Here is a 72,089-nt window from a genome sequence, read left to right as displayed (position 1 = left end):
TCCTATCCCAGTTATTCACCTCTCATTCCTATCCCAGTTATACACCTCTCATTCCTATCCCAGTTATTCACCTCTCATTCCTATCCCAGTTATTCACCTCTCATTCCTATCCCAGTTATTCACCTCTCATTCCTATCCCAGTTATTCACCTCTCATTCCTATCCCAGTTATACACCTCTCATTCCTATCCCAGTTATACACCTCTCATTCCTATCCCAGTTATTCACCTCTCATTCCTATGCCAGTTATTCACCTCTCATTCCTATCCCAGTTATTCACCTCTCATTCCTATCCCAGTTATTCACCTCTCATTCCTATCCCTGTTATTCACCTCTCATTCCTATCCCAGTTATTCACCTCTCATTCCTATCCCTGTTATTCACCTCTCATTCCTATCCCAGTTATTCACCTCTCATTCCTATCCCAGTTATTCACCTCTCATTCCTATCCCTGTTATACACCTCTCATTCCTATCCCTGTTATTCACCTCTCATTCCTATCCCAGTTATACACCTCTCATTCCTATCCCAGTTATTCACCTCTCATTCCTATCCCTGTTATACACCTCTCATTCCTATCCCTGTTATTCACCTCTCATTCCTATCCCAGTTATACACCTCTCATTCCTATCCCAGTTATTCACCTCTCATTCCTATCCCAGTTATTCACCTCTCATTCCTATCCCTGTTATACACCTCTCATTCCTATCCCTGTTATTCACCTCTCATTCCTATCCCAGTTATACACCTCTCATTCCTATCCCAGTTATTCACCTCTCATTCCTATCCCAGTTATACACCTCTCATTCCTATCCCAGTTATTCACCTCTCATTCCTATCCCAGTTATACACCTCTCATTCCTATCCCTGTTATTCACCTCTCATTCCTATCCCAGTTATACACCTCTCATTCCTATCCCAGTTATTCACCTCTCATTCCTATCCCAGTTATACACCTCTCATTCCTATCCCAGTTATTCACCTCTCATTCCTATCCCAGTTATACACCTCTCATTCCTATCCCTGTTATTCACCTCTCATTCCTATCCCAGTTATTCACCTCTCATTCCTATCCCAGTTATTCACCTCTCATTCCTATCCCAGTTATACACCTCTCATTCCTATCCCAGTTATTCACCTCTCATTCCTATCCCAGTTATACACCTCTCATTCCTATCCCAGTTATTCACCTCTCATTCCTATCCCAGTTATACACATCTCATTCCTATCCCAGTTATTCACCTCTCATTCCTATCCCAGTTATTCACCTCTCATTCCTATCCCAGTTATTCACCTGTCATTCCTATCCCAGTTATTCACCTCTCATTCCTATGCCAGTTATACACATCTCATTCCTATCCCAGTTATTCACCTGTCATTCCTATGCCAGTTATTCACTTCTCATTCCTATCCCAGTTATACACCTCTCATTCCTATCCCAGTTATTCACCTGTCATTCCTATGCCAGTTATTCACTTCTCATTCCTATCCCAGTTATTCACCTCTCATTCCTATCCCAGTTATTCACCTCTCATTCCTATCCCAGTTATTCACCTCTCATTCCTATGCCAGTTATTCACTTCTCATTCCTATCCCAGTTATTCACCTCTCATTCCTATCCCAGTTATTCACCTCTCATTCCTATCCCAGTTATTCACCTCTCATTCCTATCCCAGTTATTCACCTCTCATTCCTATCCCAGTTATTCACCTCTCATTCCTATCCCAGTTATTCACCTCTCATTCCTATGCCAGTTATACACATCTCATTCCTATCCCAGTTATTCACCTCTCATTCCTATCCCAGTTATTCACCTCTCATTCCTATCCCAGTTATTCACCTCTCATTCCTATCCCTGTTATACACCTCTCATTCCTATCCCAGTTATACACCTCTCATTCCTATCCCTGTTATTCACCTCTCATTCCTATCCCTGTTATACACCTCTCATTCCTATCCCTGTTATACACCTCTCATTCCTATCCCTGTTATACACCTCTCATTCCTATCCCAGTTATACACCTCTCATTCCTATCCCTGTTATTCACCTCTCATTCCTATCCCTGTTATACACCTCTCATTCCTATCCCTGTTATACACCTCTCATTCCTATCCCTGTTATTCACCTCTCATTCCTATCCCAGTTATTCACCTCTCATTCCTATGCCAGTTATACACATCTCATTCCTATCCCAGTTATTCACCTCTCATTCCTATCCCAGTTATTCACCTCTCATTCCTATCCCAGTTATTCACCTCTCATTCCTATCCCTGTTATACACCTCTCATTCCTATCCCTGTTATACACCTCTCATTCCTATCCCTGTTATACACCTCTCATTCCTATCCCAGTTATACACCTCTCATTCCTATCCCAGTTATACACCTCTCATTCCTATCCCAGTTATTCACCTCTCATTCCTATCCCTGTTATACACCTCTCATTCCTATCCCTGTTATACACCTCTCATTCCTATCCCAGTTATTCACCTCTCATTCCTATCCCAGTTATACACCTCTCATTCCTATCCCAGTTATTCACCTCTCATTCCTATCCCAGTTATACACCTCTCATTCCTATCCCAGTTATTCACCTCTCATTCCTATCCCAGTTATTCACCTCTCATTCCTATCCCAGTTATTCACCTCTCATTCCTATCCCTGTTATACACCTCTCATTCCTATCCCTGTTATACACCTCTCATTCCTATCCCTGTTATACACCTCTCATTCCTATCCCAGTTATACACCTCTCATTCCTATCCCAGTTATACACCTCTCATTCCTATCCCAGTTATTCACCTCTCATTCCTATCCCTGTTATACACCTCTCATTCCTATCCCTGTTATACACCTCTCATTCCTATCCCAGTTATACACCTCTCATTCCTATCCCAGTTATACACCTCTCATTCCTATCCCAGTTATTCACCTCTCATTCCTATCCCAGTTATACACCTCTCATTCCTATCCCAGTTATACACCTCTCATTCCTATCCCAGTTATTCACCTCTCATTCCTATCCCAGTTATTCACCTCTCATTCCTATCCCAGTTATACACCTCTCATTCCTATCCCAGTTATACACCTCTCATTCCTATCCCAGTTATTCACCTCTCATTCCTATCCCAGTTATACACCTCTCATTCCTATCCCAGTTATACACCTCTCATTCCTATCCCAGTTATTCACCTCTCATTCCTATGCCAGTTATACACATCTCATTCCTATCCCAGTTATTCACCTCTCATTCCTATCCCAGTTATTCACCTCTCATTCCTATCCCAGTTATACACCTCTCATTCCTATCCCAGTTATACACCTCTCATTCCTATCCCTGTTATACACCTCTCATTCCTATCCCAGTTATACACCTCTCATTCCTATCCCAGTTATTCACCTCTCATTCCTATCCCTGTTATACACCTCTCATTCCTATCCCTGTTATACACCTCTCATTCCTATCCCAGTTATACACCTCTCATTCCTATCCCAGTTATTCACCTCTCATTCCTATCCCAGTTATTCACCTCTCATTCCTATCCCTGTTATACACCTCTCATTCCTATCCCTGTTATACACCTCTCATTCCTATCCCAGTTATACACCTCTCATTCCTATCCCAGTTATACACATCTCATTCCTATCCCAGTTATTCACCTCTCATTCCTATCCCAGTTATACACCTCTCATTCCTATCCCAGTTATTCACCTCTCATTCCTATCCCAGTTATTCACCTCTCATTCCTATCCCTGTTATTCACATCTCATTCCTATCCCAGTTATACACCTCTCATTCCTATCCCAGTTATTCACCTCTCATTCCTATCCCTGTTATACACCTCTCATTCCTATCCCTGTTATACACCTCTCATTCCTATCCCAGTTATACACCTCTCATTCCTATCCCAGTTATACACATCTCATTCCTATCCCAGTTATTCACCTCTCATTCCTATCCCAGTTATACACCTCTCATTCCTATCCCAGTTATACACCTCTCATTCCTATCCCAGTTATACACCTCTCATTCCTATCCCAGTTATTCACCTCTCATTCCTATCCCATTTATTCACCTCTCATTCCTATCCCATTTATTCACCTCTCATTCCTATCCCAGTTATACACCTCTCATTCCTATCCCAGTTATACACCTCTCATTCCTATCCCAGTTATACACCTCTCATTCCTATCCCAGTTATACACCTCTCATTCCTATCCCAGTTATACACCTCTCATTCCTATCCCAGTTATACACCTCTCATTCCTATCCCAGTTATACACCTCTCATTCCTATCCCAGTTATACACCTCTCATTCCTATCCCAGTTATACACCTCTCATTCCTATCCCAGTTATTCACCTCTCATTCCTATCCCATTTATACACCTCTCATTCCTATCCCAGTTATACACCTCTCATTCCTATCCCAGTTATTCACCTCTCATTCCTATCCCATTTATTCACCTCTCATTCCTATCCCATTTATTCACCTCTCATTCCTATCCCTGTTATTCACCTCTCATTCCTATCCCAGTTATTCACCTGTCATTCCTATCCCAGTTATTCCCCTCTCATTCCTATCCCTGTTATTCACCTCTCATTCCTATCCCAGTTATTCACCTGTCATTCCTATCCCAGTTATTCCCCTCTCATTCCTATCCCAGTTATTCACCTCTCATTCCTATCACAGTTATACACCTCTCATTCCTATCCCAGTAATTCACCTCTCATTCCTATCCCAGTTATACACCTCTCATTCCTATCCCAGTTATACACCTCTCATTCCTATCCCATTTATTCACCTCTCATTCCTATCCCAGTTATTCACCTGTCATTCCTATCCCAGTTATTCACCTCTCATTCCTATCCCAGTTATACACCTCTCATTCCTATCCCAGTTATTCACCTGTCATTCCTATCCCTGTTATTCACCTCTCATTCCTATCCCAGTTATTCACCTGTCATTCCTATCCCAGTTATTCACCTCTCATTCCTATCCCAGTTATACACCTCTCATTCCTATCCCAGTTATTCACCTGTCATTCCTATCCCAGTTATTCACCTCTCATTCCTATCCCAGTTATACACCTCTCATTCCTATCCCAGTTATACACCTCTCATTCCTATCCCAGTTATTCACCTCTCATTCCTATCCCAGTTATTCACCTCTCATTCCTATCCCAGTTATTCACCTCTCATTCCTATCCCAGTTATTCACCTCTCATTCCTATCCCAGTTATTCACCTCTCATTCCTATCCCAGTTATTCACCTCTCATTCCTATCCCAGTTATACACCTCTCATTCCTATCCCAGTTATTCACCTCTCATTCCTATCCCAGTTATTCACCTCTCATTCCTATCCCAGTTATTCACCTCTCATTCCTATCCCAGTTATACACCTCTCATTCCTATCCCAGTTATTCACCTCTCATTCCTATCCCAGTTATACGCCTCTCATTCCTATCCCAGTTATACGCCTCTCATTCCTATCCCAGTTATTCACCTCTCATTCCTATCCCAGTTATACACCTCTCATTCCTATCCCAGTTATTCACCTCTCATTCCTATCCCAGTTATTCACCTCTCATTCCTATCCCAGTTATACACCTCTCATTCCTATCCCAGTTATTCACCTCTCATTCCTATCCCAGTTATACGCCTCTCATTCCTATCCCAGTTATACGCCTCTCATTCCTATCCCAGTTATTCACCTCTCATTCCTATCCCAGTTATACACCTCTCATTCCTATCCCAGTTATACACCTCTCATTCCTATCCCAGTTATACACCTCTCATTCCTATCCCAGTTATTCACCTCTCATTGCTATCCCAGTTATACACCTCTCATTCCTATCCCAGTTATACACCTCTCATTCCTATCCCAGTTATACACCTCTCATTCCTATCCCAGTTATTCACCTCTCATTCCTATCCCAGTTATACACCTCTCATTCCTATCCCTGTTATTCACCTCTCATTCCTATCCCAGTTATACACCTCTCATTCCTATCCCAGTTATTCACCTCTCATTCCTATCCCAGTTATTCACCTCTCATTCCTATCCCAGTTATACACCTCTCATTCCTATCCCAGTTATTCACCTCTCATTCCTATCCCAGTTATTCACCTCTCATTCCTATCCCAGTTATACACCTCTCATTCCTATCCCAGTTATTCACCTCTCATTCCTATCCCAGTTATACACCTCTCATTCCTATCCCAGTTATTCACCTCTCATTCCTATCCCAGTTATTCACCTCTCATTCCTATCCCAGTTATACACCTCTCATTCCTATCCCAGTTATTCACCTCTCATTCCTATCCCAGTTATTCACCTCTCATTCCTATCCCAGTTATTCACCTCTCATTCCTATCCCAGTTATTCACCTCTCATTGCTATCCCAGTTATACACCTCTCATTCCTATCCCTGTTATTCACCTCTCATTCCTATCCCAGTTATACACCTCTCATTCCTATCCCAGTTATTCACCTCTCATTCCTATCCCAGTTATTCACCTCTCATTCCTATCCCAGTTATACACCTCTCATTCCTATCCCAGTTATTCACCTCTCATTCCTATCCCAGTTATTCACCTCTCATTCCTATCCCAGTTATACACCTCTCATTCCTATCCCAGTTATTCACCTCTCATTCCTATCCCAGTTATACACCTCTCATTCCTATCCCAGTTATACACCTCTCATTCCTATCCCAGTTATTCACCTCTCATTCCTATCCCAGTTATTCACCTCTCATTCCTATCCCTGTTATTCACCTCTCATTCCTATCCCTGTTATTCACCTCTCATTCCTATCCCAGTTATACACCTCTCATTCCTATCCCAGTTATTCACCTCTCATTCCTATCCCAGTTATTCACCTCTCATTCCTATCCCAGTTATTCACCTCTCATTCCTATCCCAGTTATACACCTCTCATTCCTATCCCAGTTATTCACCTCTCATTCCTATCCCAGTTATACACCTCTCATTCCTATCCCAGTTATACACCTCTCATTCCTATCCCAGTTATTCACCTCTCATTCCTATCCCAGTTATACACCTCTCATTCCTATCCCAGTTATACACCTCTCATTCCTATCCCAGTTATTCACCTCTCATTCCTATCCCAGTTATACACCTGTCATTCCTATCCCAGTTATTCACCTCTCATTCCTATCCCAGTTATTCACCTCTCATTCCTATCCCTGTTATTCACCTCTCATTCCTATCCCAGTTATACACCTCTCATTCCTATCCCAGTTATTCACCTCTCATTCCTATCCCAGTTATTCACCTCTCATTCCTATCCCAGTTATTCACCTCTCATTCCTATCCCAGTTATTCACCTCTCATTCCAACCCAGTTATTCACCTCTCATTCCTATCCCAGTTATTCACCTCTCATTCCTATCCCAGTTATTCACCTCTCATTCCTATCCCAGTTATACACCTGTCATTCCTATCCCAGTTATTCACCTCTCATTCCTATCCCAGTTATTCACCTCTCATTCCTATCCCTGTTATTCACCTCTCATTCCTATCCCAGTTATACACCTCTCATTCCTAACCCAGTTATACACCTGTCATTCCTATCCCAGTTATACACCTCTCATTCCTATCCCACTTAGTCACATCTTATGGATCTGGCTATTGTGGCAGTGATAACACTTAGGCTAACGGACTACACTTCCACCCTCAGCATCCTCCTTTCTGGCCTGAGGAGGAGATCCCAGGGCATTCCCAGCTCTCCCTTCCTGTCCCCCGCTACTTGCCTTCCTTTCACCGTCCTACCTTCTATCCTTCTCGGGTTTATGGGGGTGAATGACCAGGCGTTTGGGCTTATACACAAGCACAAATTCATCAGTGCTTTCTGCTGCCTGTCTGGCTGTTGAAACCTTCTGGTTCTCTACATGGGCTCTTACTAAATTAAATTTTTTTTTTTTTTAAATTAGATATACAGCACTGAAACAGGCCCTTCGGCCCACCGAGTCTGTGCCGACCATCAACCACCCATTTATACTAATCCTACACTAATCCCATATTCCTACCAAACATCCCCACCTGTCCTTATATTTCCCTACCACCTACCTATACTAGGGGCAATTTATAATGGCCAATTCACCTATCAACCTGCAAGTCTTTGGCATGTGAGAGGAAACCGGAGCACCCGGAGAAAACCCACGCAGACACAGGGAGAACTTGCAAACTCCACACAGGCAGTACCCAGAATCGAACCCGGATCCCTGCAGCTGTGAGGCTGCAGTGCTAACCACTGCGCCACTGTGCCGCCCAAATGGAGGGAGTGAATTTTTTTATTTCTTCAGGAGAATTAGTTCTCTACAGCTTTCATATGTGGCTTCCACATCCAATGATCAAAATTAATTTGCTTTACCCTCTTAAATTCTATATAATTCTGCCCAGGCTGTCTCCAGACGTTCTAAAATTTCTGCAAATGTGCTACAGGAACCGACTCCTCCACAGCGACAATAGCCTGTTTTGCTTTCTCATAAGCTTTAGAAGCCTTCTACATAACATGAGAACATAAGAACTAGGAGCAGGAGTAGGTAATTCAGCCCCTCGAGCCTGCTCCGCCATTCAATACGATCATGGCTGATCTCATCTCAGCCTCAACTCCACTTTCCTGCCCGTTCTCCATAACCCTTCAACCCATTACTAATTAAAAATCTGTCTATCTCCTCCTTAAATTCACTCAATGTCCCAGCATCCACCGCACTCTGGGGTAGTGAATTCCACAGACTCACGACCCTTTGAGAGAAGTCATTTCTCCTCATCTGTTTTAAATCTGCTACCCCTTATCCTAAAACTATGACCTTCTCAGAAAGCATGGCATAAATTTCATGAGCTCAGCCCATCAACCTGCTTTGAAACATAGAAACATAGAAAATAGGAGCAGGAGTAGGCCATTCAGCCCTTTGAACCTGCTCTGCCATTCATTATGATCATCCAACTCAGTAACCTGTGTCTAGCTTTTCTTCAGCCACTTCATCTGTATCTTTTCAAAAGAAGGCATCGTGAGGGCATTAGAGAGAGTACAGAAAAGATTCACGAGAATGGTTCCATGGATGAGGAATTTCAGTGATGAAGATAGATTGGAGAAGTTAGGACTGTTTTCCTTGGAGAAGAGAAGGCTGAGAGGTGATTTGAGAGATTTGGTATTCAAAGTCATGAGGGGTCTGGACAGAGTAGATAGAGAGAAACTGTTCCCAGTGGTGAAAGGATCGAGAACGAAAGGGCAGAGATTTAAAGTATTTGGTAAAAGAAGCAAAAGTGACATGAGGAAAAACTTTATCACACAGCAAGTGGTTAAGGTCTGGAATGCGCTGCCTGAGAACGTGGTGGAGGCAGGTTCAATTGAAGCATTCAAAAGGGAATTAGACAGTTATATGAAAAGGAAGAATGTGCAGGGATATGGAGAGAAGGCAGGGGAATGGAACTGAGGGAACTGCTCTTTCAGAAAGCCAGTGCAGACATGATGGGCTGAATGGCCTCCTTCTGCACTCTAATGATTCTGTGATTCTGTGAAATGTAAAATGCTTCTGTGGCCCTTTCCTCAGACTTCGAGATGGCTTGCACAAATTTAAACAGCTCTCCACTGGATCCTGGGCTGGAGGCTGGTCTTTCCCCACCCAAATTTTCATTGGGGTCAAAGGCATCCGTTTTTTTCTCGAGTTCCAGTCTTTTAATCTGGCATTGGAGAGAATCTATCTCCACTTGGAGAGGCAAAATTTGATTAGGAATAGTCAGCATAGCTTTGTCAGAGGGAGGTCATGCCGAACAAATTTGATTGAATTTTTTGAGCATGTGACCAGGTGTGTAGATGAGGGTAGTGCAGTTGATGTAGTTTACATGGATTTCAACAAAGTCTTTGACAAGGTCCCAGGTGGGAGACTTATCAAGAAAGCAAATGCACATGGGATACAGGGTAACTTGATAAGGTGGATTCAAAATTGGCTTAGCTGTAGGAGACAGAGCGTGATGACAGACGGCTGTTTTAGTGACTGGAAGCCAGTGTCCAGTGGCATACCACAGGGATCTGTGCTGGGTCCCCTATTGTTTGTCATTTATATAAACGACATAGATGACTATGTGGGGGGTAGGATCAGTAAGTTCGCGGATGACACAAAGATTGGCCGAGTGGTTAACAGTGAAGTTGAGTGTCTTGGGTTACAGGAAGATATAGACGGGATGGTCAAATGGGCAGAAAAGTGGCAGAAAGAATTTAACACTGAAAAGTGTGAGGTGATACACTTTGGAAGGAGTAATGTGACACGGAAGTGTTCAATGAATGGCCCGACACTGGGAAGTTCCGAGGAACAAAGGGGCCTTGGTGTGTTTGTCCATTGATCTCTGAAGGCAGAAGGGCAGGTTAATAGGGTGGTGAAAAAGGCATATGGGACACTTGCCTTTATCAATCGAGGCATAGATTACAAAAGCAGGGAGGTCATGTTGGAGTTGTACAGCACTTTGGTAAGGCCACAGCTGGAGTACTGTGTGCAATTCTGGTCGCCACATTATAGGAAGGATGTGATTTGCACTGGAGGGGGTGCAGAGGCGATTCACCAGGATGGTGCCTGGGATGGAACATTTAAGCTATGAAGAGAGGTTGGTTAGGCTTGGGTTGTTTTCGCTGGAGCAGAGAAGACTGAGGGGTGACCTGACTGAGGTGTACAAGATTATGAGGGGCAAGGACAGAGTGGATAGGGAGCAGCTGTTCCCCTTAGTTGAAGGGTCAATTACGAGGGGTCACAAGTTTAAGGTGAGGGGCGGGACGTTTAAGGGGTATTTGAGGAAGAACTTTTTTACCCAGAGGGTGGTGACAGTCTGGAATGCCCTGCCTGGGAGGGTGGTAGAGGCAGGTTGCCTCACATCCTTTAAAAAGTACCTGGATGAGCACTTGGCAGGTCATAACATTCAAGGCTATGGGCCAAGTGCTGGCAAATGGGATTAGGTAGACAGGTCAGGTGTCTTTAATGCATCGGTGCAGACTTGATGGGCCGAAGGGCCTCTCCTGCACTGTATTATTCTGTGATTCTGTGATGCCCTTTCTCTCTCCCTTTCCTCTCTTTCTCATGCCCCTTCTCTCTCCTGCTCTGCTTGCTCCCTTTGGAATAGCCTTTCTTTTCCTTTTTTCCCTTGCCTGAAATTCTAGCTGTAATTCCTTCCTGTCCAACTTAATCTGTGGCAGTCATCCACTGATTCTACTCATCCATCTGGCTCTTTCTCCTCAATCTCTATCTGTCTGACCACTGGTCTCTGAATTTCAGCCCACCTAGCTTTCAGTCTAATTTCTAATTTCAATGCTTCCCCACATTTGATAGCTCATCAGTGGACAATGCCTTTAAAGATTCATATTCTATTCCAGGCTGCTGCACAAATGCACTTACATCAAACGTAACCATTCTGGTAAAGTAAGACTTACTCTAATGTGCAAGAAACCTGTTTTTGACTTTTCCTCTTTTCAATTATTATTCCCCCACTTACCATTGCTAGTCACCAGCTTTTGGGCTATCCTGCAAAATGAATCACTTCACACTTTTCCAGGTTGAACTCCATCTGCCACTTCTCAGCCCAGCTCTGCATTCTGTCAATGTCCCGTTGCAACCTACAACAGCCTTCCACACTATCCACAACTCCAGCAACCTTCGTGTCATCGGCAAACTTGCTAACCCAGCCTTCCACTCCCTCATCCAAGTCATTTATAAAAATCACCAAGAGCAGAGGTCCCAGAACAGATCCTTGTGGAACACCACTGGTCACCGAGCTCCATGCTGAATACTTTCCATCTACGACCACCCTCTGTCTTCTATGGGCCAGCCAATTTTGTATCCAGGCAGCCAACGTTCCCTGTATCCCATGCCTCCTTACTTTCTGAATGAGCCTACCATGGGGAACCTTATCAAATGCCTTGCTAAAATCCATATACACCACATCCACACTTGGAATATTGTGTTCAGTTCTGGTCGCCTCATTGTAGGAAGGACGTGGAAGCTTTAGAGAGGGTGCAGAGGAGATTTACCAGGATGCTGCCTGGACTGGAGGGCATGTCCTACGAAGAAAGATTGAGGGAGCTAGGGCTTTTCTCATTGGAGCGAAGAAGGATGAGAGGTGACTTGATAGAGGGGTACAAGATGATGAGAGACATAGACAGAGTGGATAGCCAGAGACTTTTTCCCAGGGCGGAAAGGGCTATCACCAGGGAGCATAATTTTAAGGTGATTGGAGGAAGGTTTCGGGGAGATGTCAGAGGTAGGTTCTTTACACAGAGAGTGGTGGGTGCGTGGAATGCGCTGCCAGCGGTGGTGGTAGAAGCAGATACATTAGGGGCATTTAAGCGACTGTTGGATAGGTACATGGATGATAGTAGAATGAAGGGTAGGTAGTTAGTTTGATCTTAGAGTAGGTTAAAGGTTCGGCACAACATCATGGGCCGAAGGGCCTGTACTGTGCTGTACTGTTCTATGTTCTATGTTCTAAAAGGGAGAAGATAAGAAAAGATGTCAGTTGTCCCTTTTGGTTTGGCATCTGTGTATACAGAGACCAGTCACTGGGATCTTTTCTAAAGCAGTTCTTTTCAGGCAACGTTGAGAATTATTCTGGCAGGTTTTTCCATCTTCTCAGCAGAGATGCAGCACCAGGGATTTTAGTTCTTGCACACTGGATCTTTGAAGTGTTTCTTCAAAGAGGTAGAGAAAGAGGTGAGCTGGGTGTTTTCCTTTTCCTTGGCAAGCAAACAACAAAGAAGAACAAAGAAAATTACAGCACAGGAACAGGCCCTTCGGCCCTCCAAGCCTACGCCGATCCAAATCCTCCATCTAAACCTGTCACCTATTTTCTAAGGGTCTGTATCTCTTTTCTTCCTGCCCATTCATGTATCTGTCTAGATACATCTTAAAAGACGCTATCGTGCCCGCGTCTACCACCTCCGCTGGCAATGCGTTCCAGGCACCCACCACCCTCTGCGTAAAGAACTTTCCACGCATATCCCCCCTCGTGTCCCCTTGTAATTGAAGCCCCACTCTGGGAAAAAGCCTCTTGCTATCCACCCTGTCTATACCTCTCATGATTTTGTACACCTCTATCAGGTCCCCCCTCAACCTCCGTCTTTCTAATGAAAATAATCCTAATCTACTCAACCTCTCTTCATAGCTAGCGCCCTCCATACCAGGCAACATCCTGGTGAACCTCCTCTGCACCCTCTCCAAAGCATCCACAGCCTTTTGGTAATGTGGCGACCAGAACTGTACGCAGTATTCCAAATGTGGCCAAACCAAAGTCCTATACAACTGTAACATGACCTGCCAACTCTTGTACTCAATACCCCGTCCGATGAAGGAAAGCATGCCGTATGCCTTCTTGACCACTCTATTGACCTGCGTTGCCACCTTCAGGGAACAATGGACCTGAACACCCAAATCTCTCTGTACATCAATTTTCCCCAGGACTTTTCCATTTACTGCATAGTTCACTCTTGAATTGGATCTTCCAAAATGCATCACCTCGCATTTGCCCGGATTGAACTCCATCTGCCATTTCTCTGCCCAACTCTCCAGTCTATCTATATTCTGCTGTATTCTCTGACAGTCCCCTTCACTATCTGCTACTCCACCAATCTTAGTGTCGTCTGCAAACTTGCTAATCAGACCACCTATACTTTCCTCCAAATCATTTATGTATATCACAAACAACAGTGGTCCCAGCACGGATCCCTGTGGAACACCACTGGTCACACGTCTCCATTTTGAGAAACTCCCTTCTACTGCTACTCTCTGTCTCCTGCTGCCCAGCCAGTTCTTTATCCATCTAGCTAGTACACCTTGGACCCCATGCGCCTTCACTTTCTCCATCAGTCTACCATGGGGAACCTTATCAAACGCCTTACTGAAGTCCATGTATATGACATCTACAGCCCTTCCGTCATCAATCAACTTTGTCACTTCCTCAAAGAATTCTATTAAGTTGGTAAGACATGACCTTCCCTGCACAAAACCATGTTGCCTATCACTGATAAGCCCATTTTCTTCCAAATGGGAATAGATCCTATCCCTCAGTATCTTCTCCAGCAGCTTCCCTACCACTGACGTCAGGCTCACCGGTCTATAATTACCTGGATTATCCCTGCTACCCTTCTTAAACAAGGGGACAACATTAGCAATTCTCCAGTCCTCCGGGACCTCTCCCGTGTTTAAGGATGTTGCAAAGATATTCTGTTAAGGCCCCAGCTATTTCCTCTCTCGCTTCCCTCAGAAACCTGGGATAGATCCCATCCGGACCTGGGGACTTGTCCACCTTAATGCCTTTTAGAATACCCAACACTTCCTCCCTCCTTATGCCGACTTGACTGAGAGTAATCAAACATCTGTCCCTAAACTCAACATCCGTCATGTCCCTCTCCTCGGTGAATACCGATGCAAAGTACTCGTTTAGAATCTCACCCATTTTCTCTGACTCCACGCATAACTTTCCTCCTTTGTCCTTGAGTGGGCCAATCCTTTCTCTAGTTACCCTCTTGCTCCTTATATATGAATAAAAAGCAAAACACTAAATTTCTTCAAAAAAGTTTGCACCCCGACTAAATTGGAAACAATATCCAAATCCAAAACAGAAAGTCAACCTCTGTTACCTCTATAACCCTTGACATGTGGCTTGTCTGTAAACATCTTCCCAAGGTCACCAAGCTTCTGTTGTTTATTGATCTTGAAGCACATGATTTCCAGCACAGATTGTTTTCAAACATCTCAGTTTCCTTTCAGTGAACTGTCAACAATAAAATCCAGCATTTATGAAATCTTCAGCCTATCAATCAATCCATCTCCACAAATTAAATATGAGTCTTCAAAAAATATTTTAACAAAAAGTATAGAAGTATCTTCAGAACACTTGTTAAATCAAGATCCTCAAATTTACCAAACCTAACCTACAGGTGCCACACGTTCACAGTTCGAGGAGAATGGCAAAGCTGAGTTTAGAAAACAAGCCCAATAATTAAAAAAATAAGTATTTATTTAAAAAAATGTACACCTTTCAGAGAAAGGCCGGGTGGAATCGATTACTACATAGACAAAAACACTCCACAACTCGCTTCACTGGGCTTGGAATGAAATTAAAGGACAGGCAAAAAGGGAACGGAGGTGGAATAGCACTGTTAGTAAAAGAGGAAATCAATACAATAGTGAGGAAGGATATTAGCTGAGAGAATCCTGATGTGGAATCTGTCTGGGTGGAGCTAAGAAACACCAAGGGGCAGAAAACATTGGTGGGAGTTGTATATCAACCCACAAACAGCAGTGGTGATGTAGAGGATGGCATTAAACAAGAAATTAAAGATGCATACAATAAGGGTGCACCCAACTCCAGCTCCTCACAGACCGTGTTAGGGAACTGAAGCTGGAGCTGGATGAACTTTGGATCATTCAGGATGCTGAGGGGGTGATAGAGATCAGTTATAGGGAAGTAGTGACACCTAAGTTACAGGATAAAGGTAGCTGGGTGACCGTCAGGGGAGGGAAAGGGAATAGGCGCACAGTACACGGATCCCCTGTGGCCGTTCTCCTCAATAATAAGTATACCATTTTGGATACGGTTGGGGGGGACGATCTACCGGGGAAAGCCACAGCGGCCAGGTCTCTGGCACTGAGCCTGGCTCTGTGGCTCAGAAGGGAAGGGGGGAGAATCGGAGAGCGATAGTGATAGGAGATTCAATGGTCAGAGGAACATAGAACATAGAACATTACAGCGCAGTACAGGCCCTTCGGCCCGCGATGTTGCGTCGACCTGTGAAACCATCTGACCTACACTATTCCATTTTCATCCATATGTCTATCCAATGACTACTTAAATGCCCTTAAAGTTGGCGAATCTACTACTGCTGCAGGCAGGGCGTTCCACGCCCTTACTACTCTCTGAGTAAAGAAACTACCTCTCACATCTGTCCTATATCTATCACCCCTCAACTATAAGCTATGTCCCCTCGTGTTTGCCATCACCATCCGAGGAAAAAGACTCTCACTATCCACCCTATCTAACCCTCTGATTATCTTATATGTCTCTATTAAGTCACCTCTCCTCCTCCTCTCTAATGAAAACAACCTCAAGTCCCTCAGCCTTTCCTCGTAAGACCTTCCCTCCATACCAGGCAACATCCTAGTAAATCTCCTCTGCACCCTTTCCAAAGCTTCCACATCCTTCCTATAATGCGGTGACCAGAACTGCATGCAATACTCCAGGTGCGGTCTCACCAGAGTTTTGTACAACTGCAGCATGACCTCGTGGCTCTGAAACTCGATCCCCCTACTAATAAAAGCTAACACACCATATGCCTTCTTAACAGCCCTATTAACCTGGGTAGCAACTTTCAGGGATTTATGCACCTGGACACCAAGATCTCTCTGCTCATCTACACTACCAAGAATCTTCCCATTAGCCCAGTACTCTGCATTCCTGTTACTCCTTCCGAAGTGAATCACCTCACACTTTTCCGCATTAAACTCCATTTGCCATCTCTCAGCCCAGCTCTGCAGCCTATCTATGTCCCTCTGGAACCTACAACATCCTTCGGCACTATCCACAACTCCACCGACCTTCGTGTCATCCGCAAATTTACTAACCCACCCTTCTACACCCTCATCCAGGTCATTTATAAAAATGACAAACAGCAGTGGCCCCAAAACAGATCCTTGTGGTACACCACTAGTAACTAAACTCCAGGATGAACATTTGCCATCAACCACCAATTTCTGATCCAAAGCACTAAATCACCTTCAACCCCATACTTCTGTATTTTCTGCAATAGCCTACCGTGGGGAACCTTATCAAACGCCTTACTGAAATCCATATACACCACATCCACGGCTTTACCCTCATCCACCTGTTTGGTCACCTTCTCAAAAACCTCAATAAGGTTTGTGAGGCACGACCTACCCGTCACAAAACCGTGCTGACTATCGCTAATGAACTTATTCTTTTCAAGATGATTATAAATCCTATCTCTTATAACCTTTTCCAACATTTTACTCACAACCGAAGTAAGGCTCACAGGTCTATAATTACCAGGGCTGTCTCTACTTCCCTTCTTGAACAAGGGGACAACATTTGCTATCCTCCAGTCTTCCGGCACTATTCCTGTCGACAATGACAACATAAAGATCAAGGACAAAGGCTCTGCAATCTCCTCCCTGGCTTCCCAGAGAATCCGAGGATAAATCCCATCTGGCCCAGTTGACTTATCTTTTTTCACACTTTCTAAAATTGCTAACACCTCCTCCTTGTGAATCTCAATCCCATCTAGCCTAGTAGGCTGTATCTCAGTATTCTCCTCGACAACATTTTCTTTCTCTGCTGTAAATACCGACGAAAAATATTCATTTAACGCTTCCCCTATCTCCTCTGATTCCACACACAACTTCCCACTACTATCCTTGATTGGCCCTAATCTAACTCTAGTCATTCTTTTATTCCTGATATACCTATAGAAAGCCTTAGGGTTTCCTTGATCCTATCCGCCAATGACTTCTCGTGTCCTCTCCTTGCTCTTGTAAGCTCTCCCTTTAGATCCTTCCTGGCTAGCTTGTAACTCTCAAGCGCCCGAACTGAGCCTTCACGTCTCATCCTAACATAAGCCTTCTTCTTCCTCTTGACAAGCGCTTCAACTTCTTTAGTAAACCATGGCTCCCTCGCTCGACAACTTCCTCCCTGCCTGACAGGTACATACTTATCAAGGACACGCAGTAGCTGCTCCCTGAATAAGCTCCACATTTCGATTGTGCCCATCCCCTGCAGTTTCCTTCCCCATCCTACACATCCTAAATCTTGCCGAATCGCATCATAATTTCCTTTCCCCCAGCTATAATTCTTGCCCTGCGGTATATACCTGTCCCTGCCCATCGCTAAGGTAAACCTAACCGAATTGTGATCACTATCACCAAAGTACTCACCTACATCTAAATCGAACACCTGGCCGGGTTCATTACCCAGTACCAAATCCAATGTGGCATCGCCCCTGGTTGGCCTGTCCACATACTGTGTCAGAAAACCCTCCTGCACACACTGGACAAAAACAGACCCATCTAAAGTACTCGAACTATAGTATTTCCAGTCAATATTTGGAAAGTTAAAGTCCCCCATAACAACTACCCTGTTACTCTCGCTCCTGTCGAGAATCATCTTCGCTATCCTTTCCTCTACATCTCTGGAACTATTCGGAGGTCTATAGAAAACTCCTAACGGGGTGACCTCTCCTCTCCTGTTTCTAACCTCGGCCCATACTACCTCAGTAGACGAGTCCTCAAACGTCCTTTCTGCCGCTGTAATACTCTCCTTGATTAACAATGCCACACCCCCCCCCCTCTTTTACCATCTTCTCCGTTCTTATTGAAACATCTAAATCCCGGAACCTGCAACATCCATTCCAGCCCTTGCTCTACCCATGTCTCTGAAATGGCCACAACATCGAGATCCCAGGTACCAACCCATGCTGCAAGCTCACCCACCTTATTCCGGATGCTCCTGGCGTTGAAGTAGACACACTTTAAACCAAGTTCTTGCTTGCCAGTGCCCTCTTGTGTCCTTGTAACCTTATCCCCTACCTCACTACTCTCAACATCCTGTGCACTGGAACTACAATTTAGGTTCCCATCCCCCTGCTGAATTAGTTTAAACCCCCCCAAAGAGCACTAGCAAATCTCCCCCCCAGGATATTGGTACCCCTCTGGTTCAGGTGAAGACCATCCTGTTTGTAGAGGTCCCACCTACCCCAGAAAGAGCCCCAATTATCCAGGAAACCAAAACCCTCCCTCCTACACCATCCCTGCAGCCACGTGTTCAACTCCTCTCTCTCCCTATTCCTCGCTTCGCTAGCACGTGGCACGGGCAACAACCCAGAGATAACAACTCTGTTTGTTCTCGCTCTAAGCTTCCACCCTAGCTCCCTGAATTTCTGTCTTAAATCCCCATCTCTCTTCCTACCTATGTCGTTGGTGCCTATGTGGACCACGACTTGGGGCTGCTCCCCCTCCCCCTTAAGGATCCCAAAAACACTATCCGAGACATCACGAACCCTGGCACCTGGGAGGCAACACACCAACAGTGAGTCTCTCTCGTTCCCACAGAACCTCCTATCTGTTCCCCTAACTATGGAGTCCCCAATGACTAATGCTCTGCTCCTCTTCCCCCTTCCCTTCTGAGCAACAGGGACAGACTCTGAGCCAGAGACCTGTACCCCATTGCTTACCCCTGGTAAGTCGTCCCCCCAACAGTATCCAAGACGATATCCCTGTTGTTGAGGGAAACGGTCACAGGGGATCCCTGCACTGCCTGCTGGTTCCCTCTCCTTCCCCTGACGGTAACCCATCTACCTACTTCTTTTACCTGAGGTGTGACTACCTCCCTATAACTCCTCTCAATAACCCCCTCCGCCTCCCGAATGATCCGAAGTTCATCCAGCTCCAGCTCCAGTTCTCTAACACGGTTCTCAAGGAGCTGGAGTTGGGTGCACTTCCCGCAGATGCAGTCAGCAGGGACACTCTTGGCGACACTTACCTCCCACATTCTGCAGGAGGAACATACAACTGCCTTAACTTCCATTCCCACTATTCTAAATTCCCAACAAATCTACTGAAAACCAAAAAAAAAAAGTCAAAACTTGTTAGCTTATCAATCCGACGGACAGAACTTTTTTTTGGTTAGAGGAGGAGGATGGGTGGGAGACACTACCCGAGTAGTGTTTCGGGTAAAGCAACCGCCCAAATATGTAACCTCACTTACCCAGCAGTCCCGCGTGCGCTCCGCCTATACACGAGAAATGCTCTGCTCCCGCTGTTCTCTCTCTCTGTGACTTCCGATTTCTTGGCGCGTTTTTCAAAGTTCTGCTCCCGCTGTTCTCTCTCTCTCTCTGACAGGAGATTCTGTGGTCGCGAATGAGACTCCCGGATGGTATGTTGCCTCCCGAGTGCCAGGGTCAGGGATGTTTCGGATCGAGTCTACAGGATTCTTAAGGGGAAGGGGGAGCAGCCAGAAGTCGTGGTACATATCGGTACCAATGACATAGCTAGGAAAAGGGATGAGGACCTGAAAAGCGAATATCGGGAGTTAGGTTGGAAGCTGAAAGGCAGGACGAGCAGAATAGTAATCTCAGGATTGATACTGGTGCCACGTGCTAATGAGGCTAGAAACAGGGAGCGAGTGCAGCTGAACACGTGGCTACAGAGCTGGTGTAGGAGGGAGGGCTTCAGATATGTGGATCATTGGGATACCTTCTGGGGAAGGTGGGACCTGTACAAGAAGGACGGGTTGCATCTGAACTGGAGGGGCACCAATATCCTGGGCGGGAGGTTTGCTAGCGCTCTTCGGGAGGGTTTAAACTAGTTTGGCAGGGGGATGGGAACCGGAGCTACGGATCAGTGGATGGGGTAGCTGTTGAACAGGCAGATACAGAGTGCAGAGAGTCTGTGAGGAAGGTTAGACAGTTGACAGGGCAAAGTTGCAGCCAGTATGATGGGTTGAAGTGTGTCTATTTTAACGCAAGAAGTGTATGGAATAAGGGTGATGAACTTAGAGCATGGATCAGTACTTGGAGCTACGATGTTGTGGCCATTATGGAGACTTGGATATCACAGGGGCAGGAATGGATGTTGGATGTTCCGGGGTTTAGATGTTTCAAAAGGAATAGGGAGGGAGGTAAAAGAGGTGGGGGAGTGGCATTGCTAATCAGGGATAGTATCACAGCTGCAGAAAGGGAGGTCGTCGAGGAGGGTTTGTCTACTGAGTCATTATGGGTGGAAGTCAGAAACAGGAAAGGAGCAGTCACTTTGTTGGGAGTTTTCTATAGAGCCCCCAATAGCAACAGAGACACGGAGGAACAGATTGGGAGGCAGATTTTGGAAAGGTGCAGAAGTAACAGGGTTGTTGTCATGGGTGACTTCAACTTCCCTAATATTGATTGGAACCTCCTCAGTGCAAATAGTTTGGATGGAGCAGTTTTTGTCAGGTGTGTCCAGGAAGGTTTCCTGACTCAATATGTAGATAGGCCGACTAGAGGGGAGGCTATGTTGGATTTGGTGCTTGGCAACGAACCAGGCCAGGTGGCAGATCTCTCGGTGGGAGAGCATTTCGGTGATAGTGATCACAACTCCCTGACCTTTACTATAGTCATGGAGAGGGACAGGAGCAGACGGGATGGGAAAATATTTAATTGGGGGAGGGGGAATTACAATGCTATTAGGCAGGAACTGGGGAGCTTAAATTGGGAACAGATGTTCTCAGGGAAATGCACGACAGAAATGTGGAGGTTGTTTAGGGAGCACTTGCTGCGACTGCTGGATAGGTTTGTCCCGATGAGGCAAGGAAGGGATGGTAGGGTGAAGGAACCTTGGATGACAAGAGATGTGCAACAGCTAGTCAAGAGGAAGAAGGAAGCTTACTTAAGGTTGAGGAAGCAAGGATCAGACAGGGCTCTAGAGGGTTACAAGGTAGCCAGGAAGGAACTGAAGAATGGACTTTGGAGAGCTAGAAGGGGACATGAAAAAGTCTTGGCGGGTAGGATTAAGGAAAATCCCAAGGCATTCTACACTTCTGTGAGGAACAAGAGGATGGCCAGAGTGAGGGTAGGGCCGATCAGGGATAGTGGAGGGAACTTGTGCCTGGAGTCGGAGGAGGTAGGGGAGGTCCTTAATGAATACTTTGCTTCAGTATTCACTAGTGAGAGAGACCTGGTCGTTTGTGAGGACAGCATGAAACAGGCTGATATGCTCGAACAGGTTGATGTTAAGAAGGAGGATGTGCTGGAAATTCTGAAAGACATGAGGATAGATAAGTCCCCGGGGCCAGACGGGATATACCCAAGGATATTACGGGAAGCGAGGGAAGAGATTGCCGCGCCTTTGGCGATGATCTTTACGTCCTCACTGTCCACTGGAGTAGTACCAGATGATTGGAGGGTGGCAAATGTTATTCCCTTGTTCAAGAAAGGGAATAGGGATAACCCTGGGAATTACAGACCAATCAGTCTTACGTCGGTGGTGGGCAAATTATTGGAGAGGATTCTGAGAGACAGGATTTATGATTATTTGGAAAAGCATAGTTTGATTTGAGATAGTCAGCGTGGCTTTGTGAGGGGCAGGTCATGCCTCACAAGCCTTATTGAATTCTTTGAGGATGTGACAAAACACATTGCAGCAGCTTTTTCGGGAGCAGAGAGTGAGCGAGTGAGCAGCTGGGAAGGTCAGTTTGAAAGTAAATTTAATTTCCTTTTGTTTTTCGGTGGAGGCCAGGGGGCTGCTGGGTAAGTAAAACACTATATATTTGGGCGGTTTAAAATAACTTTCCTTTCATTGCAGCAGCTTTTTCGGGAGCAGAGAGTGAGCGAGTGAGCAGCTGGGAAGGTCAGTTTGAAAGTAAATTTAATTTCCTTTTGTTTTTCGGCGGAGGCCAGGGGGCTGCTGGGTAAGTAAAACACTATATATTTGGGCGGTTTAAAATAACTTTCCTTTCATTGCAGCAGCTTTTTCGGGAGCAGAGAGTGAGCGAGTGAGCAGCTGGGAAGGTCAGTTTGAAAGTAAATTTAATTTCCTTTTGTTTTTCGGCGGAGGCCAGGGGGCTGCTGGGTAAGTAAAACACTATATATTTGGGCGGTTTCTGAACCCGAGACACCACACTTGTCGTGTCTCCCACCCGCCCTCCTCCTCTAACCAAAAAAAAAAGGACTCGGTGGGGTGTTTATAAGGTAAGGCTTTTTCGATTTCTCTGGTTTTATTGTGATTGGTAAAAACTTTTTGTTCCTTTTTCATTTAACTAAGTTAAGCTTAAGATTAAAAATGGCAGGAGATCTCAGACCCGTGTCATGCTCCTCTTGCTCAATGTGGGAGCTCAGGGACATGGCTGATGTCCCTGACTCCTTCACGTGCAGGAAGTGTGTCCAACTGCAGCTCTTGTTAGACCGCATGACGGCTCTCGAGCTGCGGATGGACTCACTTTGGAGCATGCGCGATGCTGAGGAGGTCGTGGATAGCACGTTTAGTGAATTGGTCACACCGCAGATTAGGATTGCTGAGGGAGAAAGGGAATGGGTGACCAAAAGGCAGAGAAAGAGCAGGAAGGCAGCGCAGGAGTCCCCTGCAGTCATCTCCCTCCAAAACAAGTATACCGTTTTGGATACTGTTGGGGGAGATGGCTTACCAGGGGAAGGCAGCAGTAGCCAGGTCCATGGCACCGTGGCTGGCTCTGCTGTTCAGAAGGGCGGGAAAAAGAGTGGAAGGGCTATAGTCGTAGGGGATTCGATTGTAAGGGGAGTAGATAGGCGGTTCTGTGGTCGAAAACGAGGCTCCCGAATGGTATGTTGCCTCCCAGGTGCATGGGTGAGGGATGTCTCAGATCGGCTGCAGAACATTCTAAAGGGGGAGGGTGAACAGCCAGTTGTCATTGTGCACATAGGCACTAATGATATAGGTAAAAAACGGGATGAGGTCCTACAAGCAGAGTTTTGGGAGTTAGGAGCCAAGTTAAAAAGCAGGACCTCAGAGGTAGTAATCTCAGGATTACTACCAGTGCCACGTGATAGAGTAAAAATGAAAGAATAGTCAGGATGAATGCGTGGCTTGAGAGATGGTGCAGGAAGGAGGGGTTCAGATTTTTGGGACATTGGGACCGGTTCTGGGGGAGGTGGGACTATTACAAATTGGACGGTCTACACCTGGGCCGGACTGGAACCAATGTCCTTGGAGGTGCTTTTGCTAACGCTGTTGGGGAGGGTTTAAACTAATGTGGCAGGGGGATGGGAACCAATTGAGGTCAGTTGACAGTAAGGAGGTAGTAACAAAAGCCTGTAAGGAACTAGATAATGAAGTCAGTGTGACTAAGGGGAAGAACAGGCAGGGAGCAGATGATGAATATAAAGGGACTGGTGGTCTGAGGTGCATTTGTTTTAATGCAAGAAGTGTAGTAGGTAAGGCAGATGAACTTAGGGCTTGGATTAGTACCTGGGAGTATGATGTTATTGCTATTACTGAGACTTGGTTGAGGGAAGGGCATGATTGGCAACTAAATATCCCAGGATATGGATGCTTCAGGCGGGATAGAGAGGGAGGTAAAAGGGGTGGAGGAGTTGCATTACTGGTCAAAGAGGATATCACAGCTGTGCTGAAGGAGGGCACTATGGAGGACTCGAGCAGTGAGGCAATATGGACAGAACTCAGAAATAGGAAGGGTGCGGTAACAATGTTGGGGCTGTACTACAGGCCTCCCAACAGCGAGCGTGAGATAGAGGTACAAATATGTAAACAGATTATGGAAAGATGTAGGAGCAACAGGGTGGTGGTGATAGGAGATTTTAATTTTCCCAACATTGACTGGGATTCGCTTAGTGTTAGAGGTCCAGATGGAGCAGAATTTGTAAGGAGCATCCAGGAAGGTTTTCTAGAGCAGTATGTAAATAGTCCAACTCGGGAAGGGGCCATACTGGACCTGGTGTTGGGGAATGAGCCCGGCCAGGTTGTTGAAGTTTCAGTAGGGGACTACTTTGGGAATAGTGATCACAATTCCGTAAGCTTTAAAATACTCATGGACAAAGACGAGAGTGGTCCTAAAGGAAGAGTGCTAAATTGGGGGAAGGCCAACTATACCAAAATTCGGCAGGAGCTGGGAAATGTAGATTGGGAGCAGCTGTTTGAAGGTAAATCCACATGTGATATGTGGGAGGCTTTTAAAGAGAGGTTGATTAGCGTTCAGGAGAGACATGTTCCTGTGAAAATGAGGGATAGAAATGGCAAGATTAGGGAACCATGGATGACAGGTGAAATTGTGAGACTAGCTAAGAGGAAAAAGGAAGCATACATAAGGTGTAGGCGGCTGATGAAAGACGAAGCTTTGAAAGAATATCGGGAATGTAGGACCAATCTGAAACGAGGAATTAAGAGGGCTAAAAGGGGTCATGAAATATCTTTAGCAAACAGGGTTAAGGAAAATCCCAAAGCCTTTTATTCATATATAAGGAGAAAGAGGGTAACTAGAGAAAGGATTGGCCCACTAAAGGACAAAGGAGGAATGTTATGCTTGGACTCAGAGAAAATGGGTGAGATTCTAAACGAGTACTTTGCATCGGTATTCACCGAGGAGAGGGACATGATGGATGTTGAGGTTAGGAACAGATGTTTGATTACTCTAGGTCAAGTCGGCATTCTAAAGGGCATTAAGGTGGACAAGTCCCCAGGTCCGGATGGGATCTATCCCAGGTTACTGAGGGAAGCGAGAGAGGAAATAGCTGGGGCCTTAACAGATATCTTTGCAGCATCCTTAAACACGGGTGAGGTCCCGGAGGACTGGAGAATTGCTAATGTTGTCCCCTTGTTTAAGAAGGGTAGCAGGGATAATCCAGGTAATTATAGACCGGTGAGCCTGACGTCAGTGGTAGGGAAGCTGCTGGAGAAGATACTGAGGGATAGGATCTATTCCCATTTGGAAGAAAATGGGCTCATCAGTGATAGGCAACATGGTTTTGTGCAGGGAAGGTCATGTCTTACCAACTTAATAGAATTCTTTGAGGAAGTGACAAAGTTGATTGATGAGGGAAGGGCTGTCGATGTCATATACATGGACTTCAGTAAGGCGTTTGATAAGGTTCCCCATGGCAGGCTGATGGAGAAAGTGAAGGCGCTTGGGGTCCAAGGTGTACTAGCTAGATGGATAAAGAACTGGCTGGGCAACAGGAGACAGAGAGTAGCAGTAGAGGGGAGTTTCTCAAAATGGAGACGTGTGACCAGTGGTGTTCCACAGGGATCCGTGCTGGGACCACTGTTGTTTGTGATATACATTAATGATTTGGAGGAAAGTATAGGTGGACTGATTAGCAAGTTTGCAGACGACACTAAGATTGGTGGAGTAGCAGATAGAGAAGGGGACTGTCAGAGAATACAGCAGAATATAGATAGATTAGAGAGTTGGGCACAGAAATGGCAGATGGAGTTCAATCAGGGCAAATGCGAGGTGATGCATTTTGGAAGATCCAATTCAAGAGTGAACTATACAGTAAATGGAAAAGTCCTGGGGAAAATTGATGTCCAGAGAGATTTGGGTGTTCAGGTCCACTGTTCCCTGAAGGTGGCAACGCAGGTAAATAGAGTGGTCAAGAAGGCATACGGCATGCTTTCCTTCATCGGACGGGGCATTGAGTACAAGAGTTGGCAGGTCATGTTACAGTTGTATAGGACTTTGGTTCGGCCACATTTGGAATACTGCGTACAGTTCTGGTCGCCACATTATCAAAAGGATGTGGATGCTTTGGAGAGGGTGCAGAGGAGGTTCACCAGGATGTTGCCTGGTATGGAGGGCGCTAGCTATGAAGAGAGGTTGAGCAGATTAGGATTATTTTCATTAGAAAGACGGAGGTTGAGGGGGGACCTGATTGAGGTGTACAAAATCATGAGAGGTATAGACAGGGTGGACAGCAAGAGGCTTTTTCCCAGAGTGGGGGTTTCAATTACTAGAGGACACGAGTTCAAAGTGAAAGGGGAAATGTTTAGGGGGGATATGCGTGGAAAGTTCTTTACGCAGAGGGTGGTGGGCACCTGGAACGCGTTGTCAGCGGAGGTGGTAGACGCGGGCACGATGGAGTCTTTTAAGATGTATCTAGACAGATACATGAATGGGCAGGAAGAAAAGAGATACAGAACCTTAGAAAATAGGCAACATGTTTAGAGAGAGGATCTGGATCGGCGCAGGCTTGGAGGGCCGAAGGGCCTGTTCCTGTGCTGTAATTATCTTTGTTCTTTGTTCTTTGAAGGAAGAGCAGTGGATGTGGTGTATATGGATTTTAGCAAGGCGTTTGATGAGGTTCCCCATGGTACGCTCATTCAGAAAGTAAGGAGGCATGGGATACAGGGAAATTTGGCTGTTTGGATACAGAATTGGCTGGCCCATAGAAGACAGAGGGTGGTAGTAGATGGAAGGTATTCAGCCTGGAGCTCGGTGACCAGTGGTGTTCCGCAGGGATCTGTTCTGGGACCTCTGCGCTTTGTGATTTTTATAAATGACTTGGATGAGGAAGTGGAAGGCTGGGTTAGCAAGTTTGCCGATGACATGAAGGTTGCTTGAGTTGTGGATAGCGTGGAAGGCTGTTGTAGGTTGCAACGGGACATTAACAGGATGCAGAGCTGGGCTGAGAAGTGGCAGATGGAGTTCAACCTGGAAAAGTGTGAAGTGATTCATTTTGGAAGGTCGAATTTGAATGCAGAATACAGGCTTAAAGACAGGATTCTTGGTAGCGTGGAGGAACAGAGGGATCTTGGGGTCCATGTACATAGATCCCTCAAAGTTGTCACCCAAGTTGATAGGGTTGTTAAGAAGGCGTATGGGGTGTTGGCTTTCATTAACAGGGGGATTGAGTTTAAGAGCCGCGAGGTTATGCTGCAGCTCTATAAAGCCCTGGTTAGACCACACTTGGAATACTGTGTTCAGTTCTGGTCGCCTCATTATAGGAAGGATGTGGAAGCTTTAGAGAGGGTGCAGAGGAGATTTACCAGGATGCTGCCTGGACTGGAGGGCATGTCTTACGAAGAAAGGTTGAGGGAGCTAGGGCTTTTCTCATTGGAATGAAGAAGGATGAGAGGTGACTTGATAGATGGGTATAAGATGATGAGAAGCATAGATAGAGTGGATAGCCAGAGACTTTTTCCCAAGGCGGAAAGGGCTATCACCAGGGGGAATAATTTTAAGGTGATTGGAGGAAGGTTTCGGGGAGATGTCAGAGGTAGGTTCTTTACACAGAGAGTGGTGGGTGCGTGGAATGCACTGCCAGCGGTGGTGGTAGAAGCAGATACATTAGGGACATTTAAGCGACTCTTGTCTCGGTACATGGACGATAGTAGAATGAAGGGTATGTCGGTAGTTTGATCTTAGAGTAGGTTAAAGGGTCAGCACAACATCGTGGGCCGAAGGGCCTGTACTGTGCTGTACTGTTCTATGTTCTATGTAATTCTGGGTGACATTAATCAACGTATAGATTGGGCAAACCAATTTAGCAATAATACTGTAGAGGAGGAATTTCTGGAGTGCGAATGTGATGGTTTTTTGGACCAATACGTTAAAGAACCAACTGGAGAACAGGCCGTCCTAGACTGGGTATTGTGTAATGAGAAAGGATTAGTTAACAATCATGTGCGGGGTCCCTTGAGGAAGAGCGACAATAACATGATAGAGTTCTTCATTAAGGTGGACAGTGAGAGAGTTGATTCCGAGACTAGGGTCCTGAATCTAAATAAAGGAAACTATGAAGGTATGAGCTATTTTGGCTATGATAGATTGGGGAATGTTACTTAAAGCGTTGACAGTGGGTAGGCAATGGCTAGCATTTAAGAGCGCATGGATGAATTACAACAATTGTTCATTCCTGTCTGGCACAGAAATAAAACAGGAAGGGTGGCTCAACCATGGCTTACAAAAGAAATTAGGGATAGTATTAGATCCAAGGAGAAGAAATATAAAATGCCCAGAAGAAGCAGCAAACCTGAAGATTGGGAGAAGTTTAGAATTCAGCAAAGGAGGACAAAGGGATTCATTAAGAAGGGGAAAATAGAGTATGAGAGTGAGCTTGCAGAGAACATAAAAACTGTCTGCAAAAGCTTCTATAGATCTGTGAAGAGAAAAAGATTAGTGAAGATAAATGTGGGTCCCTTACAGTCAGAAACAGGGGAATTTATAATGGGGAACAACGAAATGGCAGACCAATTAAATACATACTTTGGTTCTGTCTTCACAAAGGAGGACACAAAATACCTCCCAGAAATGTTGGGGAACATAGGGTCTAGTGATGAGGAGGAACTGTATGAAATCAGTATTAGTAGGGAAATGTTTTTGGGGAAATTTATAGGATTGAAGGCCGATATATCCCCCGGGCCAGATAATCTACATCCCAGAGTACTTAAGGAAGTGGCCCGAGAAATAGTAGATTCATTGCTCGTCATATTTCAAGCTGCTATAGACTCTGGAACAATTACAATGGATTGGAGGGTAGCTAATGTACCCTACTATTGTAAAAGGAGGTAGAGAGAAAACAGGGAATTATAGACCAGTTAGCCTGACATCAATACTGGGGAAAATGCTAGAGTCCATTATAAAAGATGTAATAGCAGAGCACTTGGAAAACAATGACAAGATCGGACAAAGTCAACATGGATTTACAAAAGGGAAATCATGCTTGACAAATCTACTGGAGTTTGTTGACGATGTAACTAATAGAATAGATAAGGGAGAACCAGTGGATGTGGTGTATTTCACTTTCAGAAGGCTTTCGATAAGGTCCCACATAAGAGATTAGCGTGCAAAATTAAAGCACATGGGATTGGGGGTAAGGTACTGACATGGATAGAGAACTGGTTGAGGGACAGGAAACAAAGAGTAGGAATAAACGGGTCTTTTTCCGAGTGGCAGACAGTGACTAGTGGGGTACCGCAGGGATCAGTGCTAGGACCCCAGCTATTCACAATATATATTAATGATGTAGATGAGGGAATTAAATGTAATATATCCAAGTGTGTAGACGACACAAAGCTGGGTGGGAGTGTGAGCTGTGAGGAGGATGCAGAGAAGCTCCAGTGTGATTTGGACAGGTTGAGTGAGTGGGCAAATACATGGCAGATGCAGTATAATGTGGATAAATGTGAGGTTATCCACTTTAGTGGCAAAAACAGAAGGGCAGATTATTATCTGAACGATGATAGATTGGGAAAGGGGGAGGTGCAGCGAGACCTGGGTGTCCTTGCGCACCAGTCGCTGAAAGTAAGCATGCAGGTGCAGCAGGCAGTTAAGAAGGCAAATAGTATGTTGGCTTTCATAGCGAGAGGATTCGAGTACAGGAGCAAGGATGTCTTGCTGCAATTATACAAGGTCTTGGTGAGGCCACACCTGAAATACTGTGTGCAGTTTTGGTCTCCTTATCTGAGGAAGGATTTTCTTACTATGGAGGGAGTGCAGTGAATGTTCACCAGACTGATTCCTGGGATGGCAGGACTGACGTATGAAGAGAGATTGGGTTGATTAGGCTTGTATTCACTACAGTTTAGAAGAATGAGAGGGGATCTCATAGAAACCTACAAAATTCTCACAGGACTGGACAGACTAGATGCAGGAAGGATGTTCCCAATGGTGGAGTGTCCAGAACCAGGGGTCACAGTCTAAGGTTAAGGGGTAAGCCATTTAGGACTGAGATGAGGAGAGATTTCTTCACCCAGAGAGTGGTGAACCTGTGGAATTCTCTACCACGGAAAGCAGTTGAGGTCAATTCATTAAATATATTCGAGAGTTAGATATAGTTCTTAGGGCTAAAGGGATCAAAGGATACAGGGAGAAAGCGGGAACAGGGTACTGATTTTGGACGACCAGCCATGATAGTATTGAATGGCGGTGCAGGCTCGAAGGGCCGAACGGCCTAATCCTGCTCCTATTTTTCTATGAAAACGATTTGCTCATTGTTTTTTGTGAGCTGGTGCTCCCTTTATCCTTTAGTGTTCAGGATGCTTATTAAACATATTCCCTTACTCAGCAGAGGGTGAAATGACCAGCTAATTTTCAGCAGGTAGTTTTTACCCTCTGCTTATCCTTCTATAAGTCTGATTATTATTTTAATGTTGTTGTTCTGATCAAAATGCTACAATGAGGAGGGGTGAAGGAGAAGGAAATATAAATAAATATCATTGCACCAACCTCAGGTTAGATACATTTAGGTAGAGAGTCACCTGCTCAGGTTCTTTTCTCTATCTTTTTCTTTACTGTTTAAAATGATTGCCCCATTCTTCACTATTCCCGCAGCCTCCTCACCTACACCTCCTGTCTGGAATTCCCATTTTGAAACTGCTGTATCCTCATGTGGCCCTTAGTGCTCTTCTGTGTTAAACCTCTGAGGTGGAGGCAAGACAGGAGAGTAGGGTCTAGTTCTGTTTCAATGGGACGGGCGTGTCTATGTGGGTTTGCGGTGCTCCAGAGGAGAGGAAGATGGGGCGAAACTACACAAGAGTGAAACAAAGGACGTTTGTGCTTGGTAAACACGACAGTCACCGTTTCCCAAGGCTGACCTGCTACCATTCTCAATGCTTTACTTTTGTTTTGGGGGTGAGGAGAGGTGAAGTAGCAGAGATTCCTTATATTCAAGTCAGAACACATCCAGAAAAGGAACAAATTGTTTGCACATGCCATGCACTGCTTCTTGAGGTCAGTGCCAGGCTTGACAGATTGCTTTGGCTGTTTAGAGACTGCAGATACTGAGACGAGGATCAGTTTGGATTTACCAAGTGATTGCTGAAGGAACAGTTCATTGAGGACAATCACAAAGTGAGATGTGTCACAAATACACAGGGATCCAGGCAACAGCAAGGTGAAGGTTATCAGGGGTAGGCAGGAATGTGGAGTTGAGTTTACAATCAGATCAGCCATGATCTTGTTGAATGGCAATGCAGGTTCGAGGGATCAAGTAGCCTATTCCTGCTCCTAATTGGTATGTTCATATCTATGCCTTTGTTACTTCCAGACTTGACAATTCGACTGAACTCCTTGCTGGCCTCCCACAATCAACTTTCCACAAACTTGAGGTCATCCAAAACATTGCTTCCTGAGTCCTAAAAGGCACCAAATGCCATTCACCCATCATTGCTAACCTACACTGGCTCCCAGTTGAACAGCACCATGCTTTTAATATTCTCATCCTATTTTGAAATCTTTCCATGGCCTAGTCCTCCCTATCTTTGTAACCTCCTCACCCCTACAATTCTCCTCTTATACAATGACTTTGGAAGCAGCTTCTAATTTGATAAAGACAGACGCAAAGTACCCACTTAGTAACTGAGCCATTCCCTCTGTCTTCATGTGTAGGTCTCCTTTTTGTTTCCTAATCTGTCCATTAGCCATCTGAATATCCATACTGTCACTGCCCCTTTGATACATTGCTTGCAGTTTTCCTAATAAGTCTACTAAATGGCACTTGATCAAATGTCACAACATCAGCACACTGCCCTCATAAACCCACTCCAGTGCTTCATCTACGAGCTTACTTCAAGTTTGTAAGCTATGATTTGCCTTTAAGAAGTATGTGCTGGTTGTAATTTATCCACTCGTGTTCTTCAATGCAACAAATATTTTTCTCCTTGTTTATGGCTGAACTTCTATCACCATTGACATTAGACTGGTTGACCTGTTTATCCATTTCTCCTTTTTTAGACAGGGTGTAACATTTACTCCCCTCCAGTCCTCTCATTCCACTCTCATATCCAAGGAGAATTGAAGGATGCTGACCAGTGCCTCCAATATTTCCACCTTTCCTTCCATCAGCAACCCTCATGCGTCCCATCTGGACTTGTAAATGTTCTAATGTGCGAGGCAAGTTCTTTACACAGAGGGTGGTGAGTGCCTGGAACTTGCTGCCGGGGGAGGTGGTGGAAGCAGGTACGATAGCGACATTTAAGAGGCATCTTGACAAATACATTAATAGGATGGGAATAGAGGGATACGGTCCCCGGAAGTGCAGAAGGTTTTAGTTTAGCCAGGCATCAAGATCGGCGCAGGCTTGGAGGGCCAAATGACCTGTTCCTGTGTTGTACTGTTCTTTGTTCTTTGTTCTTTGTAGTATTTTGGTGCAGGAAGTGCTCAATTGAAAGTTGTTAACTGAACCACTGTTTGTTCAGTGACTGTAATTAAAGTCAGTCCCCATGGACCCTAATTGCGTCACTGGAGGGTTTCTCTCATATTAATAAGGGCCTCCTTTCAATGTGTTATCTCACAGTGTCAGTGGGAGCATCGTCCCCGACATTAACAGCAGCGTCAGAGAGAAGGAATAGACTGGAGCTTTACAACAATGGGTCAGAATCTGATAACAATAGATTGGAATGTTACAACAATGGACAGGGGCTTCTCCTGGGCATTTGATTATCTTTCTGCAAATTATGGTTGGTTATCATTAGAACTGAGGATCTATTACGCACTTCAGGCTGTTCAAGCGATTTACTATCCCTTCCTCGCTATTATTGGTGTCCCTGGTAAGTCTCTCTATTCAGCTGTTAATTCTATGATCCATTTTTAATTGCATTTTTGACTTTTATAATTCACTCTGCCCTCCATGCTAATGGCATTGTTCCTGGTAAGTCTCTATATCCAGCTATTATATCCAAAGAGAGGGCAGGAAAAAATATTGGCAAGTAAAATCAAGGAGAACCCTAAGTTGCATTACCAATACATTAAGAGAAAAAGGATGACTAAGGAGAGAGTAGGGCCCATAAATGAGCAAAACGGTAACCTATGTGTAGAGGTGGAAGATGTGGGTATTCTCCGATATGAATACATTGCATCTGTCTTCAAAAAAGAGGGGGGACAGCACAGACACTGCGAAAAAGAGGAGTGTGAAATATTTGATGAGATTAACATAAGGACAGAGGAAATATTAAACATAGAAAAACAGAGAATAGGAGCAGGCGTAGGCCATTCGGCCCTTCGAGCCTGCTCGCCATTCATTATGATCACGGCTGATCATCCAACTCAGTAACCTGTTCACACTTTCGCCCCATATCCTTTGATCCCTTCAGACCCAAGAGCTATATCTAAATCCTTCTTGAAAACATACAATATTTTGGCCTCAACTGCTTTCTGTGGTAGCGAAATCCACAGGCTCACCACTCTCTGGCTGAAGAAATTTCTCCTCATCTCAGTCCTGTAAGGTTTACCCGTATCCTTAGACTACGACCCCTGAATCTGGACTCCCCCACCATCGGGAACATCCTTCCTGCATCTACCCTGTCAAGTCCTGTGAGAATTTTACAGGTTTCTATGAGATCCCCCCTCACTCTTCTGAACTCCAGCGAATATAATCCTAACCGACTCAATCTCTCCTCATATGTCAGTCCCACCATCCCAGGAATCAGTCTGGTAAACCTTCGCTGCACTCCCTCTATAGCATGGACATCCTTCCTCAGATAAGGAGACCAAAACTGCACACAATATTCCAGGTGTGGCCTCACCAAGGCCTTGTATAAGTGCAGCAAGACATCCTTCCTCCTGTACTTGAATCCTTTCGCTGCGAAGGCCAACATACCATTTGCCTTTTTTACCGCCTGTTGCGCCTGCATGCTTACCTTCAGCGACTGGTGTACGAGAACACCCAGGTCTCGATGCATTCCCCTCTCTTAGTTTATAGCCGGTTACATAATAATCTGCCTTCCTGTTTTTGCTACCAAAGTGGATAACCTCACATTTATCCACATTATACTGCATCTGCCATGCATTAGCCCACTCACTCAACTTGTCCAAATCACCTTGAAGCCTCTCTGCATCCTCCTCACAACTCACCCTCCACCCAATTTTGTGTCATCTGCAAATTTGGAGATATTACATTTATTTCCCTCACCTAAATCATTAATATATATTGTGAATACTGGGAACCTAGCACCTATCCCTGTGGTACCCCACTAGTCACTGCCTGCCATTCGGAAAAAGACCCATTTATCCCTCAAATAAAAGCAAAATACTGCAGATGCTGGAAATCTCAAATAAAAACAAGAAATGCTGGAACCGCTCAGCAGGTCTGGCAGCATCTGTGGAAAGAGAAGCAGAGTTAACGTTTCGGGTCAGTGACCCTTCTTCGGAACTGGCAAATATTAGAAATGTCAAAGGTTATAAGCAAGTGAGGTGGGGGTGGAGCAAGAGATAACAAAGGAGAAGGTGTAGATTGGACCAGGCCACATAGCTGACCAAGAGGTCATGGAGCAAAGGCAAACAATATGTTAATGGTGTGTTGAAAGACAAAGCATCAGTACAGATAGGGTGTTAACGAACTGAAGATTAAACAGCAGCAAGTGCAAACATGAAAAAAGACAGTGGGTAAGCAAACTGAACAAACTACAATGAAATTAAATTTAAAAAATTTAAAAATTGTAAAAAATGCAAAAAAGGAAAAAAGAGAAGAAAAAAGAAAAAATAACTAAAAATAAATGTAAAAGGGGGGCCCGTCATGCTCTGAAGTTATTGAACTCAACGTTCAGTCCAGCAGGCTGTAGTGTGCCTAATGGGTAAATGAGATGTTGTTCCTCGAGCTTGCGTTGATGTTCACTGGAACACTGCAGCAATCCCAGGACAGAGATGTGAGCCTGAGAGCAAGGGGGAGTGTTGAAATGGCAAGCAACCGGAAGCTCAGGGTCCTGCTTATGGACTGAGCGGAGGTGTCCAAAAAGCGGTCACCCAGTCTGCGTTTGGTCTCCCCAATGTAGAGGAGACCACATTGTGAGCAGCGAATACAGTATACTACATTGAAAGAAGTACAAGTAAATGGCTGCTTCACCTGAAAGGAGTGTTTGGGGCCTGGGATAGTGAGGACAGAGGAGGTAAATGGGCATGTATCGCACCCCCTGCGATTGCAGGGGAAGGTGCCATGGGACGGGGACGAGGGAGTGGGGGTAATGGAGAAGTGGACCAGGCTGTCGCGGAGGGAACGATCCCTTCGTAATGCTGACAGGGGAAGGGGTGAGGATAGAGATGCGTTTGGTAGTGGCATCACGCTGGAGGTGGCGAATTTATCTCTACTCTTTGTTTCCTGTCTGCCAACCAATTTTCTATCCATCGCAATACACTACCCCCAATCCCATGCGCTTTAATTTTACATGCTAATCTCTTATGTGGGACTTTGTCAAAAGCCTTCTGAAAGTCCAAATAAACCACATCCACTGGCTCCCCCTCATCAGCTCTACTAGTTATGTCCTCGAAGAATTCTAGTAGATTTGTCAAGCATGATTTCCCTTTCGTAAATCCATGCTGACTCTGCCTGATTCTACCACTGTTCTCCAAGTGCTCTGCTATAAAATATTTGATGATGGACTGTAGAATTTTCCCCACTACTGACGTCAGGCTGACTGGTCTATAATTCCCTATTTTCTCTCTACATCCCTTTTTAAATAGTGGGGTTACATTAGCTACCCTCCAATCTGTAGGAACTGTTCCAGTGTCAATAGAATCTAGATAGATGACCACCAATGCATCCACTATTTTTAGGGCCATTTCCTTAAGTACCCTGGGTTGCATACCATCAGGCCCTGGGGAGTTATCAGCCTTCAATCCCATCAATTTCCCCAACACCATTTTTCTAATAATACTGATTTCCCTCAGTTCCTCTCTCTCACTAAGCCCTGTGTTCCCCAACATTTCTGGTATGATATTTGTGTCCTCCTTTGTGAAGACAGAACCAAAGTATGCATTTAGTTGGTCAGCCATTTCTTTATTCCCCATAATAAATTCCCCTGTTTCTGACTGTAAGGGACCTACATTTGTCTTCACCAATCTTTTTCTCTTCACATACCTCTAGAAACATTTACAGTCAGTTTTTATGTTTCCCGCAAGCTTACTCTCGTACTCTATTTTCCCCTTCTTAATCAATTCCTTGGTCCTCCTTTGCTGAATTCTAAACTGCGCCCAATCCTCAGGTCTGTTGGTTTTTTTTCTATCAAATTTGTATGCCACTTTCTTGGGTCTAATGCTATCTCTAATTTCCTTTGTAAGCCATGATTTGGCTAACTTTCCCGTTTTACTTTTGCGCCAGACAGGAATAAACAATTGTTGCAGTTCATCCATGCGCTCTTTAAATGTTTGCCATTGCCTATCCACCGTCATCCCTTTAAGTAACGTTTCCCAACCCATCCTAACCAACTCGTGCTTCATACCTTCGTAGTTTCCTTTATTAAGATTCAGGACCCTAGTCTCAGAATCAACTACGTCACTCTCCATCTCGATGAAGAATTCGATAATATTATGGTCGCTCATCCCCGAGGGGTCTCGCACCAGTAGATTGTCAATTATTCCTCTCTCATTACTCAATACCCAGTCGAGGATGGCCTGTTCTCTAGTTGGTTCCTCAACTTATTGATCCAGAAAACCATCCCGTATACACTTCAAGAATTCCTCCTCTACGGTACTGTGACTAATTGGATTTGGTTAAGGGGATGAGCATCCTTGAAAGTGGATAAGTCACCAGGGCCAGATGAAAGGTACTGCAGGCAGACTTTTAAGGGGATATTTCAGTACACTCACATCTGTGGTTAACTAAAGAAGTCAAGGAATGCAACCAACTTAAGGAAAAGGCATATAATTGCACATAGATGAGTGGCAGGTCAGATGATTGGTCAGAATATAAAGAATAGCACAGAATGACTAAAAGGTTAATCAGGAGAAAGAGTTTCTACAGGAAAGGAGGTGGAGTGGCGTTGTTAGTAAAAGAGGAAGTCAATAAAATAGTGAGGAAGGATATTAGCTCAGACAATCATAGAATCATAGAGTCGTACAGCATAGAAACAGGCCCTTCAGCCCACTGTGTCCATGCCGACCATAATGCCTATCTATACTAATCCCACCTGCCTGCATTAATTCCATATCTCTCTATGCCTTGCTCATTCAAGTACCTGTCCAGATGCCTCTTAAATGTTGCTACTGTTCCTGCCTCCACCACCTCCTCAGGCAGCTCATTCCAGATACCCACTATTCATTGTGTGAAAAATTTACCCCTTTGATCCCCTTTAAACCTCCTCCCTCTCACCTTAAATCTATGCCCTCTAGTTTTAGTCACCCCTACCATGGGAAACAGACTCTGGCTATCTACCCTATCTATGCCTCTCATAATTTTATATACCTCTATCATGTCCCCTCTCAGCCTCCTTCGCTCCAGGGAAAACAGACCCAGCCTATCCAATCTCTCTTTATAACTCAAGCCCTCCAAACCAGGCAACATCCTTGTGAATCTTTTCTGCACCCTCTCTAGCTTAATCACATCTTTCCTGTAGTGTGGCGACCAGAACTGCACACAGTACTCCAAATGCGGCCTAACCAACGTCATATACAACTGTCCCAACTCTTGTACTCAATGCCTCGGCCAATGAAGGCAAGCATGCCATATGCCTTCTTCACCACCCTGTCTACCTGTGTTGCCACTTTCAGGGAACTATGTACTTGCACCCCAAGGTCTCTGTGCTCAAGAACACTCCCCAGGGCCCTGCCATTCACTGTATATGTCCTGCCCTGGTTTAACTTCCCAAAATAAATCACTTCACACTTGTCTGCGTTAAATTCCATTTTCCAATCCCTTGCCCACTTTCCCAGTTGATCTATATCCTGTTGTAACCTTAGACAACCTTCTTCACTGTCCACTATACCACCAATTTTGGTGTCATCTGAAAACTTACTAATCATGCCCCTTACATTCACATCCAAGTCATTAATATATATGACAAACAACAGAAGGCCCAGCACCGATCCCTTCGACACATCACTGGTCACCAGCCTCCAATCTGAAAAACAACCCTCCACTACCACCCTCTGCCTCCTATCACCAAGCCAATTTTGTACCCAATTGGCTAGCTCACCCTGGATCTCATGTGTTCAAACCTTCTGGACCAACCTACCATGCGGGACCTTGTCAAAGGCCTTACTAAAGTCTATGTAGAAAGCGTGCATCGCCCTGCCCTCGCCAATCCTCTTGGTAACTTCCTCGAAAAACTCAATCAAATTCGTGAGACATGATTTCCCACGCACAAAGCCATGCTGACTATCAAAAACAGACCGTACCTTTCCAGATGCATATAAATCCTGTCTCTCAGAATCCCTTCCAATAATTTGGGCGGCACAGTGGCGCAGTGGTTAGCACTGCAGCCTCACAGCTCCAGGGACCCGGGTTCGATCCTGGGTACTGCCTGTGCGGAGTTTGCAAGTTCTCCCTGTGTCTGCGTGGGTTTCCTCCGGGTGCTCCGGTTTCCTCCCACATGCCAAAGACTTGCAGGTTGATAGGTTAATTGGCCATCATAAATTGCCCCTAGTATAGGTAGGTGGTAGGGAAATATATAGGGACAGGTGGGGATGTGATAGGAGTACGGGATTAGTGTAGGATTAGTATAAATGGGTGGTTGATGGTCGGCACAGACTCGGTGGGCCGAAGGGCCTGTTAAAGTGCTGTATCTCTAAACTAAACTAAACTAAACTTTCCCATCACTGATGTAAGGCTCTCCGGCCCGTCTTCCGGTACCTCACCCATGGCTAACGATGATACAAAATCTCAGCCAGGGCCCCAGAAATCTCCTCCCTTGCTTCCCAGAGCATCCTAAGATACACCTGGTCAGGCCCTGGGGATTTATCCACCTTAATACACTTCAAACCATCCAACATCTCATCCTTTGTAATGTTGATATGCTCCAGGATATCGGTGTTCCTTCCCTTGAACTCACTAGCTTCCATGAACTTCTACACGGTAAATGCGGATGAGAAATATTCATTTAAGACCTCACCCATTTCCCGTGGCTCCACACATAGATTGCCACACTGATCCTTAAGGGAACCTACTCTCTCCCTCGCTACCCTTTTACTCTTAATATACTTATAGAATCTTTTAGGAGTCTTCTTTATCTTATCTGTAAGGGAAATCTCATGGCCCCTTTTCACTCCTAATTTCTTTCTTAAGTATACTCCTACATTCCTATACTCCTCGAGGGACTCACATGATCCCAGCTGCCTATAACTGACATATTCCTCCTTCCTAGTCCTGACCAGACCCTCAATATCCCTCGTCAACCAAGGTTCCCTAAACTTGCCAGCCTTGCCCTTCCATCAAACAGGAACATGCCAGCCCTGAACTCTTCCTATCTCACTTTTAAAAGCCTCCCACTTGCCAGACGTCCCTTTACTTGTAAACAGCCACTCCCATTCAACTTTTGAGAGTTCCTGTCTGATGCCATCGAAATTAGCCTTCCCCCAATTTCAGACTTCAACCTGAGGACCAGTCCTATCCTTTTCCATAATTATCTTGAAGCTAATAGAGTTATGGTCACTGGTCCCAAAGTGCTCCCCCACTGACACATCAACCACCTGCCCATCCTCATTTCCTAAGAGGAGGTCGAGTGTAGCCCCTTCTCTAGTAGGGCCATCCACATTCTGCTTCAGAAAACTATCCTGGACACACTTAACAAATTCTTCCCCATCTGATCCCTTAGCACTGAGGCAGTCCCAGTCAATATTAGGGAAGTTAAAATCACCTACTATTACAACCCTATAATTCCTACACCTATCTGTGATTTCCCTACATATATGCTCCTCCACTTCCCTCTGACTATTGGGGGGCCTGTAGTATAATCCCATCAAAGTGATCACCCCTTTCTTATTTCTAAGTTCTACCCATATGGCCTCGCTGGACATTCCCCCCGGGATATCCTCTAAGTACTGTCGTGATGTCCTCCCTAATCAATAGTGCAACTCCCCCTCCTCTCTTACCTCCACCTCTGTCACGCCGGAAGCATCGGTACCCTGGAACATTGAGCTGCCAGTCCTGCCCATCCCTCAACCACGTTTCCGTAATAGCTATAATATCACAATCCCATGTACCGATCCATGCTCTGAGTTCATCTGCCTTACCTGTAAGGCTTCTTGCATTAAAGTAAATGCAGTTTAGCCTACCAGACCTTCCACGCTCCCTGTCCTGCCCCTGCCCGGCCTGCCTACTGGACTTGCTTGCTTTAACCTCTACATTTGCCTCAACTATCTCATCGGAGAGACTACTACTTTGGGTCCCACCCCACTGCAAGACTAGTTTAAACCCCCCTGAGTAGTTCTAGCAAACCTCCCTGCAAGGATATTGGTGCCCCTCCAGTTTAGATGCAACCTGTCCTTCTTGTACAGGTCACCTCTGCACCAGAAGAGATCCCAATGATCCAAGTAGCTGAAGCCCTCCCGCCTACACCAGCTCTTCAGCCACACATTAATTTGCCTAATCCTCCTATTCCTACCCTCACTAGAACGTGGCACAGGGAGTAATCCTGAGATTACAACCCTCGAGGTCCTGCTTTTTAACCTTCTGCCTAACTCCCTATATTCACTTTGCAGGACCTCATCTCTCTTCCTGCCTCTGTCGTTAGTACCAATATGGACCACGACCTCTGGCTGCTCAACCTTCCCTTTCAGAATGTCCTGCAGCCACTCCCAGACATCCTTGACCCTAGCACCAGGGAGGCAACATACCATCCTGGAGTCTCGTTTGTGGCCTCATAAATGCCTATCTGTACACCTTACGATAGAATCCCCTATCACTATAGCTCTTCCACCCCTTTTCCTCCCCTGCTGTGCAGCAGAGCCCTCCGTGGTGTCACAAACTTGGCTGCTGGTCGCCACACTACCAGAAGGACGTGGAGGCTTTGGAGAAGGTACAGAAGAGGTTTACCAGGATGTTGCCTGGTCTGGAGGGCATTAGCTATGAGGAGAGGTTGGATAAACTCGGATTGTTTTCACTGGAATGACGGAGGTGGAGGGGCAACATGATAAAGGTTTACAAAGTTATGAGTGGCATGGACAGAGTGGATAGTCAGAAGCTTTTTCCCAGGGTGGAAGAGTCAGTTACTAGGGGACATGGGTTAAGGTGAGAGGGGCAAAGTTCAGAGGGGATGTGCAAGGCAAGTTCTTTACATAGAGGGTGGTGAATGCCTGGAACTTGTTGCCGGGGGAGGTGGTGGAAGCAGATACGATAATGACGTTTAAGAGGCATCTTGACAAATACATGAATAGGATGGGAATAGAGGGATATGGGCCCCGGAAGTGCAGAAGGTGTTAGTTTAGGCAGGCATCAAGATCGGCGCAGGCTTGGAGGGCCGAATGGCCTGTTCCTATGCTGAACTGTTCTTTGTTTTTGTTTGCTGCTTTCCCCTTCTCCTGTCATGACTTACACTTAGATTAATTAGTTACTCCCTTAATTAAAAAATACTAAGAACACGAGGGGCCTTGTTCTACCCACTCCAATCTAAAGTACTTTAAAAAAAAACACTTTGGAAGTACTCACCTTATCACCAAAGATTTTATTTTCAACAAAAAAAAACTTTCCCCTTATTTTTTAAAGATATTCTAACAGCTGCTACTCACCAACCAATCAGCTTGCAGCTCTCCTCTGATGTCACTGTTGGCTTGTTTTTTCAAAACTCCTCTCCGCTCCATTCCCGGAAGGTAAGGAACTGGGCCTCGATCCTCGGGGTCGATTTATAGACTCAGCACTCGGCGTTCTCCCCACAGGTCCGCTCCGTTCCTCTCCGCTCCACTCCCGGAAGGTAAGGGACTGGGCCTCGATCCTCGGGGTCGATTTATAGACTCAGCACTCGGCGTTCTCCCCACAGGTCCGCTTCGTTCCTCTCCGCTCCACTCCCGGAAGGTAAGCGGAACGGAGAGGAACGGAGCGGACCTGTGGGGAGAACTGATGTGGAATCTGTATGGGTGGAGCTAAGAAACACCGAGGGGCAGAAAACGTTGGTAGGGGTTGTATCTCGACCCCCAAACAGCAGTGGTCATATAGAGGCTGGCATTAACTGCATGCAATAACGCTTCAACTGTAATTATGGGCGATTTTAATTTTCATGTGGATTGGGCAAACCAAATTAGCAATAATCGTGTAGAGGAGGAATTCCTGGAGTGTCTATGTGATGGTTCTTTGGACCAATATGTTGAGGAACCAAGTAGAGAACAGGCCATCTTGGACTGGGTATTATGTAATGAGAAAGGATTAGTTAACAATCCTGTTGTGCGGGGTCCCTTGAGGAAGAGCGACCATAACATGATAGAATTCTTCATTAAGGTGGACAGTGAGAGAGTTGATTCCGAGACTAGGGTCCTGAATCTAAATAAAGGAAACTATGAAGGTATGAGGTGCGTGTTGGCTATGATAGATTGGGGAATGTTACTTAAACGATTGACAGTGGATAGGCAATGGCTAGCATTTAAAGAGCACATGGATGAATTACAACAATTGTTCATTCCTGTCTGGCATAAAAATAAAACAGGAAGGGTGGCTCAACCATGGCTTACAAAAGAAATTAGGGATAGTATTAGATCCAAGGGGGGAGAAATATAAAATGGCCAGAATAAGCAGAAAACCTGAAGATTGGGAGAAGTTTAGAATTCAGCAAAGGGGGACAAAGGGATTGATTAAGAAAAAGGGAAAATAGAGTATGAGAATAAGCTTTCAGAGAACATAAAAACTGACTGTAAAAGCTTCTGTAGATATATGAAGAGAAAAAGATTAGTGAAGACAAATGTGAGTCCCTTACAGTCAGAAACAGGGGAATTTACAATGGGGAACAAAGAAATGGCAGACCAATTAAATACATACTTTGGTTCTGTCTTCAAAAAGGAGAACACAAATTACCTCCCAGAAATGCTGGGGAACATAGGGTCTAGTGAGAAGGAGGAACTGTATGAAATCAGTATTAGTAGGGAAATGGTGTTGGAGTCATAGAGCCATAGATTTATACAGCACAGAAACATGCCCTTCGACCCATCGTGTCTGTGCCGGCCATCCAGCACCCAACTATTCGAACCCCATATTCATGCTCTTGGCCCGTAGCCTTGTATGCTGTAGCGTTTCAAGTGCTCATCTAAATACTTCTTAAATGTTGTGAGGGTTCCTGCCTCTACCACCTCTTCAGGCAGTGTGTTCCAGATTCCAACCACACTCTGGGTGAAAAACATTTTTCCTCAAATCCCCCTTAAACCTCCTGCTCCTTACCTTAAATCTATGCCCCCTGGTTATTGACCGCTCCGCTAAGGGAAAACATTTCTTCCTATCTAACCTATCAATGCCCCTCATAATTTTGTATACCTCAATCATATCTCCCCCCATCCTTCTCTGCTCTAAGGAAAACAACCCTAGCCTTTTCAGTCTCTCTTCATAGCTGAAATGCTCCAGCCCAGGCAACATCCTGGTGAATCTCCTCTGCACCCTCTCCAGTGTAATCACATCCTTCCCATAGTGTGGTGACCAGAACTGTACACAGTACTCCAGCTGTGGCCTAACTAGCGTTTTATACAGCTCCATCATAACCTCCCTGCTCTTATATTCTATGCCTCGGCTAATAAAGGCAAGTATCCCATATGCCTTCCTAACCACCTTATCTCCTGTGCTGCTGCTTTCAGTGATCCACGGACAAGTACACCAAGGTCCCTCTGACCCTTTGTACTTCCTAGGGTCCTACCATCCATTGTATATTCCCTTGCCTTGTTAGTCCTCCCAAAATGCATCACCTCACACTTTTCAGGATTAAATTCCATTTGGCACTGGTCCGCCCATCTTACCAGCCCATCTATATCGTCCTGTAATCAAAGGCTTTCCTCCTCATTATTTACAACACCACCAATTTTCATGTCATCTGCAAACTTACTGATCATACCTCCCATAGTCACGTCTAAATCATTAATGTACACTACAAACAGCAAGGGTCCCAGCACCGATCCCTGTGGTACACCACTGGTCACAGGCTTCCACTCGCAAAAACAACCCTCGACCATTACCCTCTGTTTCCTGCTACTGAGCCAATTTTGGATCCACTTTGCCAAATTGCCCTGGATCCCATGGGCTCTTACCTTCTTAACCAATCTCCCATGTGGGACCTTATCAAAAGCCTTACTGAAGTCCATGTAGACTACATCAACTGCTTTACCCTCATCGAGACATTTAGTCACCTCCTCGAAAAATTCAATCAAGTTAGTTAGGCACGATCTGCCCCTGACAAAGCCATGCTGACTATTCCTGATTAACCCCTGCCTCTTCAAGTGGAGATTAATCCTGTCCCTCAGAATTGTTTCCAATATTTTCGCAGGCACTGATGTTAGACTCACTGGCCTGTAATTACCTGGTTTATCCCTGCTACCCTTCTTGAATAATGGTACAACATTCCCTGTCCTCCAGTCCTCTGGAACCTCTCCTGTGGCCAGAGAGGATTTGAAAATTTGTATCAGAGCCCCTGCTATCTCCTCCCTTGCCTCACAGAGATTGTTTGTCAAGAATCTGTCAACACTGCCTTAAAAATATCCAATGTTCCTGCCTCCTCCAGTCTCTGAGGAAGAGAGTTCCACAGACTCACAACCCTCAGAAAGAAAGAAATTCTCCTGATCACTGTCTTAAATAGGAGACCCTTTATTTTTAAACAGTGCCCCCCCCCCCCCCCCAGTTGTAGTCTCTCCTGCTAGGATCTTATGTTTAATAAGATCACTTCTTAGTCTTCTAAACTCCAATGAATTCAGACCCAACCTGTCCAACCTTTCCTCATAAGATAACCCTCTCATCCCAGGAATCTGTCGAGTGAACCTTTTCCAATGCAATTATATCCTTTCTTAAGTAAGGAGACCAAAACGGTACATAATAGTCTAGATGTGGTTTTTTTTTCGTTTATGGGATGTGGGCATCTCTGGCTAGGAGAGCATTTATTGCCCTTGAGAAGGTGGTGGTGAGCCGCCTTCCTGAACTGCTATTGACTCACCAATGACTGTACAACTGCAGCAAAAACATCTCTACTTTTATTTTTTTTTTTAGAACATTACAGCGCAGTACAGGCCCTTCGGCCCTCGATGTTGCGCCGACCATCTGACCTACACTATTCCATTTTCATCCATATGTCTATCCAATGACCACTTAAATGCCCTTAAAGTTGGCGAGTCTACTACTGTTGCAGGCAGGGCGTTCCACGCCCCTACTACTCTCTGAGTAAAGAAACTACCTCTGACATCTGTCCTATATCTATCACCCCTCAACTTAAAGCTATGTCCCCTTGTGTTTGCCATCACCATCCGAGGAAAAAGACTCTCACTATCCACCCTATCTAACCCTCTGATTATCTTGTATGTCTCTATTAAGTCACCTCTCCTCCTCCTTCTCTCTAACGAAAACAACCCCAAGTCCCTCAGCCTTTCCTCGTAAGACCTTCCTTCCATACCAGGCAACATCCTAGTAAATCTCCTCTGCACCCTTTCCAAAGCTTCCACATCCTTCCTATAATGCGGTGACCAGAACTGCACGCAATACTCAAGGTGCGGCCTCACCAGAGTTTTGTACAGCTGCATCATGACCTCGTGGCTCCGAAACTCGATCCCCATACTAATAAAAGCTAACACACCATATGCCTTCTTAACAGCCCTATTAACCTGGGTAGCAACTTTCAGGGATTTATGTACCTGGACACCAAGATCTCTCTGTTCATCTACACTACCAAGAATCTTCCCATTAGCCCAGTACTCTGCATTGCTGTTACTCCTTCCAAAGTGAATCACCTCACACTTCTCCGCATTAAACTCCATTTGCCATCTCTCAGCCCAGCTCTGCAGCCTATCTATGTCCCTCTGTACCCTACAACACCCTTCGACACTATCCACAACTCCACCGACCTTCGTGTCATCCGCAAATTTACTAACCCACCCTTCTACACCTTCATCCAGGTCATTTATAAAAATGACAAACAGCAGTGGCCCCAAAACAGAACCTTGCGGTACACCACTAGTAACTAAACTCCAGGATGAACATTTGCCATCAACCACCACCCACTGTCTTCTTTCAGCTAGCCAATTTCTGATCCAAAGCTCTAAATCACCTTCAACCCCATACTTCCGTATTTTCTGCAATAGCCTACCGTGGGGAACCTTATCAAACGCCTTACTGAAATCCATACACACCACATCCACGGCTTTACCCTCATCCACCTGTTTGGTCACCTTCTCGAAAAACTCAATAAGGTTTGTGAGGCACGACCTACCTTTCACAAAACCGTGCTGACTATCGCAAATGAACTTATTCTTTTCAAGATGATTATAAATCCTATCTCTTATAACCCTTTCCAACATTTTACCCACAACCGAAGTAAGGCTCACAGGTCTATAATTACCAGGGCTGTCTCTACTCCCCTTCTTGAACAAGGGGACAACATTTGCTATCCTCCAGTCCTCCGGCACTACTCCTGTCGACAATGACGACATAAAGATCAACAACAACGGCTCTGCAATCTCCTCCCTGGCTTCCCAGAGAATCCTAGGATAAATCCCATCTGGCCCAGGGGACGTATCTATTTTCACTCTTTCCAAAATTGCTAACACCTCCTCCTTGTGAATCTCAATCCCATCTAGCCTAGTAGGCTGTATCTCAGTAATCTCCTCGGCAACATTTTCTTTCTCTACTGTAAATACTGACGAAAAATATTCATTTAACGCTTCCCCTATCTCCTCTGATTCCGCACACAACTTCCCACTACTATCCTTGATTGGCCCTGTTCTAACTCTTATCATTCTTTTATTCCTGATATACCTATAGAAAGCCTTAGGGTTTTCTTTGATCCTATCCGCCAATGACTTCTCGTGTCCTCTCCTTGCTCTTCTTAGCCCTCCCTTTAGATCCTTCCTGGCTAGCTTGTAACTCTCAAGCGCCCTAACTGAGCCTTCACGTCTCATCCTAACATAAGCCGCCCTCTTCCTCTTGACAAGCGCTTCAACTTCTTTAGTAAACCACGGCTCCCTCGCTCGACAACTTCCTCCCTGCCTGACAGGTACATACTTATCAAGGACACGCATTAGCTGCTCCTTGAATAAACTCCACATTTCGTTTGTGCCCATCCCCTGCAGTTTCCTTCCCCATCCTACACATCCTAAATCTTGCCTAATCGCGTCATAATTTCCTTTCCCCCAGCTATAATTCTTGCCCTGCGGTATATACCTGTCCCTGCCCATCGCTAAGGTAAACCTAACCGAATTGTGATCACTATCGCCAAAGTGCTCACCTACATCTAAATCGAACACCTGGCCGGGTTCATTACCCAGTACCAAATCCAATGTGGCATCGCCCCTGGTTGGCCTGTCCACATACTGTGTCAGCAAACCCTCCTGCACTCACTGGACAAAAACAGACCCATCTAAAGTACTCGAACTATAGTATTTCCAGTCAATATTTGGAAAGTTAAAGTCCCCCATAACCACTACCCTGTTACTCTCGCTCTTGTCGAGAATCATCTTCGCTATCCTTTCCTCTACATCTCTGGAACTATTCGGAGGTCTATAGAAAACTCCCAACAGGGTGACCTCACCTCTCCTGTTTCTAACCTCGGCCCATACTACCTCAGTAGACGAGTCCTCAAACGTCCTTTCTGCCGCTGTAATACTTTCCTTGATTAACAATGCCACACCCCCCCCCTCTTTTACCCTCTTCTCTGTTCTTACTGAAACATCTAAATCCCGGAACCTGCAACATCCATTCCTGCCCCTGCTCTACCCATGTCTCTGAAATGGCCACAACATCAGGATCCCAGGTACCAACCCATGCTGCAAGCTCACCCACCTTATTCCGGATGCTCCTGGTGTTGAAGTAGACACACTTTAAACCATGTTCTTGCTTGCCAGTGCCCTCTTGCGTCCCTGTAACCTTATCCCTGACCTCACTGCTCTCAACAGCCTGTACACTGGAACTACAATTTAGGTTCCCATTCCCCTGCTGATTTAGTTTAAACCCCCCCGAAGAGCACTAACAAATCTCCCCCCCAGGATATTGGTACCCCTCTGGTTCAGGTGAAGGCCATCCTGTTTGTAGAGGTCCCACCTACCCCAGAAAGAGCCCCAATTATCCAGGAAACCAAAACCCTCCCTCCTACACCATCCCTGCAGCCACGTGTTCAACTCCTCTCTCTCCCTATTCCTCTCTTCGCTAGCACGTGGCACGGGCAACAACCCAGAGATAACAACTCTGGTTGTTCTTGCTCTAAGCTTCCACCCTAGCTCCCTGAATTTCTGCCTTAAATCCCCATCTCTCTTCCTACCTATGTCGTTGGTGCCTATGTGGACCACGACTTGGGGGTGCTCCCCCTCCCCCTTAAGGATCCCAAAAACACGATCAGAGACATCACGTACCCTGGCACCTGGGAGGCAACACACCAACCGTGAGTCTCTCTCGTTCCCACAGAACCTCCTATCTGTTCCCCTAACTATGGAGTCCCCAATGACTAATGCTCTGCTCCTCTTCCCCTTTCCCTTCTGAGCAACAGGGACAGATTCTGTGCCAGAGACCTGTACCCCATTGCTTACCCCTGGTAAGTCGTCCCCCCCCCAACAGTATCCAAAACGGTATACCTGTTGTTGAGGGAAACGGCCACAGGGGATCCCTGCACTGCCTGCTGGTTCCCTTTCCTTCCCCTGACGGTAACCCATCTACCTACCTCTTTTACCTGAGGTGTGACTGCCTCCTGATAACTCCTCTCAATAATCCCCTCCGCCTCCCGAATGATCCGAAGTTCATCCAGCTCCAGCTCCAGTTCCCTAACGCGGTCTGCGAGGAGCTGGAGTTGGGTGCACTTCCCGCAGATGCTCCATTCCCTTGCAATAAACAACAACATTGTATTTGCCTTCTTGATCATTTATTATACCTGCATACTAATCTTTTAGTCAGTCGAACACTTGCCCTTCTATACAAGAGCAAAATACTGCAGATGCTGTAAATCTGAAATAAAAATGGAAAGTGCTGGAAATACTCAGCAGGTCAGGCAGTATCTGTGGAGGGAGAAACAGAGTTAATAAAAACAGAGAGTGCTGGAAATACTCAGCAGGTCAGGCAGTATCTGTGGAGAGAGAAACAGAGTTAATAAAAACAGAGAGTGCTGGAAATACTCAGCAGGTCGGGCAGTGTATGTGGAGAAAGAAACAGAGTTAATAAAAACAGCAAGTGCTGGAAATACTCAGCAGGTCAGGCAGTATCTGTGGAGAGACAAAAAGAGTTCATAAAAACAGCGAGTGCTGGAAATACTCAGCAGGTCAGGCAGCATTTGTGGAGAGAGAAACCCTGTTAATGACCCTTCATCACAACTAGGAGAACCTAAAGATGGAAGAGTTTTTCAACCAGCCAGGTAAAGGAGTGAAAGAGGATTGTGACCAATATTGGGTTCAAAAATTTCAGTATCATAATTTTTTCATGTAATCTCTCTCGCCTTCCACAATATCGCAGACCTTTCTGTTTGTCTTTTAGGTCCAATCATTTCAATACATCATTGTTTCCAGTGACACAATTAAACATCTCAATAAGTCCTCAATCAAACTGATACCTTTGTTCCAAGCCTGATGTATAATTTCCCTGTTTATTTCTCTTCCTCACAGTTAACTTGGTGACGATTGTGATCCTGTCCCGGGGAAAGTGTGGTCTCTCCAAATGTGTCACTCGCTACCTGGTGGCCATGGCAGCGGCGGATCTACTGGTCATTATCTTCGACCTGATATTGAGACACATTCCAATTGTTTATTATCTACAGTTCCTTTTCCTGAGGTTTTCCGTTCGTGTGTGTAATATCCACGCCGTCCTGCTGTTTGCAGCCACAGACTGTTCTGTCTGGTTCACTGTCACTTTCACCTTTGATCGATTTGTGGCCATTTGTTGCCAGAAGCTGAAAAATAAATATTGCACCGAGAAAACAGCGGCTTTAATTCTGGGAACAGTGACTGTGATAGGCTGTTTGAAGAACATTTTCTGGTATTTTATGTTCACAGGTCGGTATAAGCTGTGGAACAGCCCTTGGTTTTGTGGGGCGACAGACGATGTTCCAGTATCTCGGGTCTGGGCAACAATCGAGTTCATTCATCACATTCTAACACCGTGTGTCCCATTTGTTGTGATTCTGCTGCTCAATGCTTTCACCGTCAGACATATTTTAGTGAGCAACAGAGGGCGCAGGAGACTCCGGTCTCACAGGAGTGGGGAGCGTCCCAGAGACCCAGAAATGGAGAGCCGAAGAAAATCCATCATTTTACTGTTAGTTATCTCGGCCAATTTCATCCTGTTGTGGGCAGCATTAATGGTGTATTCGATATGGAAGCGAATGTGGGGTTTGGGGTATCGGTCTGTATTTCTGCCTGGTTTTGTGCGGGAAATAGCCTTCATGCTGCAGCTCCTAAGTTGCTGCACAAACACTGCGATTTACGCCGTGACCCAGACTCAGTTCAGAGAGCAGCTGAAGAATGTGCTGAAATATCCCTTTACTACAATTGTTAAATTCATTCAATGATGAGAGGAAGTGAATCATTATTTCCATCAGCTTCTCATTTTCTTTCACATGTTCAGCAGCTGGGGCATGGAACTTTCACTAATGTGACAGATCAGGGGCTGGGCCTGTCGTCAGGCTGATGGGGAGTGTGCGTATGGGCCTATTCCCCATGGTTACAGGGGATTGGTGGTGGTGCCTGTTCCCCATTGTGACGGGGATTGGGGTCAGGGCCTGTCGCTATGATGACAGGGTCCTGGGGTTGGGAACTGTCCTCCATAGTGACGGCACAACGGTCAGAGGCGGGGCCTGATTTCTGCCAGCCCCTCCCACTGGTCAACAACAGAAGGAGAGCATTCAGCCCATTGAGTCTGCACCAGCTCTCCGAAAGAGCAATTCACTTTTTTTTATTTATTTATGGGATACTTTGCATCAGTATTCACCAAAGAGAAGGACTTGGTGGATGATGAGCTGAGGGAAGGGAGTGTAGATAGTCTCAGTCATCTCATTATCAAAAAAGAGGAGGTGTTGGGTGTCTTGCAAAGCATTAAGGTAGATAAGTCCCCAGGGCCTGATGGGATCTACCCCAGAATACTAAGGGAGGCAAGGGAAGAAATTGCTGGGGCCTTGACAGAAATCTTTGCAACCTCATTGGCTACAGGTGAGGTCCCAGAGGACTGGAGAATAGCCAATGTTGTTCCTTTGTTTAAGAAGGGTAGCAAGGATAATCCAGGAAATTATAGGCCGGTGAGCCTTACATCAGTGGCAGGGAAGCTATTAGAGAGGATTCTTCAGGACAGGATTTACTCCCATTTGGAAACAAATGAACTTATTAGCGAGAGGCAGCATGGTTTTGTGAAGGGGAGGTCATGTCTCACTAACTTGATTGCCCCATCCAAGCCCCTAGCACTAAGTGAGTCCCAGTCAATATTGGGGAAGTTAAAATCACCCACCACTACAACCCTGTTACCTCTACATCTTTCCAAAATCTGTCTACATATCTGCTCCTCTACCTCCCGCTGGCTGTTGGGAGGCCTGTAGTAAACCCCCAACATCGTGACTGCACCCTTCCTATTCCTGAGCTCCACCCATATTGCCTCGCTGCACAACCCCTCTGAGTTGTCCTCCCGTAGTACAGCTGTGATATTCTCCTTAACCAGTAATGCAACTCCCCCACCCCTTTTACATCCCCCTCTATCCCGCCTGAAGCTTCTAAATCCTGGAACATTTAGCTGCCAATCCTGCCCTTCCCTCAACCAAGTCTCTGTAATAGCAACAACATCATAGTTCCAAGTACTAATCCAAGCTCTAAGTTCATCTGCCTTACCTGTTATACTTCTCGCATTGAAACAAATGCACTTCAGACCACCAGTCCCGCTATGCTCAGCAACATCTCCCTGCCTGCTCTTCCTCTTAGTCCTACTGGCCTTATTTACTATGTCCTCCTCATTTACTTCACTAGCTGTCCTACTGCTCTGATCCCACCCCCCTGCCACACTCGTTTAAACGCTCCAAGTGACGCTGGCAAACCTTGCAGCCAGGATATTAGTGCCCTTCCAGTTTAGATGCAACCCGTCCTTCTGTACCATCTGTCCCTGAAGAGAGCCCAATGGTCCAGATATCTGAAACCCTCCCTTCTACACCAGCTGCTCAGCCACGTGTTTAGCTGTACTATCTTCCTACTTCTAGCCTCACTGGCACGTGGCACAGGGAGTAATCCAGAGATTACAACCCTAGATCCCTCAAAGTTGCCACCCAAGTTGATAGGGTTGTTAAGAAGGCGTATGGGGTGTTGGCTTTCATTAACAGGGGGATTGAGTTTAAGAGCCGCGAGGTTATGCTGCAGCTCTATAAAGCCCTGGTTCGACCACACTTGGAATATTGTGTTCATTTCTGGTTTCCTCATTATAGGAAGGATGTGGAAGCTTCAGAGAGGGTGCAGAGGAGATTTACCAGGATGCTGCCTGGACTGGAGGGCTTGTCTTATGAAGAAAGGTTGAGGGAGCTAGGGCTTTTCTCATTGGAGCGAAGTAGGATGCGAGGTGACTTGATAGAGGTGTACAAGATGATGAGAGGCATAGATTGAGTGGATAGCCAGAGACTTTTTCCCAGGGCGGAAAGGGCTATCACCAGGGGGCATAATTTTAAGGTGATTGGAGGAAGGTTTAGGGGAGATGTCAGAGGTAGGTTCTTTACACGGAGAGTGGTGGGTGCGTGGAATGCACTGCCAGCGGTGGTAGTAGAAGCAGATACATTAGGAAGATTTAAGTGACTCTTGGATAGGTACATGGATGATAGCAGGATGAAGGGTATGTAGGTAGTTTGATCTTCGAGTACAAAGAACAAAGAACAAAGAAAATTACAGCACAGGAACAGGCCCTTCGGCCCTCCAAGCCTGCGCCGATCCAGATTCTCTACCTAAACATGTCGCCTATTTTCTAAGGGTCTGTATCTCTTTTCTTCCTGCCCATTCATGTATCTGTCCAGATACATCTTAAAAGACGCTATCGTGCCCGCATCTACCACCTCCGCTGGCAACGCATTCCAGGCACCCACCACCCTCTGCGTAAAGACATTTCCACGCATATCCCCCCTAAACTTTTCCCCTCTCACTTTGAACTCGTGACCCCTAGTATTTGAATCCCCCACTCTGGGAAAAAGCTTCTTGCTATCCACCCTGTCTATACCTCTCATGATTTTGTACACCTCAATCAGGTCCCCCCTCAACCTCCGTCTTTCTAATGAAAATAATCCTAATCTACTCAACCTCTCTTCATAGCTAGCGCCCTCCATACCAGGCAACATTCTGGTGAACCTCCTCTGCACCCTCTCCAAAGCATCTACATCCTTTTGGTAATGTGGCGACCAGAACTGCACGCAGTATTCCAAATGTGGCCGAACCAAAGTCCAAACAACTGTTGCATGACCTGCCAACCCTTGTAGGTTAAAGGGTCGGCACAACATCGTGGGCCGAAGGGCTTGTACTGTGCTGTACTGTTCTATGTTCTATGTTCATATCACGGGGCTGAGCTCTCCTGCCATGAGTTACCCTTAGATTAATTAGTTACTTCCTTAATTAAAAAATATTGATTATACTAGGGACCTTGTTATACCCACTTCTATCTAAAGTCCTTAAAAAAAACACTTTAGTAGTACTCATCTTATTACCAGACGTTTTTGTTTCCACAAAAAAAAACAACTTTCCCTTTATTTTTCTAAGATATTTTAACAGCTGCTACTCACCAACCAATCAGCTTGCAGCTCTCCTCTGACGTCACTGTTTGCTTTATTTTTTCAAAACTCTGGCGCGCTGGAAGAGCTCCTCCCGCTCCTCTCCGCTCCGCTCCCGGAAGCTAAGAGACTGGGCCTCGATCCTCGGGCTCGATTTATATGCTCCGTTCCCAGCGTTCTCCCCGCAGGTCCACTCCGTTCCACTCCCGGAAGGTAGGAGAAGATAGTCCCTCAACCCAGGACAGCCCGCTTCTACCTCCTTCCCAAAATCCACAAACAGGACTGTCCCGGCAGTCCCATTGTGTCAGCCTGCTCCTGCCCCACTGAACTTATTTCTTCCTATCTTGACTCTATCTTTTCTCCCCTGGTCCAGTCTCTTCCCACCTACATCCGTGACTCTTCTGACGCCCAACATCATTTTGACAATGTCCTGTTTCCTGACCCTAACCACCTCCTCTTCACTATGGACGTCCAATCTCTCGACACCTCCTTCTCCCAGTAGGATGATTTCAGGGCTCTCCGCTTCTTCCTTGAACAGAGGCCCAACCAATCCCCATCCACCACCACCCTCCTCCGCCTGGCTGAACTTGTTCTCACATTGAACAACTTCTCCTTCAACTCCAGCACTTCCTCCAAGTAAAAGGTGTTGCTATGGGTACCTGCATGGGTCCTAGTTATGCCTGTCTTTTTGTGGGATATGTCGAGCATTCTTTGTTCCAGTCCTACTCAGGCCCCCTCCCCCAACTCTTTTTCCGGTACATTGATGACTGTATCGGTGCCATTTCCTGCTCCCGGCCCGGACTGGAAAACTTTATCAACTTTGTTTCTAATTTCCACCCTTCTCTCACCTTTACATGGTCGATCTCTGACACTTCCCTTCCCTTCATCGACTTTTCTGTCTCCATCTCTGGGGATAGGCTGTGTACTAATATTCATTATAAGCCCACCGACTCCCACAGCTACCTCGACTGTACTTTTTAACACCCTGCCCCCTGTAAGGACTCCATTCCATTCTCCCAGTTTCTCCGTCTCCGACGCATCTGCTCTGATGATGCTACCTTCCATGACGGTGCTTCTGATATGTCTTCCTTTTTCCTCAACTGAGGATTCCCCCCCCCCACCACCACTGTTGTTGACAGGGCCCTCAACTGTGTCCGCCCCATTTCCCGCACCTCTATCCTCACCCCTTCCCCTCCCTCCCAGGACCGTGACAGGGTTCCCCTTGTCCTCACTTTCCACCTCATCAGCCTCCATATCCAAAGGATCATCCTCTGCCATTTCCGCCACCTCCAGCGTGATGCCACTACCAAATGCATCTTCCCCTCCCTTCCCCTGTCAGCATTCCGAAGGGATCATTCCCTGCGTGACACAGAGTATAAAAATTGGCAAGTCATGTTGCAGCTGTACAGAACCTTAGTTAGGCCACACTTAGAATATTGCGTGCAATTCTGGTCGCCACACTACCAGAAGGACGTGGAGGCTTTGGAGAGGGTACAGAAGAGGTTTACCAGGATGTTGCCTGGTCTGGAGGGCATTAGCTATGAGGAGAGGTTGGATAAACTCGGATTGTTTTCACTGGAACGACGGAGGTGGAGGGGCGACATGATAGAGGTTTACAAAGTTATGAGCGGCATGGACAGAGTGGATAGTCAGAAGCTTATTCCCAGGGTGGAAGAGTCAGTTACTAGGGGACATAGGTTTAAGGTGCGAGGGGCAAAGTTTAGAGGGGATGTGCGAGGCAAGTTCTTTACACAGAGGGTGGTGAGTGCCTGGAACTTGCTGCCAGGGGAGGTGGTGGAAGCAGATACGATAGCGACGTTTAAGAGTCATCTTGACAAATACATGAATAGAACAAAGAACAAAGAACAAAGAAAATTACAGCACAGGAACAGGCCCTTTGGCCCTCAAAGCCTGCGCCGATCCAGATCCTCTACCTAAACCTGTCGCCTATTTTCTAAGGGTCTGTATCTCTTTGCTTCCTGCCCATTCATGTATCTGTCTCGATACATCTTAAAAGATGCTATCGTGCCCGCGTCTACCACCTCCGCTGGCAACGCGTTCCAGGCACCCACCACCCTCTGCGTAAAGAGCTGTCTACGCATATCCCCCCTAAACTTTTCCCCTCTCACTTTGAACTCGTGACCCCTAGTATTTGAATCCCCCACTCTGGGAAAAAGCTTCTTGCTATCCACCCTGTCTATACCTCTCATGATTATGTACACCTCAATCAGGTCCCCCCTCAACCTCCGCCTTTCCAATGAAAATAATCCTAATCTACTCAACCTCTCTTCATAGCTAGCGGCCTCCATACCAGGCAACATCCTGGTGAACCTCCTCTGCACCCTCTCCAAAGCATCCACATCCTTTTGGTAATGTGGCGACCAGAACTGCACGCAGTTCTCCAAATGTGGCCGAACCAAAGTCCTATGCAACTGTAACATGACCTGCCAACTCTTGTACTCAATACCCCGTCTGATGAAGGAAAGCATGCCATATGCCTTCTTGACCACTCTATTGACCTGCGGTGCCACCTTCAGGGAACAATGGACCTGAACACCCAAATCTCTCTGTCCATCAATTTTCCCCAGGACTTTTCCATTTATTATATAGTTCAGTCTTGAATTGGATCTTCCAAAATGCATCACCTCGCATTTACCCTGATTGAACTCCATCTGCCATTTCTCTGCCCAACTCTCCAATCTATCTATATTCTGCTGTATTCTCTGACAGTCCCCTTCACTATCTGCTACTCCACCAATCTTAGTGTCGTCTGCAAACTTGCTAATCAGACCACCTATACTTTCCTCCAAATCATTTATGTATATCACAAACAATAGTGGTCCCAGCACGGATCCCTGTGGAACACCACTGGTCACACGTCTCCATTTTGAGAAACTCCCTTCTGCTGCTACTCTCTGTCTCCTGTTGCCCAGCCAGTTCTTTATCCATCTAGCTAGTACACCTTGGACCCCATGCGACTTCACTTTCTCCATCAGCCTACCATGGGGAACCTTATCAAACGCCTTACTGAAGTCCATGTATATGACATCTACAGCCCTTCCCTCATCAATCAACTTTGTCACTTCCTCAAAGAATTCTATTAAGTTGGTAAGACATGACCTTCCCTACACAAAACCATGTTGCCTATCACTGATAAGCCCATTTTCTTCCAAATGGGAATAGATCCTATCCCTCAGTATCTTCTCCAGCAGCTTCCCTACCACTGACGTTAGGCTCACCGGTCTATAATTACCTGGATTATCCCTGCTACCCTTCTTAAACAAGGGGACAACATTAGCAATTCTCCAGTCCTCCGGGACCTCACCCATGTTTAAGGATGCTGCAAAGATATCTGTTAAGGCCCCAGCTATTTCCTCTCTCGCTTCCCTCAGAAACCTGGGATAGATCCCATCCGGACCTGGAGACTTGTCCACCTTAATGCCTTTTAGAATGCCCAACACTTCCTCCCTCCTTATGCCGACTTGACCTAGAGTAATCAAACATCTGTCCCTAACCTCAACATCCGTCATGTCCCTCTCCTCGGTGAATACCGATGCAAAGTACTCGTTTAGAATCTCACCCATTTTCTCTGACTCCACGCATAACTTTCCTCCTTTGTCCTTGAGTGGGCCAATCCTTTCTCTAGTTACCCTCTTGCTCCTTATATATGAATAAAAGGCTTTGGGATTTTCCTTAACCCTGTTTGCTAAAGATATTTCATGACCCCTTTTAGCCCTCTTAATTCCTCGTTTCAGATTGGTCCTACATTCCCGATATTCTTTCAAAGCTTCGTCTTTCTTCAGCCGCCTAGACCTTATGTATGCTTCCTTTTTCCTCTTAGCTAGTCTCACAATTTCAACTGTCATCCATGGTTCCCTAATCTTGCCATTTCTATCCCTCATTTTCACAGGAACATGTCTCTCCTGCACGCTAATCAACCTCTCTTCATAAGCCTCCCACATATCAAATGTGGATTTACCTTCAAACAGCTGCTCCCAATCTACATTCCCCAGCTCCTGCCGAATTTTGGTATAGTTGGCCTTCCCCCAATTTAGCACTCTTCCTTTAGGACCACTCTCGTCTTTGTCCATGAGTATTCTAAAACTTACGGAATTGTGATCAGTATTCCCAAAGTAGTCCCCTACTGAAACTTCAACCACCTGGCCGGGCTCATTCCCCAACACCAGGTCCAGTATGGCCCCTTCCCGAGTTGGACTATTTACATACTGCTCTAGAAAACCCTCCTGGATGCTCCTTACAAATTCTGCTCCATCTGGACCTTTAACACTAAGTGAATCCCAGTCAATGTTGGGAAAATTAAAATCTCCTATCACCACCACCCTGTTGCTCCTACATCTTTCCATAATCTGTTTACATATTTGTACCTCTATCTCACGCTCGCTGTTGGGAGGCCTGTAGTACAGCCCCAACATTGTTACCGCACCCTTCCTATTTCTGAGTTCTGCCCATATTGCCTCGCAGCTCGAGTCCTCCATAGTGCCTTCCTTCAGCACAGCTGTGATATCCTCTTTGACCAGTAATGCAACTCCTCCACCCTTTTTACCTCCCTCTCTATCCCGCCTGAAGCATCGATATCCTGGGATATTTAGTTGCCAATCATGCCCTTCCCTTAACCAAGTCTCAGTAATAGCAATAGGAAGGGAATAGAGGGACATGGGCTCCGGAAGTGCAGAAGGTTTTAGTTTCGGCAGGCATCAAGATCGGCGCAGGCTTGTAGGGCCGAATGGCCTGTTCCTGTGCTGTACTGTTCTTTGTTCTTTGACACCCTGGTCCACTCCTCCATTACCCCCACCACCTCGTCCCCTTCCCATGGCACCTTCCCCTGCAATCGCAGGAGGTGTAATACCTGCCGATTTACCTCCTCTCTCCTCACTATCCCAGGCCCCAAACACTCCTTTCAGGTGAAGCAGCGATTTACTTGTACTTCTTTCAATGTAGTATACTGTATTCGCTGCTCACAGTGTGGTCTCCTCTACATTGGGGAGACCAAGCGCAGACTGGGTGACCGCTTTGCGGAACATCTCCGCTCAGTCCGCAAGCAGGACCCTGAGCTTCCGGTTGCTTGCCATTTCAACACTCCGCCCTGCTCTCATGCTCACATCTCTGTCCTGGGATTGCTGCAGTGTTCCAGTGAACATCAACGCAAGCTCGAGGAACAGCATCTCATTTACCGATTAGGCACACTACAGCCTGCCGGACTGAACATTGAGTTCAATAATTTCAGAGCATGACGGGCCCCCCATTTTACTTTTATTTTTAGTTATTTTCTTCTTTTTTTTTTGTTTTTATTTCATTTCATCGTAGTTTGTTCAGTTTGCTTACCCACTGCTTTTTTCATGTTTGTACTTGCTGCTATTCAGTTGTCAGTCCGTTAACACCCTATCTGTACTAATGCTTTGTCTTTCAGCACACCATTAACATAACGTTTGCCTGTTCCGTTACTCTCTGTGACCTTGTCCAATCTACACCTCCTTTGTTATCTCTTGCCCACCCCCGCTCTAATATTTGTCAGTTCTGAAGAAGGGTCACTGACCTGAAACATTCACTCTGCTTCTCTTTCCACGGATGCTGCCAGACCTGCTGAGTATTTCCAGCATTTCTTGTTTTTAGTTCACCAGGATGTTGCTTGGCCTGGAGCATTTCAGCAATGAAGAGAGACTGAAAAGGCTAGGGTTGTTTTCCTTCGAGCAGAGAAGGCTGAGGGGGGACCTGATTGAGGTATACAAAATTATAAGGGGCATTGATAGGATAGATAGGAAGAGACTTTTTCCCTTAGCAGAGGTGTCAATAACCAGGGGGAATAGATTTAAGGTAAGGGGCAGGAGGTTTAGTGGGGATTTGAGGAAAGCATTTTTTACCCAGAGTGTGGTTGGAATCTGGAACGCACTATCTGAAGAGGTGGTGGAGGCAGGAACCCTCACAACATTTAAGAAGTATTTAGATGAGCACTTGAAACACCATAGCATACAAGGCTATGGGCCAAGTGGTGGAAAATGGGATTAGAATCGTTCGGTGCTTAATGGCCGGCAAGGACACGATGGGCTGAAGGGCCTGTTTCTGTGCTGTATAATTCTATGACCAATTGGTTCCGGCAATGGGACAGGTTGCCATTAACAAACCCCAGATTTTCGGAATAAGCTATTCATTGTTTATGCAAATGTTTCTTCATCAATTCAACCCGAGCAAAACTTTCTCCAGCTATCAGCTGACCTCTGCTGCTGCAACTTATTAATAGTATTCAAGTTTCAATAGAACAAGGAGGAAAAGATAGGAAAAGAAGGGATTTGCATTTCTGTAGCACCTTGAATAACCTCAGGATGTCACTGAGCTCAGTTCTATTTCCTCCAATTGAAATTTAGTGTTTGGGGTCTATTATTTGCTGCAATACTCAACTCTTTTCACTGGAACATGAAATAGACTGTCAGCTCAGTAATGACCTTTATCTGACCCCTTATAAACGGATATTCCTGATCTCTTGCTACATCCCAAATATTATCATTGATTTGTAATCCCTGTTTCCAGCAGACAATTACAATTAGTTCAATACATCACTGGATACAAGAATACATTTGAAAATCTCAATCAATCATAATTTTGCTCCCAGTCTGATGTATAATTTTCCTGTTTATTTCCCTCCTCACAGTTAACTTGGTGACGGTTGTGATTCTGTCTCAGGGAAAGTGCGGTCTCTCTAAATGTGTCACTCGCTACCTGGTGGCCATGTCAGTGGCAGATCTATTGGTTGTTATCCTTGACCTGATATTAAGGCACATCTGAATGCTTATTGGAAACAGTTTATTTTCCTGCTGGACATCTGTGTGTGTAATATCCATGCTGTCCTGCTGTTTGCAGCCACAGACTGTTCTGTCTGGTTCACCGTCACTTTCACCTTTGATCGATTTGTGGCCATTTGTTGTCAGAAGCTTAAAAGTAAATATTGCACCGAGAAAATGGCAGCTATGGTTCTGGGAACAGTGACTGTGCTGAGTTGTTTAAAGAACATCACCTGGTATTTTATGTTAACAGCTTGGTATCAGCTGGGGAACCTTCCCTGGTTTTGTGATACAACATTCGAACAAAGAACAAAGAAAATTACAGCACAGGAACAGGCCCTTCGGCCCTCCAAGCCTGCGCCGATCCAGATCCTCTATCTAAACATGTCGCCTATTTTCTAAGGGTCTGTATCTCTTTGCTTCCTGCCCATTCATGCATCTGTCTAGATACATCTTAAAAGACGCTATCGTGCCCGTGTCTACCACCTCCGCTGGCAACGCGTTCCAGGCACCCACCACCCTCTGCGTAAAGAACTTTCCACGCATATCCCCCCTAAACTTTTCCCCTCTCACTTTGAACTCGTGACCCCGAATAATTGAATCCCCCACTCTGGGAAATGGATATGGGCACCAATTGAGTTCGTTCATCACATTCTAACCCCGCGGTTCCCATTTGTTGTGATTATGCTGATCAATGCTTTCACCGTCAGACACATTCAAGTGAACAGCCGAGGACGCAGGACACTCCGGGCTCAACGCAGTGGGGAGAGTCCCAGAGACCCAGAGATGGAGAGCTGAACGAAATCCATCACTTTACTGTTTGTTATCTCAGCCAATTTCATCCTCTTATGTGTAACGTTTATGGTGTATTCTATATGGGGTTGAATGCATTGGTTGGGGTATCAATCTGTATTTCTACATTCTTTTAAACAAGAAATGGGCTTCATGCTGCAGCTCCTGAGTTGCTGCACAGATACTTGCATTTATGCAGTGACCCAGAATAAGTTTAGGCAGCAGCTGAAGAATGTGGCGAAATATCCCTTTACTATAATTGTAAAACTCATTAAAAAATTATGTGAAGAACTGATGAATTCTGAAATCAGTCCAGCATCAAAAATAATTCTGTCTCATTTTATATTCCACTAAGTCTCCCCATGGGGTCAGTGATGTAGTTACTTTCTGGTGTGAAGTCAGACTCTATAATATGTGTCTCTGTTTAAAATGCCGACAGCAAATATCACCTAAACTGAACACAGCAAATATTGTTAAAAATGGTCATAGCAAATATCACTTAAACTTCCAACAGCAAATATCAAATAAAACGTAGGTTCACTCGTGTGTGTATAACTGTCAGCTGAATTTTATGGACCTGCTCGTGATGGGTACAGGGGTGGGGGAACATTGCGTCAGAAGATGGGTGACAGAGTGCCCATTTCTTCCAATTTAGTCAAAGGTGAGGAAGGCCGAGGACGGCCTTCCGGCCCCAGGCCAATTGAGGCCCGCCTCTAGCTCCATCTCAATTTCATGGAAAATGGAAGAGCACGCCTCCACGTGGAAATACCGTGAAGCCTCCTAGCGGGGTCAGGGTCTCTCTGCTTTGAGGGTAATGCACAAAGGCCCCCCCCCCACCCCAGTGGTGATCACCACACTCCATTCCCACCCTCAACAACCTTGACCCCACACACCTATTCTGGGGTCCCCGTAGCCTTAGACTATGACCCCTGGTTCTGGACTCCCCCACCATCGGGAACATCCTTCCTGCATCTACCCTGTCAAGTCCTGTTAGAATTTTCCAGGTTTCTATGAGATCCCCCCTCACTCTTCTGAACTCCAGCGAATATAATCCTAACTGACTCAATCTCTCCTCATACGTCAGTCCCGCCATCCCAGGAATCAGTCTGGTAAACCTTCGCTGCACTCCCTCTATAGCAAGGACATCCTTCCTCAGATAAGGAGACCAAAACTGCACACAATATTCCAGATGTGGCCTCACCAAGGCCCTGTATAATTGCAGCAAGACATCCCTGCTCCTGTACTCGAATCCTCTCGCTATGAAGCCCAACATACCATTTGCCCTTTTTACCACCTATTGCACCTTCAGCGACTGGTGTACGAGAACACCCAGGTCTCATTGCATATTCCCCTCTATCAGTTTATAGCTGTTCAGGTAATAATCTGCCTTCCTGTTTTTGCTACCAAAGTGGATAACCTCACATTTATCCACATTATACTGCATCTGCCATGCATTTGTCCACTCACTCAACTTGTCCAAATCACCCTGAAACCTCCCTGCATCCTCCTCACAACTCACCTCCCACCCAGTTTTGTGTCATCTGCAAATTTGGAGATACTACATTTAGTTCCCTCATCTAAATCATTAATATATATTGTGAATAGCTGGGGTCATAGCACCGATCCCTGCGGTACCCCACAAGTCACTGCCTGCCATGTGGAAAAAGACCCCGTTTATTCCTACTCTTTGTTTCCTGTCTGCCAACCAATTTTCTATCCATCACAATACACTACCCTGAATCCCATGCACTTTAATTTTACACTCCAACCTCTTATGTGGGACTTAGTCAAAAGCCTTCTGAAAGCCCAAATAAACCACATCCACTGGCTCCCCCTCATCAACTCTACTAGTTACATCCTCGAAGAATTCTAGTAGATTTGTCAAGCATGATTTCCCTTTCGTAAATCCATGCTGACTCTGCCCGATTCTACCACTGTTCTCCAAGTGCTCTGCTATAAAATCTTTGATAATGGACTGTAGAATTTTCCCCACTACTGACGTCAGGCTGACTGGTCTATAATTCCCTATTTTCTCTCTACATCCCTTTTTAAATAGTGGGGTTACATTAGCTACCCTCCAATCTGTAGGAACTGTTCCAGAGTCTATAGAATCTTGGAAGATGACCACCAATGCATCCACTATTTCTCAGGCCACTTCCTTAAGTACTCTGGGATGCAGACTATCAGGCCCTGGGGATTTATCGGCCTTCAATCCCATCAATTTCCCCAACACCATTTCTCTAATAATACTGATTTCCCTCAGTTCCTCACTCTCACTAAGCCCTGTGTTCCCCAACATTTCTGCTATGATATTTGTGTCCTCCTTTGTGAATACAGAACCAAAGTATGCATTTAGTTGGTCAGCCATTTCTTTATTCCCCATAATAAATTCCCCTGTTTCTGTCTGTAAGGGACCTACATTTGTCTTCACCAATCTTTTTCTCTTCACATACCTATAGAAACATTTACAGTCAGTTTTTATGTTCCCCGCAAGCTTACTCTCGTACTCTATTTTCCCCTTCTTAATCAATCCTTTGGTCCTTCTTTTGCTGAATTCTAAACTGCTCCCAATCCTCAGGTCTGTTGTTTTTTTCTGGCGAATTTGTATGCCTCTTCCTTGGATCTAATGCTATCTCTAATTTCCCTTGTAAGCCATGGTTTGGCTACCTTTCCCGTTTTACTTTTGCGCCAGACAGGAATAAACAATTGTTGCAGTTCTTCCATGCGCTCTTTGAATGTTTGCCATTGCCTATCCACCGTCATCCCTTTAAGTAACGTTTCCCAATCCGTCATAGCCAACTCATACCTCATACCTTCGTAGTTTCCTTTACTAAGATTCAGGACCCTAGTCTCAGAATCAACTACGTCACTCTCCAAATTGATGAAGAATTCTATCATATTACGGTCGCTCGTCCCCAAGGGGTCTTGCACCAGTAGATTGTCAATTATTCCTCTCTCATTACACAATATGAGGAGAGGTTGGATAAACTCGGATTGTTTTCACTGGAACGACGGAGGTGGAGGGGCGACATGATAGAGGTTTACAAAGTTATGAGCGGCATGGACAGAGTGGATAGTCAGAAGCTTTTTCCCAGGGTGGAAGAGTCAGTTACTAGGGGACATAGGTTTAAGGTGAGAGGGGCAAAGTTTAGAGGGGATGTGCGAGGCAAGTTCTTTACACAGAGGGTGGTGAGTGCTTGGAACTTGCTGTCGGGGGAGGTGGTGGAAGCAGGTACGATAGCGATGTTTAAGAGACATCTTGACAAATACATGAAAAGGATGGGAATAGAGGGATACGGTCCCCGGAAGTGCAGAAGGTTTTAGTTTTGGCAGGCATCAAGATCGGCGCAGGCTTGGAGGGCCGAATGGCTTGTTCCTGTGCTGTACTATTCTTTGTTCTTTGTATACAAGTTCAACATAACTTTCTTGCTCTTGTACTCTATGCCCCTATTAATAATACTGTATGCTTTATTAACCACTCTCTCAATCTGCCCTGCCACCTTCAATGACTTATGCACATATGCACCCAGGTCTCTCTGCTCCTTTAGAATTGTACCCTTTATTTTATATTGTCTCTCCATGTTCTTCCTACCAAAATGAATCACTTCACATTTCTCTGCAGTGGACTTCATCTGCCACCTGTCTGCCCATTCCACCAACTAGTTGATGTCCTTTTGAAGTTCTACACTATCCTCCTCACAGTTCACAATGCTTCCATGTTTCGTATCATCTGCAAGCTTTGAAATTGTGCCCTGTACATCAAGGTCTAGGTCATTAATATATATCAGGAAAAGCAAGGGTCCCAAAACTGATCCCTGGAGAACTCCACTACAAACCTTCCTCCAGCCCGAAAAACATGCATTAACCACTACTCTCTGTTTCCTGTCACTCAGTCAATTTCATGTTGCTATTGCCCTTTTATTCCATGACCTGTCACTTTACTCAAAGTCTGTTGTGTGGCACCATATCAAATGCCTTTTGAAAGTCCAGGTCATGTCGATCCCCACCTGCCAAGAATGAGGCATATTAATTTTGTCAGATGACCATTGATTTTAAACTGTCGTTGGAGCATGTTAATGACTTGCGAAAGAGATCAGCCATGGCTGGAAAAAATATTTACATACTAACAGACACTGCTTGTGGAGACAAAGGACCATTCTGTGACACATTCAACCCACAATGGACTTTGATCACCAGATATTGAAGGTGAGGAAGATCACATTCCAGGATGACTGCTAAGATGGCCGAATCCGCAAACAGATGCGGTCAAAGCAGCTAGTCACATGACTAACCTGCTGGACAACCTGAGTTTTTTTGAATTGTACAAACAGTTTGAGGGAAAGAGAGACTGTTTGCTCCTGGACTGAGAAGACCTCTCCTGTCTGCTCCCATCTCTTTCTCACTGAACTCCAAATCCACTGAAGACGTGAACCTCAAGAGAAAAAAGTCTCCTACATCCAACAAGGTTTAAGAAGAATACTGGGCCCCAACAAAAAGCAAGACCTATGTACAATCGAGGAGTCTCCAGTGAGCTCGAAGAAGAGTAACCAAAAACCATCTTCAGATATTGCCTCAAACATTTCCACTTTATTTCTCTGCTCTTTTCTGTCTCTATCTGCATGTGTGTATCGCGTACGCATGCTAGCATGGGCGTATCACATGTCCGTAGGAGTTAGCCGAATTAGAGTGAAGTTTAATAAAGTTCTTTCTTTAATAAAGTTCTTTCCTTTTTAAACCTAAGAAAACCTGTTTGTCTGGATTCTTTGCCCTACAATTGGAAAGCAGTGAACAAGGATTCACCAACATGGTGTGTTCAAAATAAAACCTTGTTACGGTAAGACCAGGTGAAGGCTGAGAGGGAACCCTGGACCCCTTTCTCACCTGGTCGTAACGCCATGTACACAACATCAACTGCATTGCCCTCATCAACTTTCTCTGTTACCTCTTCAAAAAACTCCAGCACGTTCGTTAAATACGTTTTCCCCTTAACAAATCTATGGTGGCTTTCGTTAATAAACCTGCATTTGTCCATGTGCCTAATATTTTTGTCCAGAATTATTGTTTAGGATCATAGGAATGAGGAAATATAGGAGCAGGAGAAGGCCATTCAGCCCATCGAGACTGCTCTGCCATTCAAAGCAATCATGGCTGATCATCCACTTCAATGTCTTTTTCCCACACTATCCCCATATCCCCTTATGTCATTGGTATTTAGAAATCTGTTAATCTCTGCTTTAAACATACTCAATGACTGAGCTGGGGAACTCCACTACAAACTTTTCTCCAGCCCGAAAAAATCCATTAACCACTACTCTATGTTTAGATAGAGGATCTGGATCGGCGCAGGCTTGGAGGGCCGAAGGGCCTGTTCCTGTGCTGTAATTTTCTTTGTTCTTTGTTTTTTTTTGTTCTTTGTTTCCTGTCACTCAGCCAATTTCATATCCATGTTGCTACCGTCCCATTTATTCCATGAGCTACAAGTTTGCTCACAAGTCTGTTGTGTGGCACTGTATCAAACTAACACCACATCCACTGGTTCCCGCTTATCCACTCCGCTTGTAACATCCTCAAAAAACTCGAACAAGTTTGTCAATCATGATTTCCCCTACATAAATCCATGTTTACTCTGCCCAATCGGCCCATTATTTTCGAAGTGTCCAGTAATCACATCCTTTATAATTGATTCTATTATTTTCCCTACTACCGACATCAGGTTAGCAGGTCTGTAGTTCCTCGTTGTCTCTCTCCCTCCTTTGAAAGATGATCACCAATGCATCCACTATCTCTGTAGCCATCTCTTTCAACACTCAAGGGTGAAGATCATCGAGTCCCAGGGATTTGTCAACTTTCAGTCCCATTAACTTCTCCAATACTACTTTTTTACGAATCCTAATTTCTTTCAGTTCCTTGTTCTCACTAGACCCTTGAATCTTAATTATTTCAGGGAGAATTCTTGTATTTTCCTTCATGAAGACACAAAGTAATTATTTAGCTTCTTTGCCATTTCTCATTATAAATTCTCCCGTCTCTACCTGTAATGGACCCACATTTGTGAGAGAGAAGAGTGGGTCTAAGACTAGTATTTTAAACTTAAATAAGGGCAACTATGTGGGCATGAAAGCTGAACTAGCTGAATCACAGAATAATACAATGCAGAAGAGGCCCATCGAGTCTGCACCGATGCATTAAAGACATCTGACCTGTCTACCTAATCCCATTTGCCAGCACTTGGCCCATAGCCTTGAATGTTATGATGTGCCAAGTGCTCATCCAGGAACTTTTTAAAGGATGTGAGGCAACCTGCCTCTACCACCCTCCCAGGCAGGGCATTCCAGACTGTCACCACCCTCTGGGTAAAAAAGTTCTTCCTCAAGTCCCCCTTAAACCTCCCGCCCCTCACATTAAACTTGTGACCCCTCGTAACTGACCCTTCAACTAAGGGGAACAGCTGCTCCCTATCCACCCTGTCCATGCCCCTCATAATCTTGTACACCTTGGTCAGGTCACCCCTCAGTCTTCTCTGCTCCACTGAAAACAACCCAAGCCTATCCAACCTCTCTTCATAGCTTAAATATCCATCCCAGGCAACATCCTGATGAATCGCCTCTGCACCCCCTCCAATGCAATCACATCCTTCCTATAATGTGGCGACCAGAATTGCACACAGTACTCCAGCTGTGGCCTTACCAAAGTTCTGTACAACTCCGACATGACCTCCCTGCTTTTGTAATCTATGCCTCGATTGAGAAAGGCAAGTGTTCCATATTCCTTTTTCACCACCCTATTAACCTGCCCTTCTGCCTTCAGAGATCTATGGACAAACACACCAAGGCCCCTTTGTTCCTCGGAACTTCCCAGTGTCAGGCCATTCATTGAATACTTCCGTGTCACATTACTCCTTCCAAAGTGTATCACCTCACACTTTTCAGGGTTAAATTCCATCTGCCACTTTTCTGCCCATTTGACCATCCCATCTATATCTTCCTGTAACCCAAGACACTCAACCTCACTGTTAACCACTCGGCCAATCTTCGTCATCCGCGAACTTACTGATCCTACCCCCCACATAGTCATCTATGTCGTTTATATAAATGACAAACAATCGGGGACGCAGCACAGATCCCTGTGGTACACCACTGGACACTGGCTTCCAGTCACTAAAACAGCCGTCTGTCATCACTCTCTGTCTCCTACAGCTAAGCCAATTTTGAATCCACCTTATCAAGTTACCCTGTATCCCATGTGCATTTGCTTTCTTGATAAGTCTCCCATGTGGGACCTTGTCAAAGGCTTTGCTGAAATCCATGTAAACTACATCAACTGCACTACCCTCATCTACACAACTGGTCACATGCTCAAAAAATTCAATCAAATTTGTTAGGCATGACCTCCCTCTGACAAAGCTATGCTGACTATTCCTAATCAAATTTTGTCTCTCCAAGTGGTGATAGATTCTCTCCTTCAGAATTTTCTCCAATAGTTTCCCTACCACTGACGTGAGACTCACTGGTCTGTAGTTCCCTGGCTTATCTCTACAACCTTTCTTAAATAGTGGGACCACATTAGCTGCTCTCCAGTCCTCTGGCACCTCCCCCGTGGCCAGAGAGGAATTAAAAATTAGGGTCAGAGCCCCTGCAATCTCCACCCTCGCCTCCCACAGCATCCTGGGACACAAAGCATCCTGACCTGGAGATTTGTCCACTTTTAAGCCTGCCAAAACCTTCAATACCTTGTCACTCCCTATGACAAGGAACTTGAGGAAGGAAGGGAATGGGTGACCACCAGGCAGTCCAAGAGAATCAGGCAGGTAGTTCAGGAGTCCCCTGGGGTCCCGCTTGCAAATCGGTATTCCATTTTGGAGACTGATGAGGCTGGTTCCTCCAGGGAGCGCGGACAGAGCCAAGCTTCTGGCACCACAAGCAGCCTGTCTGCACAGGAAGGGGGAAAGAGAGGAAGAGCAATAGTAATAGGGGATTCTATAGTCAGGGGAACAGATAGGCGTTACTGTGGCCGTCAACATTACTCCAGGATGGTGTGTTGCCTCCTTGGTGCCAGGGTCTGGGATGTCACTGAACGGCTGCAGGGTATCCTGAAGGGGGAGGGTGATAAGGCAGAGGTCATGGTACATGTTGGTACCAATGACATAGGTAGAAAAAGGGATGAGGTCTTGCATCAATAATTCAGGGAGTTAGGCAGTAGACTAAAAAGCAGGACCTCTCAGGTTGTAATCTCTGGATTACTCCCAGTGCCACGTGCTAGCGAGTATAGAAATAGGAGAATAGCACAGATGAATGCGTGGCTTAAGATTTGGTGCAGGAGGGAGGGTTTTAGATTCCTGGACCACTGGGACGGTTTCTGGGGAAGGAGGGACCTGCGTTGCCACTTTCAGTGATCTGTGGAGCTGTACTTCCAGATCTCTCTGCCTGTCAATACTCCTCAGTGTACAGCCATTTACTGTATACTTCCCACCTGTATTAGACCTTCCAAAATGGGAGCAAATCCTGTCCCGATGAATCCTCTCTAATAATTTCCCTACCACTGACGTAAGGCTCAACAGACTATAATTTCCTGGATTATCCTTGCTACCCTTCTTAAACAAAGGAACAACATTGGCTCGTCTCCAGTCCTCTGGGACCTCACCCGTAGCCAATGAGCATTCAAAGATTTCTGTCAAGGCCTGTTCGTCTGTCTCTCTGCCTCTGTCTGTCTGTCTGTTTGTTTGTTCGCCTGTTTGTTTGTTTGTCTGATTGTCAAACAGACAGACTGAGAGACAGACAGAAAAACACACAGGTAGAGAAACAAACAGGCAGACAAACAAACAGGCAGACAAACAAACAGGCAGACAAGCAAACAGACAGAGAACAGACAGACAAACAAACAGACAACAAACAGACAGACAGACGGAGGCAGAGAGACAGACAAACAGGCTGAGAGACAGACAAACAAACAGACAGACTGAGAGACAGACAGACAAACAGATAGACAGACAGAGTGAGAAAGACAGACAAACAAAGAGACATACAGATAAACATACTGACAAAGAGACAGATGGACAACAAACAAACCAAGAGATAAACAAACAGACAGGGAGACAGACAGACAAACAAACAGACAAACAAACAGACAGAGAGACAAACAGGCAGACAGACAGACAAACAAACAGAGAGACAAACAAATAGAGAGACAGACAGACAAAGAAAAAGACAGAAAGAGACAAAAAGACAGACAGAAAGACAGACAGATAGGCGAACAAACAGACAGACAGACAAACAGATAAAGAGAGACAAACAGACAGATAAACAAACAGGCAGACAGACAAACAGACAGACAGACAAACAGACAGACAGATAAACAAACAGACAGATAAACAAACAGACAGACAAACAGCAGATACAGTAACAAAGAAACAGACAGAGAGACAACCAGACAGACAGACAGAGGGACAGACGGAGAGACAGACAGACAGAGTGGCAGACAGATAGACGAACAAACAGACAGACAAAGAAACAGACAGAGAGACAAACAGACAGACGGACAACAAACAAACAGACAGAGAGAGACAAACAGACAGACAGAGAGACAGACAGATAGGCGAACAGTCAGACAGATATACAAACTGGTAAAGAGAGACAAACAGACAGATAAACAAACAGACAGACAAACAGACAGACAGACAAACAAACAGACAGAGAGACAAACAGCAGATAGAGTGACAAAGAAACAGACAGAGAGACAAACAGACAGACAGACAGACAAACAAACAGATCAAGGGTCAAACAGAGAGACAAATGGACAGAGAGATAAATGGACAGACAGACAAAAGATACAAAGATACAAAGAACAGTACAGCGCAGGAACAGGCCATTCGACCCTCCAAGCCTGCGCTGATCTTGATGCCTGCCGAAACTAAAACCTTCTGCACTTCCGGGGCCCATATCCCTCTATTCCCATCCTATTCATATATTTGTCAAGATGTCTCTTAAACGTCACTATCGTACCTGCTTCCACCACCTCCCCTGGCAGCAAGTTCCAGGCACTCACCACCCTCTGTGTAAAGAACTTGCCTCGCACATCCCCTCTAAACTTTGCCCCTCGCACCTTAAACCTATGTCCCCCAGTAACTGACTCTTCCACCCTGGGAAAAAGCTTCTGACTATCCACTCTGTCCATGCCGCTCATAACTTTGTAAACCTCTATCATGTCGCCCCTCCACCTCCGTCGTTCCAGTGAAAACAATCCGGGTTTTTCCAACCTCTCCTCATAGCTAATACCCTCCAGACTAGGCAACATCCTGGTAAACCTCCTCTATACCCTCTCCAAAGCCTCCACGTCCTTCTGGTCGTGTGGCGACCAGAATTGCACGCAATATTCTAAGTGTGGCCTAACTAAGGTTCTGTACAGCTGCAACATGACTTGCCAATTTTTATACTCTATGCCCCGACCGATGAAGGCAAGCATGCCGTA

General features: G+C 45.5%; 1 protein-coding gene across 1 annotated transcript; it reads left to right on the top strand.

Annotated features, from left to right (window-relative positions):
* Positions 1 to 30,961: 30,961 nt before the first annotated feature.
* LOC137362368 (probable G-protein coupled receptor 139) lies at positions 30,962 to 50,832 on the top strand. Its single transcript, XM_068026773.1, has 3 exons — positions 30,962 to 31,210; positions 32,808 to 33,027; positions 49,931 to 50,832. The coding sequence occupies exons 1-3, from the start codon at positions 30,962 to 30,964 to the stop codon at positions 50,830 to 50,832; spliced, it is 1,371 nt and encodes a 456-aa protein (XP_067882874.1).
* Positions 50,833 to 72,089: the final 21,257 nt, after the last annotated feature.

Source organism: Heterodontus francisci, unplaced genomic scaffold (genome assembly GCF_036365525.1).
Source record: "Heterodontus francisci isolate sHetFra1 unplaced genomic scaffold, sHetFra1.hap1 HAP1_SCAFFOLD_352, whole genome shotgun sequence".
Lineage (NCBI taxonomy): Eukaryota > Metazoa > Chordata > Chondrichthyes > Heterodontiformes > Heterodontidae > Heterodontus > Heterodontus francisci.
This window is presented reverse-complemented; position numbering and strand designations above follow the sequence as displayed.

Bases quoted from the DNA above. Each gene is read 5' to 3' on its own strand.
- LOC137362368 (XM_068026773.1), top strand. From the start codon at position 30,962: ATGTGGGTTTGCGGTGCTCCAGAGGAGAGGAAGATGGGGCGAAACTAC. The intron at 31,211-32,807 runs GTCAGTGCCAGG...CGACATTAACAG, and splicing joins GCCATGCACTGCTTCTTGAG to CAGCGTCAGAGAGAAGGAAT. The intron at 33,028-49,930 runs GTAAGTCTCTCT...TCTTCCTCACAG, and splicing joins CGCTATTATTGGTGTCCCTG to TTAACTTGGTGACGATTGTG.